At 51.4% G+C, this 70,921-nt stretch overlaps 1 protein-coding gene across 1 annotated transcript; it reads right to left on the bottom strand.

Moving 5' to 3' along the window:
* Window positions 1–23,134: 23,134 nt before the first annotated feature.
* On the bottom strand, window positions 23,135–63,597 carry COL9A2 (collagen type IX alpha 2 chain). The gene is made up of 32 exons (XM_054012009.1): window positions 63,403–63,597; window positions 61,098–61,172; window positions 58,003–58,038; window positions 57,851–57,913; window positions 53,263–53,316; window positions 52,373–52,408; window positions 50,996–51,019; window positions 50,264–50,317; window positions 49,798–49,851; window positions 48,835–48,882; window positions 47,473–47,529; window positions 46,638–46,691; window positions 46,043–46,096; window positions 43,512–43,565; window positions 42,966–43,019; window positions 42,158–42,211; window positions 40,468–40,521; window positions 39,700–39,753; window positions 38,876–38,929; window positions 36,763–36,807; window positions 35,947–36,000; window positions 35,184–35,237; window positions 34,362–34,415; window positions 31,615–31,686; window positions 30,571–30,606; window positions 29,534–29,578; window positions 28,278–28,310; window positions 27,125–27,271; window positions 25,675–25,729; window positions 25,393–25,581; window positions 24,767–24,844; window positions 23,135–23,782 (listed from the first exon to the last, which is right to left on the bottom strand). The coding sequence occupies exons 1-32, from the start codon at window positions 63,472–63,474 to the stop codon at window positions 23,577–23,579; spliced, it is 2,073 nt and encodes a 690-aa protein (XP_053867984.1). The 5' UTR covers window positions 63,475–63,597; the 3' UTR covers window positions 23,135–23,576.
* Between the last annotated feature and the right edge of the window lie 7,324 nt (window positions 63,598–70,921).

Raw genomic sequence — 70,921 nt, 5'->3', positions numbered from 1 at the left:
GACTAGGAGTGACCTCAGTTTCACGTCTTAGCCCAAAACGGCAGCGCTAGCAGCACGGTGGCCCTGCTTGGTTCAGAATGGATTTCAAAGGGTGTCTAGCATGCTAAAAAGAGCAGTGCCACCTGATGCCTGGGGATGTACTCGGCTGGCTAACCCGAGCCACCATTCATGCCACTGCAGCCAAGCGGCTATTTTTAGCACGCTTGCTTGAGTGGCGCTAGCACGCCTGTCTGCCCGCACGAGGCAGCGGACTCCCAGCAGCTGAGTAGACCCAAAGAGAGGCGCACCCCCTGCTGAATCAGCCACACCACTGAATCCTGCAGCACCCAGCGGTTGCAATTGAAGCTATCACCCAGGCCCAGCCCTGCTGGCGAGATCAAACATCCCTAAGTGGTCTGGGTGCACTCACTTCTCATGAGCCCCCGGGGATGTGGCAGAAAAGCCCTGGCTTAGCAATCCAGTCGCTGCCAAGGACACTTTGAGGGAATACCCCCAGCTCCAGAAAGGTTGCAGCGGGCGAGGAAGATGGAGCCACTCCCTTTTCCTGTATGCACTGGCTCTGGGATCTGCTCATGCACAGCTGGAAGGGGAAGTACCCCTGGAAAGGAGCCATCGCTTTAAAACCCTGAGGGGAGGTGTTATTTCTGCAGGGCGGAAAGCCGTGCACTGGCACTAGCTTTACCATGGGGCTGCTACAAGATGCCATCAAGAGAGGCTCCTCCCCGAGGCAGAGCTACAGAACCTGATTCTCGACTAAAGCAAAGAGAGCAAACTGCTGGCACCATTTGCAGCCTGAGTAGCTGTTCTCTTGCAAATCATAATTACCCTCATTAAATCCATCTCTGCAGCCATGGAAGCCCAGGATTAACAACACACACGGAAAGTTTCAAGTGTGGATTCAGGGCCCTGCAAACCCCAGACAATGCCGGGAGCCTGTTGAGAGAGGGGATTAGGGCCGTCGACCGAGCACTGAACCGCCTTTAGCAGAACTCCAACTGCCCCGAGTCCTCCTGCCAGACGCGGAGAGAAGCCGTCACTTATTAATCAAGCCACTCACACAGCACTTCTTAATCCTGCTATTGTTCCACCAGATCGGGTGGCAGGAGCTGGCTTCTCTCAGCGCCAACCTCTGTTTAGTCTAAACACAAACGCAACGGCACCTTCACCACCCACCCTTGATTCAGCAGCCGCACCTTTGCCTTCTAGCCATTGCTGTGTCTATCCATCACCATTTACGCATCGATCCCTGCACATACCTATCAATCACCCTATCATGGTTCGTATGGACCGTCATACATGCTTATGTATTGCCCCACATGCCTATCTATCACCAGCCATACTTATCTGTCGTTGTACAGACCTAGCTGACCAGGCTTATGGCAATGGAGTTACTCCTGATTTGCCCTGGAAGGAGAATCAGACTATAGTTCGCAAAATAACACCAAACTGCATGCTAGTCTCAGGCTCCCATAGCAATGGTGGAGGGTAAGAAATGTTTGAATCAGAACCTTTAATTTCAAATCAAGTCGTCTTTCTCTGGCTCGGATGACTCCCCACCAAGCAAACATTCAGCGCCATTTGCTGAGCAAACTGGATCCCCCCTGCCTTTAAGCAATCAGCAGAATGGGAGATTTCGGCTCTGTGATATTTGACTGGTTTGGAATGCTCTATTTCTATGGGGCTGAAGGAGAAATTAGCGGAACAAAGCTTGTTAAAGCTCCATAAATAGGTCTCTAATAACGAACTAGCCTGCTCTTAGCAGACAATAGCTCCCATTATTAAATCACAATCAAATCCTTTACGTTACACACAGAATTTAAAAGTGTGACCGGTAAATACAGGGCTCCTTTGAGGAATTAGACTTTTGAAGCTTTGAGTGGCTTATGGCGGCTGTTTTGTAGCTTTGAAATATAATGACCATATCATCCGATATTCCAGTAGTCCCGTAATAACCACTCTCTGCCTACAGACATTCTCAACTGGGGCCGTCTGGTTGGATAGAATGGGAAAGTGGGCAACACCCAGCAACTGACCCCTAGGGATGGTGCAACTCTGCTAAGAAATTTCAAGCAAGAATTGTTATTTGTTACTTTCATGCCTGAAACACCACGGGCCAGACCCTCAGCTGGTATAAATCTGTGACACTCCCTAGCAGTCCTTTACACCTGCTGAGGCTATGACCCCATGAGAGAAAAGAAAGCCAAGCACATGGAAACACGTCCTGCTCAACTCACGAGAAACTGAACGGCTTGTGATGTGAGGGTAGGGGTTCTGGAGCTTTTCATCTTGCAGTCAACTCAACTGTTGAACTTCTGCCCAGTATAATGGTAACCAACATGCTTTTTCGTGAAATAAGTTGTCTCTCTCTCCTAGTAGGAGTGTATCCATTGCCTCAAAGCCATCAGGACAGCTGGCACTAACTGGACCCTTTTCTGACAGTTGCATCACAGGGCTAAAGACTGAATGGGCCATAAAGAGTGGGTCATCTTCTCAACCATAAAGCTGGGGTCTGGAGGTCATGCTTGAGGTATGTAAGTGGGAGGCTTTCACTGCTTCAGGCTATGATTTTGCAGACGGCTAGGGGGCTTCAGTGTCCAGGGCTACTATCTCGTATCTTTCGCTAGCGCTAACTTCACACTGAAGCAATGAATAAGGCTAGGCTGAAAATCAGAAGGTTTCTAATCATTGCGGGGAGGAGGGGGAAGAGTTTCTGGAAAGGTCTCCCAATAAGAGTAGTGGCGGGGGGGGCAAACCACCTAACTAGTTTTAAGAAGGGATTTGATATGTTTATGAGCAGGACTGTATGACGACTTGATGACCAAGGATGTCCCCTCCAGTCCTACTTCATTCTGTTAGCAGAACAAATTACCTTCCACATGTCGAAGGGAAAGGCCTGTCAAGTGCAAAGGCAACTTTAAACCAGGTTGGAAGCCAGGGTTTGTGTGAGAGGGAGGTACATGGGGGGGGGGTCTAAACTGGAGGGCACCCCAGCAATGAGAGACATTAAGAGGCGCTATATTAACTATCCAGTCATTAACCATCTGTCTGTCTGTCCACCATAGGTATGTCTAAGGCACCCATCACTATAGAATCTAAGTGGTAAGTCAACTCCCAACCCATCCATGACTGCTATTAGCAAACATCTCCATGGCCAGAGATGGACACTAGATGGGGAGGACTCCAAGTTACTCCAGCGAATTCTTTCCCAGGTGCCCTAGCTGGTGGGTCTTGCCCACATGCTCAGGGCCTAGCTGATCTCCATAATTGGGGTTGGGAGAGAATTTTCCTGCTGGTCAGATTGGCCGAGATGCTGGAGGAGGTTTCACCTTCCTCTGCAGCATGAGGTACGGGTCACTTGCTGGTTTGAAGTAGAGTAAATAGTGGATTCCCTGAAACTTGAAGCCTTTAAATCAATATTTGAGGACATCAGTAACTCAGCCAGAGGTTATGGGCCTATTAAACAAATGGGTGGGTGAGGTTCGGTGGCCTGAGATGTGCTGGAGATCAGACCTAGATGATCATGATGGTCCCTTCTGGCCTTCAAGTCTATGGGTAGCAAAGAACTCCTATGACAGATGCTTCAGAACCTTCACAGGGTTTCTACACTTGAAAGGGTCCCTCATGACAATGGGAGTCCTGATTTATTGCAGACCCCAGCATGTCCATTCAGGCTCCCACCACTCACTACTGCCCAAAGCTTCCTTTCAGAACACGAGCCATGTCACATGCTGACAGCCCCCTAGCTTTTTATTTTACGCTAGAAGCTGAATTTCTCTTGGAGAAAGCAACCTGGGAAATAAAAGTGGACATAACCCTGATGCAATTATTAAGGCTATTGATCAGGCTGAGAGAGCTCAGTTTTGCTAATTCCATCAATGAGAAATATGAGATGGCAACAGTTGGGGCGTGGGGACTGGCAGCTTGGCTGTGGATTTAATAATGTGCGGTGTAACTGCAAAGCCTTTCTTCCGAGGATCTCAAAGGGCTTTGCAAACATTGATGAACTAACATTATGGCACCTCTGCAATACTCTGAGAGGGTAAGTGACTAACTCCTGGTCGCTGAGCAAATTAGTGGTCGAGGCAGGGACAGAACCCAGGGGATCTATTCTTCCACAGCTGGCTATGAGTAACTTTCCTAGAGAAGAGGGACCCTTGAGAGAGAGAGAGGCCGTTAAATGCTCTCTCTTTCGTCTGTTCCATGCTGGCACAGAAGAAGTGTTTCTGTTTAACAAAAATACCTCTTGTTGGTATAATTCACAGTTCTATTTGCTCACTTGACTGCTCGGTTGGATAATACACATTGCTTGAGCAAGACAAGTGCTCGGTGTGTGGCATTGTAAAATATAGCCTCACTGATGCTCTCCATGCATGAGCTTTGAATTGTGACCTCTTCCATTTTCTTAAAGCAAACCAGAGATGGGCCAGTCAGACTACAACTAGAAACAGACCGGAACCAAACCCCCCGCCCCAATCCAAACACTTTGGAACTCAAGGGTAGGTTGCCATCCAGAACCAAATGTTGCCGCTCAAGCCAGTCTTTGATAACACTTAGCTCTTGCCCATCATGGATCTCAAAGTGTTTTACCTATGTAAGGGTCATTTTCCCTGTTTTAAAGATGAAGACACTGCAGCATAGAGAAAGGAAGTTGCTTGCCAGAGCTTAAGCAGCAAGTCAGTGGGAGAGCTGGGCATAGAAGCCAGGGCTCCTGGTTGCCACATCAGCGCCCCATCGTCCGGGCAGCACTGTTTCCAGCCAGAACTATTCCTGGTTGTAAGCATCACGGTGAAGCCGCAGTCCACTTGGATGATGTCATCACTAAGCCTAGACTTCCCTGAGGAGGACAGTTCTCACCTCTCCACCAGCCTTGCTCCTGTCTCCCTTTACACAGAGTTTGGTGGCCACAAATAATCTTCCTGATCCAGCCAAAATTGCATGTGACCCGAGGACACACAATGCAGCACAGGAAGGAGACGTGTAGAGGTGTAATTAACTCCTGCAAAGGGACCTTTCAGTTTCATTTCAAACTCTAATCCCCCCTCTCCCACCACAGGTATCTGGACATGACAGACACCTGACTAAATTGTCTGGGGCCTTGTTTATTCAGACCCTAGAATCACATTGTACACTTTGTTGTATTGATTTGCTCATGTTGAACACGACTCTAGAAACAGCAAATCATCAGGGGATTTTCTCTCTTTTTCCTGCACGACAGGAAATGAAGAAGGAAAGAAAGGAACAGGTACCTCCCATGCAGATTAGAAAAGACATTTTCAGGGGGCCATTGACATGGATTTGACATCACAAAGCTTTCTGATGGGAGCAAGATGATTCCAATAGAGGGGGAAAAAAAAAATGCTAGCACCTCTTGGGAAACTAAGGACCAGGTCCTCAGCTGTGTCAGGCAGCAGACCACCACCAAAGACAATAGGGCCACACTGATTTTTACAAGCTGCGAATCTGGTCCTTAGATTTAGACTGAGACAATTCTGCTTACCCCTTGTAGATTTTCTCTGTTTCACATTCCGTTATTTCTTTTACTACCAGGAGGCCGGATTCAGTTCTCTGTTACCCTGAAATAAATCCGGAGTCACTCTGCTGAAGTCAACGCAGCAACTCCAGATTTGCAAAATCTGGTGCAAAAAAAAGTCTACTTGGAATGGAAACTGGAGGGCCAAATTTAGCAGTGAGTACATGGAGGTGTAAGACACAAGCAAGCCTCTGTTCATTCCTGGTGTAACTCCATTGAAACCCGGGGGTTACACACCAGGGATCAATTTGTCCTGTTGGTTATTGAATACCCACGTCTACCACCCAAGTCACTGGGAGCTGGCGAGACATGGCAGCCTCTACCTGTCTAGGTCGGTATCAGCTCCGGGGATAGCCCGGTGTCCTCTTCAGCCACTTTTGCTTTGATAAATGTGTCCTTTGGATTCTCATTGTTACCTTGGGTTCCCACATTACTCTGCTTGCGTTCTATGAGTACAAGTTTCCACCGTCTGCCCAAGATCCCAACAAAGTCTACCAGCCCTGTTGGACAGCCAGATGCACGGCCTTGGTGGTCCTCCAAGCGGTGACAGAACGAGCCTACCCTACACCTTGGGCTCAATTCTCTATTTATGTTTACAGAGGGGTGAAAAACAGGAGTAACTCCTGGATCTGCACTAATGTGGAACTGGTGCAAGTAGAGGAGAATCAGTCCATTGTCCACATGCTATATGAAGAAAGGGCGCAATAAGAGGTAGATCCTCACGTGGCGTAAACCATCATGGCTCCATTAAAGTCAAAGGAGCTATGTCAAACGTATACCAGTTACGGATCTGGCCTCGAAATAGAGAGGGGCCGGATCCTGCTCTCCCTTAGACTGATATAGAGTTGGTGTGATTCCACTGACTGCGACTGGGTAGCTCCAGATTTACACTTTTGTGCAGGTATCCCTGACCACAGCACCAATATTGCTGCTCAAATCCCAACTTGCGCCGGCTGCCGAAACAAAGCTACAACTCTCCAATTGACAGGGCTGCAAAGAGACATTATTTGCCTTGAAGGCCTTGTGTGTGTGTCATTCACAGGGGTCCCGTGTCCCTGCCGGTTCCAGCGAGGTGACAGCTAGCAACATGAACATGTCTTCTGGGATTAGTCTGGGTGGCTAATGACTCCTTGACCCGATGGAGGGCACGGAAGCAGCGTCAGATTGGGGGTGGGGAGAGCATCTCTGAGCGGCATGTCTGTCCCGGTGCACTGTTCACCGAGCTGCCAAGGACATCATTCACCAAACGAGAGGGATGGATGGATGGGGGGCGGGGTTACAGCATGCTGGTGTGAGAGACACGCACCGTGTAGACAGAGAGATGCCTTAGGCAGCCAGGCGAATGGCTGGATAGGTGAATGGCTGAAGAGTCCATGGGATTTTTGCCTGTATCAGAACTGCAGGGCCAAGCGCTGAGTGATGTGGCTGCTGCCGCGCATCCTTGAAATCCAGCGGCACAATGGATTTCCCAGGGATCAGGAACACAGTTCACTAGCTATCGGTCCATCAATGGGAACGATTAGGAGTCAATGGTAATTTTGCCAGCATGAGGGCTGCAGGATTTAGCAGCTGCTTTGCAATATCTGCTTTCTGCAGAATGGGAAATTCTCACCCATCTTTCTGCCTGAAAGACCCAGGGGGAGGGGAGGGGAAAGGAGGGGCTCTGCATAGCCCCCCACTGGGCATGAGAGACACCCACCTTCCATAGCAAGGTCTGAAAGAGAAGCAGGGTTCTCGGGGTTCAAGGTTGGTACTGGTGAGTTGCACACCATGCTAGGAGCGCGGCACTGTATGCGGATGACCATAAAGTTCCCCTGTGCTACAGACACAGATATCAACACTGTGGGCCAGATCTTCCGCTGCTGTAAACTGACGTGGCGCCATTAAAGCACATGGAGCGACACTGATTTCCACCAGGTGAAACTTTGGCTCTAAATGCAACGGGGTGGGAGTCAGCGATTCCTCCACTCAAAAAAGGGTCGGGCAGGAGGAGGGGCACACCCAAAGCTTCAGAGAAACCTAGAGAAAACTGCACCCCAGCAAAATGAGCATCCATTGAAATCACTTGTGCCTTTCCCATCAGGCTGTAGATTTTCTGCCAGGTATTGCAGAGCCTAGGGGCAACCGGAGGGACGGGAACACTGACAGGAAGTGCCCTGGAAGCACAAAAACCCCTTGGAAATACAAAGCCGAGGTGCAGAATGGGGACTAAGAGCTGGCCCCTATGGCCCGGTGACTGCCCCTCGCTGTGGCGAAGGACCCCGCAGATCTCACAGGCCCAGCGCAGGGGCAGCTGGTCCTACAGAGCCACGTTTTCTCTGAACGGAGCAGCTGCCAGCAGCTCCTCGCGGGAGGCTCCGTCGCTCCACCGAGTGACGTTTGCCTGGGAATCATTTCCACCACAGGCCCCGGCGGCATGCGGTGTCAGCTCCGATCAAGGCAGGCGTCCATCAGCAGCCCTGGCCCTCAGAGCCTCCATTAGCCAGAAGTGATTAGGAATTACCCTTCATTACAGGTGCACTGAAGTGAAAAGCGCCAGCCCGGGGACCCCTCAGCGAGGGAGGGTTGGGGAGGTGAAGCTGCCATCCACAGTCCCCGAGCCAGGGGCTCACGACCCAGCTGAGATGAGCTCCTTGTTCCTGGCGAGGGGAGACGGGCATCCACAAGTAAGGTGCCAGCCATGGCCGAATAATCTCACCCAGCCAAAGCCTCGGATCTGGACGGCAGGGACAGAAGAGTGACCTTGTGTGAAGAAGGCCCAGAAAAGGCCAGTGTCATCTGCACCATCCAACTGCCCCCGGCATGGACCAAGTGTAACTCCAACGTTGCTCTTCATACAGGACCGGTTGCTCACTACGCTCTCAGCTTAATCCTACTGCGCAGTCTTGGTCCCAGGCTAGATTCAAAACTGTGAAAGAGCCAATTTTCCATCTGTGGTTCAGACATGGGCCCGAAATCTAGATTAATCTGGAGCTGCTCTCTCCTGGGCACAGCTCATGAGACTTTGGCGCCTTGGGACCTGCTGAAATTCAATTCTATACCCTCATGCAGACCTTGATCCCCGCCCCACTGGCCTCTGTTAGGAAGAGAGCCGGCCAATTTGTATTCACAAGAGCACAAACCTGTTTATCCAGGCTTGGGCTTCCATAACTAGAGGGCTCTGCAGGCTATGTCTCTGTATATAAATATATGTATGTGCCACATAAGGGGATTAAATGTTTATGAGCCATTATAAATTCGTTCTTTTCATATTTTATTCATGGATCCTTTAGTGAGCTCGGGCTGGGTTAATAGACCCATTTCCAATGTATTTCCCCTTTTTCCTTTGCCTTTCATAGGGCTAATTTGTTCACACACACACACCTCTTTTATGAAGTGCAGAAAGGATGGGAAACCAGATTACACCACCTGCCCCAGGGAAAGGCCTGAAGCAACATGGATGAATTCAGAAGCCAGCTCAGTGATTGGCAGAGTGGAACTGAATGTTAAAATGTTGCCTACATACTGCAGTGATGCGCGCTTCCTAAATACCCTGGGTGACATCCTGGCTCCATTGAAAGACATTGGGAATTACGTCACTGACTTCAAAGGGAGGCAGGATTTCACCCCGTAGGTAGATAGAGAATTTGCATTGATATAGCACCTTCCATCCAAGGACACTAGAGCCGGACTCAGGGGCCATAGAAAAGTCAGTGGAAAGACTTCCAGTGACTTGGGATCGGGCCCAGGATGCACGTCACAAACATTCATTTAGCTCACAACTCCCCTACTAAATAGAGGGGCAAATCGTATCCTCGCCTTACAGACGGGGAAGGTAAGACACAGAGGCTAAAGCCGCTTACTCGGAAAGTCAATGGCAAAAGTGAGAACAGAATCCCAGTCTCCTGCCTCTGGGCTGTTCCACAAGGCCACCGTATCCCCTTGCTCCATCACAGAATCGTTCCAAGGGCTTAAAACCAATTGCAGCAGAATTCTTTTCCCGACTAGATGAATGAGGCTGTAGGATGAAAATCCCCAGGTGTTTTGTGGGGCTCAGATATTTAGTATTTGTAGTTTGGCAGTGCCTAGAAGCCCCACTTGTGGGCCAAGACCCTACTGTGCTAGGACTAGTACAAACATAGAACATACAGATGGTTCCTGCCCCAGGGCACTTACAATCTCTCCTAATGGACAGTAGGGGCCTGCCCCAGGACTCCCTTCATTATTATTTGCATGACAGTACTACCTAGGGGCCCTAAACAAGATGGAAGCCCCACTGTTCTAGGCACAGACAGTACAGAACATGTTGCAAGACAAAGAGCTTACAACCGAAAGAGAAAAGATGGGAGGGGAAACAAGGTCACAGAGCAGGTCAGTGAGTGGGGACTAGAACCCAGGTGAGTTCCAGTCTAGCGTCCCGTCCGCTGGATCACACCACCCTGGGGCATGTGAGAAGCACTGAAGTCTGTATGGCAATCAGCAAATGATACAGAACCAGCTTTCCAATGCTCTCCTCTAAATCTATTATCATTCAGAACCAGGCCGGGCATTTCTAACACGCTCAGACCCAACCCTCCGTGCCTGGACAGGGAGGGTCCCAGGGCACCGTCTGATGGAAGGTTTGATTTCTCAACATGGGAGGAGAATTAGGCTGCGAATTAATTCTGCTAATGAAACGTCAGGATGAGTTTGCATGCCCTTGTCACCGAGTCAGGCTGATGGCATGCGAGAGGGGTTGAGAGGTCCCTATGCAGAACACGCTTAGCGTCTCCTGGACCAAAATAGAGCTTTTCCTGGATGATTCTGATCTAGGTGTCGTGGAGGACAGGGAAGGGATGGGCTAGGCCCGGCTGGATCACACAGTGAAGAGAAGTGCAGAACAGTTATCTGAAAAGAATATTGTACCTTTATGAATAAGCATCTGACTATCTCGGAGTACGTCAGGAGTCATCTGCCCCAGGCGGGAGAGTTACATCAGCATCAAACCAACGTGAGAGGAGAATCCGATCCAGGCCACTTCCCGATGAACTGATTTGTTCCTATCGCAGACGTACAACAGCCCTGGGGTCTTTACCCACCCGTCACTCACATGCTGTGCGACCGTGGGCCGGATCCCTGCCCCTCTCATCTGCGGGGGAGGGGGCGGTGATTCTGACCCATTGTGTGGCACAGAGCTGGGAGGCAGAACTGGAACTTTTTGCAGGCTACTCTGACTTGCAGAGAGCGCCCTTGTTATCTCCCAAGGGGAAGAGCCTACCACGGTGAGTGAAAGCTCAGGGACACTCATGCAGAATAAAACCAAGACCCCCAGCCCGGAAAAGCCGGGCCGGGTGCGTTTCCTGACACCATCGACTGCCCCCAAAGTGCCAATTCCTTTTCGGCTGCACCTGTTCAAACACTTTGAATTCAAGGGCCTAAATGGGAGCAATATTCATCCCCGTCTGGGTAGGTTATTACAAGAGGGAGGACTTTAAATAAACAGGAGGCAGTATGGCCTAGTGGATCCAGCACTGGCCTAAGGCTCAGGTTCTGCTCCTGTCTCTGACAGGACCAGGAGGAATCTGATCTAGATGGAGGCCTGTCGGTGCTACGGTCATTCGGGAAGGCCAAATCCTGAGAGGCGCTGCGCTCCTTCCACACGTGTCGAAGCCAGGGAGAGCCCCGCTCTGTTGACAGTGGGGCCAGACTACAAATGGGTGCAACTCCATTGAAGTCAGCGGAAGCGATACAGACTTACACCAGCTGAGGATTCGGCCCCAAGTGCTTTAATGCTCCAGTGGTGAGTGCAGCAGGAGAACCTCGATAGATCTGAGATCTTCAGATGAAAGGAGCTGTTCTTAATTAGCGATAAGGAGACTCCTTTGGGAGCCTGGCTAAGGAGCTGTCCTTCATGCTGAGGCAGACCTACTCCTCCAGGTCTCCAAGGAAGAGACCCCTGCGCCTTGTAGCGTGGTTGCCTCTCTCCATCTTCCCAGTTGCTTCCTATCAGCACGAACTAATTAAGTTCATAAGGCATCAGACAATCAGCCAGCAGCCCACAAGACGTTGTGTTTAATCATGTACTAATGGCATGTTCTTAGCAATAATTACAAGATAACAGTGTTTGCAGGCTGTAATCAGAACAATTCCAGTAATTAAATCAGCCTTTTGTCAGTACTATTCTTCCCCCTTTATCGTGTGACAGAGGAGCACATCAGGACCCCTTCAAAGGAGGAGTGTGCACACTCGAAAGAGCACTCACTATGCCCATGGCCCTGCGCCACCTCACTGCAGTTGGTACTGCTAATTGAAATCCGAGAGAAACGCTGTTTGCAAAGCGCTGCTTCCTAGATGCGTGGTGCGTTTCCTGGCTGCATCTGGCTTAGCGCTATCTCGCAAAATTAAAAAGCGCCCAAGTCATATGACACGGCTTCACTTCACAAGCATTGCATGCGGCACAAAGGCCTGGACCACACCCGCTCCACTGCTGCACCCATGCAAAGTTGGATGGACAATACCTGCCCCACACATGCAGAGTGCAAAGGTCAGCATGCAAGTCCGAGGCCGCATGCAGAGGGGACTGCTGCATGTGCTAGACACATTCTCATTTTCTTTTAACATCACAAGCGTCGTGAGCGGGTCTAGCACCTACCTCTTTGGTGCAGAAGAGCTGTCATGCAGCTTTTTGCATGCATTTTGGTGCTCCTCAATGCCTGCATTTTATTCCTGCAAAAAGCCAGACCTAAAGGTCTAATGGCTATCAAACTGGCCACTTCCACCCAGTCAGAAGGAACACGCTGCATCATATCACTCAGCAGAACTGCCATTCTTGTAATAGAGTGGGATTGTGGCTCCCCTTAGTGGCGGACACTAGACTAACATCCGACAGCATTCTCACAGATAAGTGTGTTTTCCTTTAGTTCAAGGAGTGTTTAGCACTTGGGAGTCCTGCATTCAGTCCCTTTCATGGATCTGTCCACCTGCAAGCAGCTGTTTGTTACCCACCCATGCTCTGTCTGGTAAGTTTATTCATATTCCAGGACTGCCTGCAGACCTCAACAGTGATCAGGGTCCTTTGGGTTGGTGCTGTAGGTAGAGCAACGGAGTGTCCCTGCCCCAAAGGGCAACACAGACCACCTCCAAGCAGAGGGTGGTGCCGAGAGATGAAGTGACTTGCCCAAGGTCACACGGCAAGTCATTGGCAAAGCCAGGAATTGAATCCCCTTTTCCCTGACTCCTCACCCAGTGCCTCACACTTCCTTTGGTTAGAGTCAGGTTTTAGAACAAGCTAGAAATGGTGCACGACTCTTCTTTTTGCAACAGACACCCAAAGCTCATATTCATCCCCCCCACACACACACACATCCCTTCAATTCTGCCTCCAATAAGATTTCCCAGCATTATTATATCAGCCTTATTCGCTATTAGCAAAGGTGATTCTCTGAAGCCTCACATTATATCACCTGCCTTCTTCCATTTGGGAGGGTCTTGTCACTTTTTGGTCCTTTTCCGTCACTAGATCCAAAACCTAGTCTTTTACATTTGAAAGTACATTCAAACTCTCACACCCATGCCAAGGGTGCTGTCTGTCCACCCGCCAGATGGGTGTGGGCTGCCCAACAGATGAGCATGGTTTATAGCAGTTTTTATTGTTTAAAATGGGCAGGAGCCTGGAATCAATGGAGGGCACAGAACTGGGAATTGTCTGGGTAGGGTCAGTCAGTGTTCTGAGTGCTTTGCAGGAGAACAGCTTAGCAGACACAATTAACCAACTATCCCAGTTCTGAGTGCTCCAAATTAATGCCCAGAATGAAGTGATCAACTGCACACTCAAGGTGATGATATTTAGCTCCCAGTGTAGATAGGAATCTCCAGACTGGAATGCCGATTGCAGAAGGAGAACATAACAACCAGACTGGGTCACACCAAAGGTCCATCTAGCCCAGTATCCTGTCTTCCAACAGTGGCCAATGCCAGGTGCTTCAGAGGGAATGAACAGAACAGGTAATCAAGTGATCCATCCCCTGTTGCCCATTCCCAGCTTCTGGCAAACAGAGGCTAGAGACACCATCCCTGCCCAGCCTGGCTAATAGCCAGCATGTGGTGATCATTAATATTAAGAGGGCACTTTATTGATCTATCTAGCCCAGCTGCCTCCAACCCCCAAGACTACAGCAAAAGGTAAGCTCTCTTCACAATCCCCACCAACTCGACAACCACTTAGGGCCAGATTTTCAGAAATGCTGACCACCCTTCACTCCAATGACAGTCAGTCAATGGGGGATGGAAACAGCACCTTGGAAAACAGCTCCCCCTAGTCTATTGTGGAATGTCAGACATATAAAGGAAATTTTCCTTCCTGATCGTTATTAGCGCCGGGCCCTGAAGCATGAGATTTAATTGCCTCCATTGCAGCTGGCACAGCTATGAATGTTGTTCATGGTCACAACCTGCAGAAAAAAAAGCCATTTTTAAAATAAACACTTTTTAAAAAAATTGTGAACAATAATCTGAGGATAAAAATAAGCCAGTTGTATGGCTTCTCGGGTAATTAACTTAGTTCTCAGCCATTAATTTACATACCCAGAGTCCTCTGTTTAATATTCTAATTTGTGGTTAATCATCTATCAAGAGAGAACAAATGGTGATTAGCTCATTTTTACCTCCTTGAGGGCTAGGGAGGCAATTTGGTCCAATCAATGCATTAGCTTGCACAAGGAAACTTTATCTGAGCCCCTTGAATTATTCATGTCGTGATGGTGCCCATCTCACCACCCAGACACATCCTCCATCCTTCTGCACTCTCATTTCCAGCTAGGTTTCCCCACCCAGAGCCAGAAACATTCATCTTTCTGTTCACTGCAACACGAGCTGGATCAGCCCCTCCCAGTCCCTCCCTGTGCCCTCTGTCCACAGCCACCCGCATGCCCCTGGTCTGACAGGTTCTCACAGCCAGCCTTGTGCTGCTGTCAAAAGGGATCCGGAAGATCCTTGCAAGAAGGGAAATGTTCCCTGGGAGGAAAGGACGCCTTGCCGGGGGAGCTCAGCAGCTAGGCTTTGGCTAGGGTCTTGTGTAGCCTGAGCCTGGAAAATGTGGCCCTAAAAATCATCCTAGAAACAGCAGCATCATTGTGTCAAATCATTAACTCAAGAATAGTGCCTCAACGTATCAGCTTCTCTAGTGCTTATCAGCGTATCAGCTCTCTGCTCTAGTGCTTATGCAGTTGTCTTCTTCCCTCCAAAGCAAAAGGCCCAGAAAGTGCTCTCTGCCACACAAAGTAGGGTGACCAGATGTTTTGATTTTATAGGGACAGTCCCAATTTTGGGTTTTTTTTCTTATATAGGCTCTTTTTACCATCCTCCCCTCTCCCTCCCACTCCTGTCCCAATTTTTCACACTTGCTATCTGGTCACCATAACGCAAAGTGATGCCAGACTCTCAGTACTGCCTCAGTCCCCTCTGTTGCTGTGCCTGGTGCCTTTGAGATGAGGTGTCAAGCCAAGATCCTGATTCACAATGAACTTTGTCTACTAAAGGCAATCATCATAAAAGCAAGGAGTAAACCCAGTGTCCTGGCTAAATTTCTGTTAGGCAAAATGTATTTACTCTGATTCAGTTCCCAGCGCAGGTTCAATCTGGTATGATATTCTCTCTCCTCCCCACCACCCGCTTTCATGTCCCGTCCTAGCTGTTGGGTAGCATTGCTTTGTACTGTTTATAATAGGTGCCACACTCCACTCCAGAGGTGGCTGCATATTACTGGTTATTGGAGTACATATACATCTATACCTATTCTTTACCTATTGTACCTAATATGGGGACTTGGAAGGGTGAATTAACATTTGTACACCAGTTGGGGCTTGCCGTTCTAGGTCCAACAATTGTAATGTCCTGTCTCTGGCCAATAGTTGATGTTTCAAGGAAGGGAAAGACCCATAATGCACCTGGCTAGTTTAGTTCTTGCATGCTCGGATGCTATGGTGATGGTTCCGCTAGAAGACCAGACCGAAGTTAAGTTGGGAGCAAACGACTGTTCTACAGGGACGGCAACAAAGCATGAGCCCCCTTCGACCTTTCCCCACATCTGCACTGAGTTGAGCGAAGTCTGGCCCTGTATATTTACAACATTGATCAGAAAGGCCAAAATCCTGGGGTGGTTTGTTTTTTTAAAAGTTGTTCTAAAGCTTCCACTAAAACTTCAGTGACTTTTAGACCTTTAAACAACAACCCCCCCACCCCACCCCTCCAGGAAAGGCAGCAAAGGATGATTAGGGAAGGGAACCCACATGCAAAGTGCCAAAAGTTGCTCTTCAAACATGGAGTGGTCCCTCCTCCACCCGCGGTGATATCCGGAACACAGGGAGACGCTCCTGACCAAAGGGATGAAGGGCGGTGTCACAGACTGATGACGCCCGCAGATTTCTTGGCACCTTGAAAGCTCCGTTGATATCAGCATCTCGTCCCCACCACCATGGCATTTGCAAACTAAACGATCCCAGTTTCTAAATTCTCACTTGGAATTGCAAATACCATGATTGGAGCTCGATTCTCCCCCACCCTAGACATCCCCAGCTGACTGACAAGGAGGTTCTGTAAACCCTCAACATGCCTTGTCTTTTAATGAGCGCATCTTTGACTACAGTGGGAGATGCTGGTGGAGATTTAAAGGGCAAGATTGCTCAAGATCCCATGGTCCTTCCAGCAATATCACAGACCCCTTCCTTACTGCACAGGGCGAGAGATTCACAAAGAACGGCACACATCTCCTTAGTGTTACGGCTACAGCTGGTCCCATGTGTTCATCAAAGCTGTTCAACATGTAACACAGCTTTTACAAACAGCTTTGGGCGGGTGGGGAGAGATTTCTGTACATAAAAAAAAAATCAATTTTGGCAAAACACAAAAAGCTTTAAGAAAAAAAAATGTGTTTCCTACCCAGCCCTATTTGAGAGCCCACTTCTCCCACCCCAGCTTGCTCATTGTCTCTACCAGCAGAGCTGTCTTGGCTTTTAGATTGGGAGCTCTTTGGGGCAGGGGCTGTCCTGTACTATCTATTTGTATAGTGCTGAATCCACTGGGAGGCAGTGTTGGCTAGAGCACTGGTCTGGGACTCAGGAGACCTGGGTTCTTTTCCCAGCTCTGCCACTGGCCGGCTGGGTGACCTTGGGCAAGTCACGTCTCTCTGTGCCTCAGTTTCCCCAAGTGTAAAACAGGGATAAGGCTACTCTCCTTCTTTGTAAAGTGCTTTGAAATGTGCTATGGAATAGCTAGATCTTATTATTACTGCAATAACAGGTTAAATAGGGCCAAAACCACTTAGGCTTCTGTTCTTGACCCGCAACGCCTTACTGAAGCCCCAGAGGTTTTCCCCACTGAAATAACCCCCTCTTCCCTTTATGCTCGTTTGCTCTTATTGTGCAGGAGGGAGCATGGTATTAATATGGATCCTGGTACCTCTCCTACGCGAGGGGCACCTTGCTGACAGCTAGTCATGTTACCAGGAAGGCTGACACCTCACAGAGCGAACCCTCCAGCCCCGGAATCAGCCCTCGCATCGTTATTGAGCTGATAATTTAAGTCACTTCTGATGTGGCTCAGAATCGGAGAAGGGTTGATATTATTTTAAGAATTGCAGGGTTCACGTTTCTCAAAGCGAAGGCGGAAAACAGTTCTCCAGAGCGTGTGGGGAAAAAAAAACCCAACAAGCGGAAAGAACGTTTCCCAGTTTAACTTTGGGGATGTCGGTCTCCACGCACCGCAGCATCCAGAGAATTGTCCAAGAAAAGCTTCCTCGCCACACTACATCCCGGCCTCTATTGTAACAAATCTGTCGCCAGAGGCTACAGCTGTTTGTCTCTACATAGCCCCTTGGGCCACGTGAGCTAATGGAGAGACTCCCCTGGGTCACATGCAAATCATGGCACACAGCCCAGTGGTTTTGATTGTATCCAGTACAAGGCAGTGACGTACTGCATCAGAGCCCCCTTGGCTCCTGCCTCTGCTAAGTCCACAGAGTCACTCTGAGACCGTGCAGTTTATTCACAGGCTTGTTCCCACCACTGTTTCATCATATACAGTTGGCCCTTCACCATCTGCAGGCAGGAGGGAGGGAAGAGCTACCTCCCTGCTTCCACTCCCTGCCTTTTCCCTTTCTTTCTGCTCCCCACTGGCTTCCTTTCCCTGAGCCCCACACTAATTAGGGGGCAGCTCTCGCTGCCTCCCCAATTAGGGACAGGTTATCTCCAGCCAGCTCTAATCTATCCCCCTAAATGGGAGCTGGCGTGACAGAGGGCTGAATCAGCAACGCTTTGCCCAGCACCTTGTCCCACGTACACACACAAAAGCACTTGCATGCCCTGCTTTCCCCCCAAAAATCAAACCAACCAGCACCCCAGGCCTGAGGCTGTTGCCTGGTACCTTGTGGGGTCATTTACATTAGAGCAAAGAGCACAAGATGGACCAGTCTGATTTGGTAGCGTTTTGGCACACCCAAAGTTGATGGGTGAATCCAGTCAAGTGGGTCTAGACACACCCAAAATCTAGGTCCCAACTTTGAGCCGTAACTCTCTAAACTTGGCCAACTCATCCGTTGTCTCTCACCCACCATCCCCGCCGGGACACAAAGATTAATATTCCTAACCGTTTATTCTAACTGTCCATTTTTATTAAGGAGCAGGCTGAAAACATTAGGATAGATCTCTTTTGATTTGTCCAAAAGCCAAGACAACAAACATTTGACAGGCCCATTTCTTAACCTCCTCATAACAATGATTTATTATTATTTGGGGCAAAGCTTGGACGCCATCCAACCCTTTCAACTCCACAGAAATATTCCGATTTCAATCTCTCTCCTCTCTTTAATGGCATCCAATCTTCTATTTGTTTGATGAATATTTATGAGGTCTCTGATGAAGAAGACAGATTTGATCTGATTTGCGACTCGGTGGAGGCTCACCGAGTCCAGACCCTAATTAGTATTCAGGCTGCTTAATTTCTTGATTAAATTTTGTCTTACAAATAAAATATTTAAAATTAACTTCCACCTTTCATATAAAAAGGGAGAGTCCTATTAAAGTTGGATGATTGGAAATAATACGGGCCGGGGAGGCAGTTTGTGAAAGGCTCTTGGAAGCGGGTCAGTGATTTGAAATGGAAACGTAATTAATTTAGTTGAGGAGAAGCCTTCGCAGAGCCTGGGGAAGATGGATCCAGGCTAAACTGAGATGAAGGAACTTGTGGGGGAGACACGCTGCTCTGATGCGCACATTGGGCAGGGGGCGGGAACCCCACTCTGTACTCCTCTGGGCATGGTATGCAATTGCAACAGGAGCGAGAGCTTTTGGGATGGCGTGTGCTGATGAGACGTGTTTTGATTATTCACTCCCACACCCTCTTCCTTCCTGTTCCCATCCATCAGCTGAGCTTATTAATAACTCTTAGCATTCTCTCCAGCGACCTGCATCTGAGGATCTCAGAGCACTTTGTGACCCTTCGTTCATCCCCTCACCACCTATGAATGGGAGGTGGGAGGAGTGTGAGCATTTAGTCACTATATAGAGGCCAAACACACCCCTTCTATACTCATCCCCACACACCTGGGTCTCTTTGCAAGCCTCCTATGCGCATTCTGACATGCGGCGTGGGAAGTAGCAGTTCTGAGTTTATGCCCCAGCCCATAATTAAACATGCAATTGGTCCTTCCCCTCCAAAACAGTCTGACACCCCTGCTCTGCGTGACTCACGCGTTACATAAGGACTTCCGGGGGAGGCACCACATTCGGAAAGGAGAATTTCGTTGGACATACTCTGTGGGGGGAGCGTCTAAGCTCCTGGGCATGGATCAGAACGGTTTTAGCTGCCTTTCAAAGGGGACCGTGCGTCTTTATGCGTGACCTCTACAACTTCTCTGGATTTGTAACCTCGACAAGTTTAACCGCACTTTACGAATAAAAAAAAATATTGATTTTTAGTTTCCTTGCAGCCCCTGACCTTCCATTGCAGAGTTTTCATTGGACCATGTCAATAGCGAGAGACAGCGGCAGGTCTGCTTAGAGTCATGGGTCCCTTTTTTAACTATTAAAAGATCAGTAGCTTTCTCCAGCATTGCCAAGAGTTTTCCAGCTCTCCTCACTGAAAGAGGGCTCAGCTGAACAGTACCCAGCGGCTTTCCCACAGCAGTTCTACCCTGTTCAATCCACCTGCTCCTTAGGGAGAGAAGCAGGTCTTGGACACTAAGAAATGAGGGTCTCAGGTAGGGTGACCAGATGTCCCAATTTTATAGGGACAGTCCCGATTTTGGGGTCTTTTTCTTATATAGGCTCCTATTACCCAGGCACTCCCCTCGCAGAAAACAGCCACACAAGCTACAGGAATAATTCTGTTGGATAGCAACACCAGAAGGTCTTTATCTTATAAGTGAGTGCACATACCTGCAAGCACTTACTCAAGATCATACAGTAGCTCAGTGGCCAAGTGTGAACTAGAACACAGGTCTCTTAATACCCAATCCAGTGCCCCATCAACTAAGTCACCCAGTCGCTCTCAAGAGAGCTTTCAGCTTTAAAGCTCACCCTCGAAGGCTTCATTCCCTGAGGGGTGTCACGCCCCAACCAAGGCCCAGGCAACACTTACGTCCCACAAGGCTTGAATGGAACAGGGCCTCAGTTTGGCCCCTTTGCAGGGCCGAGGCAGCTATGTGGTGCTGCAACAACAGAAGGGGAGTGTGTCTGGGGTGGGCTGGGGGCAGAGCCATAACTCCACCCTGCCCCTAAGGCTTCAGCTGTTGGGGAGCCCTGAGCACCCCTACAGACAGGCATCTGTTAGGGGGCATGCACCTTCCCCCGCCCCAGAGATATTATGCCTGTTCCTGTCTTTCTCCCTGTCTCCCAGCGCAGTTCCCTAAGCAGGAGCCTAGATCTACATCTACTCAATGATCACCCCCAGGTTTGCCTTGGGTAACTGGCTGTCATCCTGGCTATCTGTGTGTGGTGTCCCCTCTATTCCTGCTAGGTAATAGCTCTGCCTGTGTGTGTAGCTAATCACTTAGCTGGAGACAGAGACTGTAGATATACGTGCAATGAAATTATAGCCTTTGCTGTCTCCTGACACTAGCACTGGCCTCCCACACACAGCCCCAGAGGCAAATTCTTCTTGCTCATATTTTTTTAACCAAAGACTGATGCAGGATGAGTCTCTGGAGAGTCCGGTCTACAGCCGTGCGACAGTTCACTGTCCCATCAGCATACTTTCTCCCTGCCCACCTCCTGCGTGGGGCAAGAGGGGAGTTCAGGGTCTCGGCTCACTCAGTCCCTGGCCTCTGCTCAGATTGCTGCAGCGTGGGTGGGGGAAGGGGAAAGGAAAGCAGGTCTAGTGGGTGTTTTGTGCGACATGGGCACCCGTCCACAGGGGACTGGACTGAGACCCGACAACCTCCTCTCACTGAGCAGCTGTCACATAGCAAGAGACTTTCCATCACCATCAGCCTGTGCTGGATTTGGACCAGGGAACCTACAAAGGAAGAGCTTGATGTCACCTCAGCAGCCTGCCGATCTCCCCTCTCTACACCCTGTTCTCCTTGCTTTACGCTTCCCCTCCAGGCTAAGCCATGAAGCAATTAAAGCCCCCCCTTCTCCCCTGCATTGGGCCAAGGCAGAGACAGCTACAAAAGGCCAGCACTGCCCCCTGGTGGCTGTGAGCTAGGCTAGCCAGGCCAAAGAAGTGCTGATGTCCCTCCCAGGTGCTCATTCAGGCCCCGAAGCTGAGGTCGTTTTAACACCAGGATGCCCCGGATGCGAGGAGGCAGATTGCAGGATGTGATGAGCTATGTTGTTCTGCGGCGGGTGTACTGCCAGCATTGGGTCTCCCTGTGCACAACATTGCCACCTGTCACCTACAATATTCCCCCGACAGGCTCACTTGCCCGCATCTGCTGTCAGTCATTGGCAGCCTGATCCTTTGAAGGGGCCTGGTTGATGCTTCTACCATAAACAGAACAGCTGATGGGAACCAGGGGCACATGCAGATACCCCCAAACTTCGGGAAAAGTCTGGATTCGCACTCTGTGCTTTGGGTTCATGACTAATGAAAGCAGGGAGCCAGAGGGACGTGCGTACAAACGGTGTGTATAAAACACTCCCGGACTGTGCTGAGTGTAGCATCGCATGTACCAGCCACATCCCTCAGGGCTCTAGAGGGTTAAATAATGGAAGACACAGGCTTTGAGAGGGAGAATGTACGGCTGCTCCATGTGCTGGATATAACTTGTTTTTCTTTTAGTTTAGAGCCGTCCTTGTCAAGTGCTGAAGGGATGGCTGGTCTGGTGCCTGCAGCACTGGCATGGGCTCTGAGAGACAGGGGGTTGAGCTTTGGCTCTGCTACAAGATCTTTGTGTGACCTTGGGCAAATCACTTAATCTCTCAGTGCCCTGGTCCCCTATCTGTCCATTTAAGCTAACAATGCTTCCTGACCTCCCAGCGGGGTTGTGGGATTAAATCCATTGATGCTGAAGAGCTGTGAATGGGGGCCAGATAAACTCTTAGACAGGGTAAGAAGGAAGTGACAATTGATTTCAATGGGAGTTAGGTGCTTAAATACTTTGGCAGATCTGGGCCCTGAGCCTTAATTATTTTTTTAAGGGAGCAAGACCAGTGATTGAATGGGTCATGGAGATTGCACGACCCTTTCTCTGCTAGAGATGATCCCTGCAGCTGAGGGACAGTGGTGGCGCAGTGTGAACGGAGCATGCCTGGCTGATGCCAAGACTCTGTAGTTGCTCTGGATGAAGGGAGGACTTTAGTCTCCAGGGGTCTGTCACCAGCCCAAGAATCAACTTGATAACGGGGAAAATTAGGACTAGAAACAAAAATAATTAAAACTTCTGCCCATCTAAATCCAACAAAAAATAATTCCACCAGTTACCTTTATTTTGTGGACAGCTGTGCAAGTTTATTACAGTCTAACACACAGGGTATCCAATGTAAACAGTATTGCCACTTGGAATTTGAGACTCTTTTGGGTCAGCACCTTGGACAGCTCCTGAAACTCAATTCAACTCCTCTCTCTCTCTCTCTCTCTCTCTCTCTCACACACACACACACACACACACACACACACACTTTCCTTTGGCGAGATGCTGACAGGGCTACTCCAACCCCAAGAAAAGCCACACTTTCTCCCCAACACTTTCTCCCCAACACACACAAAATAAATAACTCTCGTTAATGAAGTTAATCAAGAGGCTGGAATAATTTCAACAGAGAGGGTATTTAACCCTGTAGGCAACCACCAAAACCAATAATAAAATAACAGCAATAACAATACAATTGTGTTTTGTTTTGTTTAAAAACCAGACCAACAAACCCCTATTTTGTTCAAAGAAATCAACGCATTGATTAAGTTCATTAACGTTCCATCTTGATTTTATTGTCCATTTGTTTTGGAAAAGTTGGTCTTTTTTATTCATTCTTATTTATAAAACAATCCTATTTTACAAAAGATTTACAGCTCGGGGCGTGCCTGACAATGATCTGGTGATTCCGTTAAATATTAAACCACAATTATTTTGTCTCTTAAAAATAGCACCAAAAAAGGGCACACACAACAATAAACCCTCCTCCCCTCCAAATAGAACATCAAAGAATAAGAGAATATTAATAAAAGGCAATTTATTTACTTTAGAAGGGTGTGGAAAGTGGGGAAAATCAGAATGAGGTAATTAATCGACCCTAACACTAAGTACAAAATATTGGAGTAAACCACCCCTTCGCCCCCACTCCTTTGTTCCTCTGGATTTTTCCCCTGCCACAATCCAAGGTATCTGAGCATATAGAATTAAATCCCCATCGGTGCCTTTTAGTCCCCTTGTTTGGGTTTTCTCAGGTTGGCCAAGTGCGGTCTTCATACCAGAAGTGCGTGGATGGTTTTGATACCCAAGCATATAGGCGTATCATCTATCTTGTTTTCATGTGTTTGGAGTTCCCCATTTCTTTGGTTCCCAGCCCCGGCCTGGCCATGTCTTGATGGTGCATTGCCAGCTTGGTCTATAAAAGTTCCCGTTTTAATTTTCCCCAAGGATGCTGGCACATGTCACTCAGTACGAGGGTCCCTTGATGGTGCCTGGTTCGGTCAGGCGCCCTGAGGTAAATGCAGAGGCCCCTAAGCAGGCGGCCAGCTCGCAGAATCCAGGAAGACCAGCAGGCCCAGGTAACCCAGGTCGGCCTGCTTCTCCAGGGACTCCAGGGGACCCCCGCTCTCCGTCTTTGCCATTGATGGCATGTCCAGGAATGCCAGGGAGACCTAGAATGAGAGGAAACGCTCAGTGTCCAGTGGTGTATATTCCAGGACAGGTCCCTCTCATCTGACTCAAGAGCCCACTGAAGTCAATGGAAAGATTCTCACTGGGCTTCGGATTGGGCCGCACGTGTGGAAATTGCCCAGTTCTTCCCAGGCAAGGTACAATTAACTCCCACAGAAATCAATAGGAGTACTTGTGGCACCTTAGAGACTAACAAATTTATTAGAGCATAAGCTTTCGTGGACTAAGTGGGCTGTAGTCCACGAAAGCTTATGCTCTAATAAATTTGTTAGTCTCTAAGGTGCCACAAGTACTCCTGTTCTTTTTGCGGATACACACTAACACGGCTTCTACTCTGAAACAGAAATCAATGAATTTCCTGCAGGGGGAAAGTCAGGCCCTGGGACTCTCTCACTTGTCAGGGGATCGTTAGCCATAAACATCAAGTGACATTTTAAGCAACCAAGTATCTTGTAAAAAGCAACAGAGAGTCCTGTGGCACCTTTGAGACTAACAGAAGTATTGGGAGCATAAGCTTTCGTGGGTAAGAACCTCACTTCTTCAGATGCCAAGTATCTTGGCATCTTCCCATTGGAGGCCTCACGGGTTCCTATATGTGAGCCCTACCCTGAGCAAGAAGACAATGTCTGCTGAGCTGGGAGGACGGGCAGTTACTGGCTGGTGTCACTGTGCTGGTCAGGACTGGGGTTCATCCATAGAGTTGTGTGAGGGGGGCCTGAGGATGGGAATAGTAGAGGGGACTGTGGTACATTGGCAGAGCTGTTGGGGGCCCAGGACTGGGATAACAGGACATCAGGATGGAGGGGCATTGGCAGAGAGGCATGAGGGGAGTCCAGGACCAGAACAGCTGGGGATGTCACTGATCAGGACTGAGAATGTGTTTATGCCACAGGGAGTAGCCTCTGTACTCTTAACCTGCTCCCAAACATCGGAATAGCAGTGTCAGATTTCGGCAACGAGCCTACCTGGGATACCTGGTGGTCCCGGCATACCCTGATGTCCACGTCCAACCTCGCCACGCTCTCCTTTCTCCCCTCGTTTCCCTGCGTGAAAAAAGGGGGAGATTTGTCGTGACTGCAGCGTAAAAGTGATGGCTTAATGCGCCCAAGGAGAGGACCTGGGGGGTACCCTGGCAGGCAGCTATTGTGCAGGGCCAGAAGAGAACTCAGTGATGATGGGTTGCCGAGAAAGAAGAGGAGAAGGAGAAGAAATCAGCCCAGGAGTGTGTGTGTTTGTCCCAAGGGAGCCTGAGTCTACACAGAGACAGCAAAATAAGTCCAGAGTCCAGCTAGTAGAATATACAGGGGTCGTCTGGGGGAAAAAATGGTTTTGAAAATCCCATCGTGTGACTAAGATGACCAATCAAAAATGTCCATTGGGGATTATATAAACAAAATACAACCTGTGGGGGGGGGGGGATGAAAAGTGTGTTAGCAAAAAAATAAATCAATTCTGGGGGGGAAATGGCCAATGTTTTATTTGCAATGGCAGTTTCTAATCAGGAGAGGAGGGGGCATGAAGAGGGCAGGCCCTTCCCTCTGCTCCCCAATGATTCCCCGTCTCCAGGCAGCAGGGCCAGTGTCTCACTCACCTTTGGGTCCGGTATTGCCGATCTGCCCCGGGGCTCCTAAAATGCCCGGGATGCCGCGTGGTCCAGCGTGCCCATGCGGGCCTTGTTCACCAGGTGATCCAGGGAGCCCTGGGGGGCCGGGCGGCCCCATCACGCCTGCTCCTCCCAGTGCTGCTCTCTTGGCGCTCACTGCCAGCTCTGCCAGCTGCTCTGGAAGGCAGATGCAGGGAGCATTGTGGTGGGGGCTCAGCTGGGGTTCCCCGCGTCAGGGTGAGAGGGGGTGGGGCCCCTGCGTCTACTCACCTTGCAGCATCTTCAAGACCACGTCAACAATATGCTGGTCCCCAGCGTCCCGGCCCTGAAAGCAGGAGAGAGGAGAGACGCTCAGAGATTCGGCTGCCTGCTAAACAGAGACTAACGCTCTTTCCCAGCTGCTCGCTGCAGGGCCAGCCCCACCCTCCCTGGCGATACGAGTTCAGTTGCACTGCATGGGGCGCCCCATTGGCTAGGCTGCCCCCACGAACGCAATCAAGATGGGTGCTACCATTCTGGAGCCTGGGAATCCAGCAGCCACTGGACGGATCATCTCACCTAGCAGTATTCTAACGCAGGGCTTCTCCAACTGGGGCCTACAGGGACTTCCCAGGCCATCCCTGACCTCCATAGGTTCAGCTGTAGGGAACTTGTGTGTGTTCAGGGTCTGAGTGGGGTGCTGCAATGGCATGCCCGGAGATGCAGTAGCTGGCAAACCAGCCAAGTGTCCTACACACGAACATGCCATGTGCTGGCTACGGATAGAACCGAATATTGCGCTGTGGAAACCTGGCCCCAGGCCACTATCACTGCCCCTTGAATGACTTGCTGCTAGCTAGGGAGCGGGAGGTCTCTACCTGGGGGTCACAAGCAGGTGTCGGGGACCATGACCACCCCGTCCATCTCATGCTGCTGAATGGGAGGGAGATCCCATGGTGGAAATGCGGGACGTGATATGGTAAATCTGTGAATTTAGGGCAAAATTCACCCCATGCAGAGGAGCCAGCACAAGGCTGAGGCATCGCTTAAGACGCACTTCAGCGCTATATTGAGGACTTAGGGAGTGCACAGATGTCGGGGTGAAACACCCAGAGCAACAATACACAGCCAGTTTGAAGGTGCTCTGAACATGTGCTCGTGGCAGGGAGGGGGAAACGCATCCCTTGTTTAACCCTATTGACTAGGCCTGTGCCCCAGAAAGCACCTTCTATCCTCCGTCCAAAGGGACCCATACTATCCATAACCGCTGCAAGTATTACCAGCAGCAAGTTTTAACCCGCTGCCGATGGAAAGAGGACGCCTCAAGTCAAACAGCAGCTAAACCTTTGGCACAAGCTCACATTTTCAGATGGAAGCACAACTCCCCAGCCCTCCCGCAGTCACTCCTTCCACAGAAAACCCGCATTGGCTCAAGTGACATGATCTCTCTGCAGTAACCCAATGATTCAGCCAGTTGGGCCTATCTCTGCAGTGCTCCGTATTGGCCAGACGAGGGCACTGTTGCCCAAATCCTATTAAAGATACCTACCTGCCTGGCTCCTACCGATTAGGACTCTCCAGCCTGTACCATCTCCCCACCCACCACCACCAACCTCTTCAACCCCATCCCCACCAGGAGACCAGAGGGTTAATCTCAGTGATGTCCCTATGGATTTAAGGCACCTTTCACCCTGGGACAGGCAGGAGGCCCAGCCAGGATATGGGAGAGGGAGTTACTCACCGACACGCCCTGCTGCCCGGGCATTCCTGGCACACCGCGTTCTCCGTTGAGCCCTCGAGGGCCTGGGGGGCCTGGGTAACCTCTCACGCCAGGTGACCCTGCGTCCCCAGTGGGGCCAGTAAAGCCAGGCTCACCGTGGACACCTTGCTGCGATGCACACAGAGAGAGAGGGTCAGCAACAGGATAATCTGAGGCCAATTGGTCTGGACGCTAACGATGGAGTTGATCCTAAACGTCAGCACTTTGGGGGAATCCAAATTTGATAGCGGGATGTACAACGGGCTGGCCCAAAAGCCTGGATCTGACTGTTGGGGGCATTTGGATCCCATTCTGAATATAGTGGCTGAGGTCTCTCTCTCGCTAGAGGAAACATATTCACGCTCCCACCAGAGAGCAAAACACACAGGACTTGGGTCCAGTCCTCAGCTGGTGTCAATCCCTGAAGCTTCATTGAGTTCCACAGAGTTATGCCCATTCACATCAGCTGAGGATCGGGCCTTATATTCTTTAAAACAGCTGGTTTCATGAAATCAGGTGTCTAGGCTTATTCTTCTCCTGTCCCTGCGAATCTACAGCTCCCAAGAAGTGCTGGGATCCCTGGAGCAGGATGTCTTCTGTGTGTCCACATGAGAGACACAGCGATAGACACGCTTCTCCCAAGCCAACCTCTGCTAACATGTTTCTCAACCCTGACCTAAAGGGACCCAACCTGGAGCTCAGACTCCATTGCCCCATTCAGCCCTGGGCCTCTCTGCTGAAGCTTCCAGCAAGGAGGTTTATTGGTGGCAATGGTGCTTTATGCAACGCAGGCATCTCTCCAGTGGGATCTGGACATCAACTGCCCATGGCTCTTTCAGCTGCATAGGCCGGTGATGTGGGATGGCCCTGCACTGGGATCATCCACAGACCACTTAGAAGCTTGACCCATGGAACCGAAACAGGATCATGACATGCTGAGTCCATCCTGGTTCCTCGTAATTGTCCAGTTTTCTGAATCTCTTAGAACAATTACAGAGAGAGAAGAGTTCCTGCCTGACCCCCACCAACCCCCACAGACTCCATCCAGTGATCGAATGAGTCACGAAGGCTATCCAGAGGGAAAGCTGAGAGCAGAGGGGCAGCGAGTTGTTAACTCCTAAATTCAGTTACTCACCTGACCCTTTGGTCCTGGCTCGCCTGACTCCCCCTAGGAATAGAGGCGAAAGGGAATGTGATTGGTAGATACAGCCACGAGCCCCTGTGTTACCGCTCAGCACCCTCCCCTAGGAGATCACCGCATGAGAGTGTCGGGCTGAAAGCAACCTCGAGAAGTCATCAAGTCCAGCCCCTGCATTGAGGCAGGACGAGGTAAACCTGGACCTTCCCGAACAGGTGTTTGCCTAAGCTGTTCTCAAAAACCTCCAATGACGGGGATTCCACAACCTCCCTTGGACGCCTGTCCCAGAGCTTAGCCACCCTGAGAGTTGGAAAGTTTTTTCTCATCTCTAACAAATTTCCTTTGCTGGAGATTCAGCCCATTATTTCTTGTCCTATCTCCAGTGGACAGGGAGAACAGTTGATCACCGGCCTCTCTAGAGCACTTAGCAGCTCCCCCCTCAGTCTTTTTCCCCCAAGACTCAACATGCCCAGTTTTTTAAACCTTTCCTTATAGGTCAGGTTTCCTAAACATTTTAGCACCTTTGTTGCCTTCCTCCAGACTCTCTCCAATTTGTCCACGTCTTTCCTAAAGCCGGGCACCCAAAACTGGTCACAGGACTCCAGCGGAGGCCTCACCAGTGCCAAGTGCAGTGGGACAATTGCTTCCTGTGACACTCCTGTTAATACACCCCAGAATGATATTCGCCTTTTTTGCAACAGCATCACACTCTAGGGTCATGTTCAGTTTGTGATCTTCTAGAGCCCCCAGATCATTTTCCGCAGTACTATCACCTAGCCAGCTAGCCTCCATTTTGTAGTTGTGCATTTGATATTTCCTTCCTAAGTGAAGTACTTTGCACTTGTCTTCATTGAATTTCATCTTGTTGATTTCAGACCAATTCTCCACTTTGTCAAGGTCCTTTCAAATTCTAATCCTGTCCTCCAAAGTGCTAGCAACCCCTCCCAGCTTGTTGCCGTCTGCAGAGTTTATAAGCCTACTCCCCACTCCATTATCCCAGTCGTTAATGAGAATATTGACTGGTACCAGCGCAGCAACAGGGTCAGCATCTGCCCTGATCGTTGGTGGATCCTCTGGATTTCAAGAGGAAGCCTCCAGCCAATGGGGCCAATGTAACATCAGGACGCTGCACTCTGGTGTAGCAATGTGTGCTGTGGCATGGCTCAGTAACGTTGGAGCGGTATGATGGCATCACACACACACACACACACATCCACGGGCCAGGAGGAAGCCTTGTGCAGAGGGTACCTTACCTTTTCCCCCTTCTCCCCGGGAAGGCCTTCCACACCAGGGTCTCCCTAGAGGGAAAGAAAACCGAGTCAGTCAATGCAATTTGTCCCCCTCTACCTCCCACCCTGGGGAGAACAATCTCAGTCATGCATCCAGGGCCATATTTTCAGCTTAACCTAGTCTCCGGCGTGAGGCCTGCAATTTTGCCTTTCCAATCATTTGCAGATGCTCTAGGTTATTGAATTGGGCAATATTTGTGGATACAATCAAGTCGCTGGAAATCTAAAATACCTACATTATATTTAATAATTTGCTGGGCCCATAAAATGAGCAACAAACCAGAGGCCAGTGTTTAAAACCTCGGCCCTGCATGAAGATGATAAAGAAACGGGAACTATACCATGGGTCTATCTCAAGGATTACCCATGTCGTGATAGGTAACACCTCAGACAGTAGGGAGAAAGTCAAGCATCACAGTGGTCAGGAAGGAAAATGTCCACCTCCAGGTGCAGCACTGAATAATTGGCCAGATGCAACTTCTGAAGCATCTGGTACCAGGAGGAGAACCCCAGAAGTTGATGACCCAGTGCCAGTGTGGCCAGTCCTAAACCCCTGTGACCCTTCCTTTTCCTGACCAAGACTTTGAAATAACTCAGAGAGGATTTTACATGCGACTCAGTGCATGCTGGGATACAATCGGTGGGAATGGAGTGACTTTCTGCTCAGTGCTCAGCAAAGCCAAGTGCAGCCTACAAGCTGGCGAGGCTCTTGGCTTTGCTGCTGAGTTTGCGTGTGCTGTATTAAAGGCTCCAGGAAGCCCAGCACGATACACAGCTAAGCGCCACACTTCCAGGGTTTTAACAACCGCTTAGGATTTAACACACAATGATGGTGCCACGGGACCCAAGCCACTGAGCCGTGGATTGCTCAGCTTGTTCTAGAAGGTCATTAGAAATGAGCTCCCCACCCGGGAAACACTATGGCCAGTATCTCTCCAGCCCACTGTCCCCAACCCCAACAGGGTCAGCTTCCCAGAGCAGTGAGAAGGTCATTTACTTACGATGTCACCTTTGGCTCCAATTTTTCCTGGGGAGCCCTAGACAAGAGAGCAGAGAACAGTCAGGACCTGTCTGTGTGATGCCACGTCTGTGTCTTGGCCCGAGAAGACAAGGTGTGTTGCACCATCGGTGTTTTACATCAGAGGCAGAATCGGGGTGGGGGTAACACACTGAGCAGGGGGCAGAAAGATCCCTCAACATCTTTCTAACCAGGACTTTGGACAACCAAAATAGCCTCCCTAAAACCTCCCTCCCGGGTTACACCAGACCAAGTGCTTTGGCTGGTTCCCCCTAGCTATCCCGCCTGGCTGGATGCTGTGAATAAAGCCACTTACTCCTTCCATTAAAACTGGGCTTTGGGGCCAACTTTTCAGCCAGGCTTTCACTGGGTCTCCATGTTTGTGGGTTCAAAGAACTGCAGGCTCAGTGCTACCTCAGCATTCATTTGCGCTCCCATTTTAAGCCACTTGGGTGTGGATGGGCCTGAACCATCCCATGCCCATTGAAGCCAATGGGAAACTTTCCCGTGACTCCAACTGGGTTAGGACCAAGCTTCCATGTTCCTGACTGGGGTTGTAAATCAGGGCTGGACGGAGCTAAAATGTGACTGTAAAGAACTGCCCGGGCAAGTTCATTGCCACTCCATTGCATGAGGCAGGACAGCCGACCCAGCCCGTCAAACCACAGGAGGCAAAGCAAGAAAGATCTGCTGGTGCTGGGAGCTGGGCCCAGCCTTCACCTGCGCCGGGAAATCATATCCTTGGGCCACACAGACATTCCCATTGCCACAGTATCCAGCCATTCATCCATCCACTGTCCCCATCCACAGATCTATCCGCTGCATCCACCCACTCACCACATCCACTGTCTCTATCTACAGGATTTCTACAGTCCCCATCACTGTAATCTAAACTTTTGCAGACAGATTAACTCTTCATGGGGAGGTCCCTAGTGGACTTCATGGATCTCACCTCCCTTCTAATCATTGCTTTTAGCCTCAGCCCTCATCACTGTCTTGCCCCCGGTCAGGAATTTCTTGATGTTACCTTGTCTCCTTTGACACCTGGCAGGCCCTGTGGCCCCGGGATCCCTGGAGGACCTTGCTCGCCTTTTGATCCCTGGAAATCAAGGAAACAAAATGAGAAAGAAAGAAAGAAAGAAAGAAGAGTGTGCGGATGAAACCAGCAGTAGGAAAGACACAGACCTTCAGGGGCGGGGCGGGTGGCAGCTCTGGTGAGGAGAGCGGGGCCAAGAGTAATTTGCGGCTATTCATTTGAATCGGATGCAGCTATGTTCAAGGCTACAGCGAGGTAGATAGCGAACGAGTGAGTGCATTCTAGACGAAGAACATAAGAATGGCTAGATTGGGTCAGACCAAAGGTCCATCCAGCCCAGTGTCCTGTCTGCCGACAGTGGCCAATGCCAGGTGCCCCAGAGGGAGTGAACCTAACAGGTAATGATCAAGTGATCTCTCTCCTGCCATCTAGACTGCCAAGCCACTGAACCCATAACCCCAGCTTTCCCTCTTGCGCCCGTGGGAACAGTAAAGCGGGGCCTCCTGCGCCCGGTGCAGCGTGTCCCAGAGGGAGCCCAACGGTTTGTACCACGACGTGTTTGTGGAAACCTCAGGCACAGAACTCCAAGGGGATGTGTAACTCCCATGAACACAGCACCACGCGCTGCAGTATCGAGGGGAGGCTAATCCAGCCCTCCATGCATGTGTTCACCCTCTAGTGACCACGGAGAGGAGGAGAGACCCCTTTGAGTGGCATGGGCTGTGTTTCCTTTGCATCCTGCATGCCAAGATCCTTCTGCCTCCCTCTTAGAGTCACCCAAGTTCCGGCCAGCTGGGCATTTACAGCACCATCCTGGGTCTTCCCGGATCAACAAGGTGATGAGGCCCAGACCCTCAGCACCTAACTCCCATTTCTAGGCCGTAGAGCTTAGCAGCTGCAGGACAGTGTGGTTTCCTGTCAATCATTTAACAGCCCTCGCTCCATTTAAACAGAGTTTCCTATTCAACTTGTTAAAGAAAGCAAAGGGGGGGGGGGGTGTTTTTCTCTCAACCTCTTGTGTCTTTGAGATGAGCCCAGGAAATGGGAAGGTCTCTCCCAAACTAGCCTTTCCTTACAGTCTCTGTTAAACCCCGCAGGGAGAAGAGGAGGGATGGAGTTTGTCCTCCAGGAGGGGACGCTCTAGCTCCCAGATGATTTATCTCCGAAAAGGCTGGGGGGGGGGGGTGCTTCAGAGCCCACCCTGCAGTCAGAAACTGCCCAAGAGCAGAAAAACACACTCCCTGCTGGGTGTCCTTCTCTCTCTGGGCTGGGGAGGAGACCCACTCCCCGCTTTGGTCAAAAACACCCAGCCGGCCATTAATCCCTGAGTGATTCTCTCCTGCTGCCTAATCCCCTCACCCTGTCTGGCCACTCGCAGCAGGGGCTGGGCTGGGCTGGCTCAGTCGCCCCTTCATGTTAAATTTATGCCTCCATCCCAATTAGTCCATGTGCTGGTTCTTTCAAACTGCACCCTGGTGTGCAAAGGCCAAACCTTCCCGGACATGGGGCCTCTGTGTCACGTGCAAAACACGTGTGCGGCCGAGAGCCCAGTCTGTGTGCCGCCCTCCAGCACAACTACGAGCGCTACTTGGAGCCTACATGTCCACACAAGGGTGGATAACCGCAAAGCGCAGCCCTCTGCACTGAGCCGTAGGAAGTTTCGAGTCCATTGCATGCCTGGCTTCCTTGCTCTCCAGTGCTGGGGGCATAAAATACTAGTCACGATCCCTAGCTCTTATTCAGCACTTTTCATCAGAAGATCTCAAAAGACGTTGTGTAGGTCAGCAGCAGCATCCCCGTTTTACAGATGGGGAAACTGAGGCACAGAAAGGGGGTGTGACTTGCTGAGGGTCACCCAGAAGGCCATGAATGGAACCCAGAGCTCCTGAGTCCCAGTCCAGTGCACTATCCCCTAGACCACACCACCTAGGGGTGTGGGTGCCTAGGGGCAAGGTGTGGGTAGATTATGAGAGGAGACACAGGATTAACCCCTTCCTGCTAATGCATTCTTCCCTTCCATAAGTAGCTTAACTGCCAGGCTGCAGTATCTGGGTCCCCATCCACCCTGTGCTCCTGCGTGCAGCACAGTGCACCTGTGCTGGGCAGGGTCAGCAGGATGTGTGTGGCACTGAGGGCACAATCCTTGTAATGCACTTGGTAAACAGCCTCAGAAGGTGATTGCAGTGCAGGCCACTGTCAGAGATGTGCCAGGGTCACACTGCGGATTTCTTCTCCCTCGGAGCAATGCATGTAAAACCTCTGCCGCTTCCAAACGACAGGGAGATACCGGAGTGCCCGGCCCAGCCTGGGAGCCGCAAACCGAGCAGGACTCTTCCTGCTTTGTTGATCCCCTGGCACATGCTGATTCTGGACCCCAAATCCAGAGAGCGGCTTTGCTGGCCATTCACTTTGCAGGCCCGTCTGCTGCTACATTGGCCTTGCAGTGAGTGGTAACAAACCTCCGTTCCACTGGTGATCTCAGCAGACCTGACAGGGGATGTCCTCAGTTCTCTGCCCTACAGTGACCCTTCTCTGGCTACAAACCCGATCCAAGCAGTGCGATCCCCTGCACTGAGCTATCCCGGGGGTTCAGAAAAGCGGCTCCCTGAGCTCAAGCCCTGGACACTAGGTTTTTGCTGGGGTCGGGGAGGAGGAAAGGGTAGAGGGCCGTTTCCGTCCCCAGGGTCTGGCTCTGGACCGTCGCGCGCGCACACAAATGCAATCAAAGCCACACTCACCACTTTCCCCTGGAGGCCTTGGGGACCCACCGGGCCCCGCTCTCCCCGATCGCCCTGCAGAGAGGAAAGAAAACAGGACCGATTGGAATAGCCAGGGCTGTCGCTGCCCTTCTAGCATTAATCTCTCCACATCATTGCATCCCCGCCTTCCACGTTTTGCACACAACCCTCCTTTGCCTGCACCCCTGCTGCCTACACCCCCACCCCCACCGCACCCTCCTTAATACCTGGCATCCCACGAACACGGGGTTCACTCCAGCTTGCCTTCCCCTTTCCCCTGGCCTGGGCACTCTGGGGAAAGGCTGGAGGAGGGGGAGATGGGGCGAGCTTGCATGAGCAGACTGGGTTCCACACCTGAGCTTGCAATGCCCTCAGCTCTCGCCCTTTCCCCATTCTGGTCCCACTCTTCCCACAGGCAGATCCCAGATGCAGGGACTCCCCCGGGGGGCATGGCTGCCTTATGCTGTAATAACATTTGCCCTTCTAGAGTCCCTTTCACCCGCAGCTCTCAAAGCAAGTTACAAACATTAATGGATTAAGCCTCATTACCCCCAGGTAAAGGGGTCTGGGTTAGACTCAGTTTACAGATGGGGAAATTGAGGCAAGGATGGGGGCAGGGACTTGCCAAGGATCGAACCCAGGAGTCCCGACTTCCATTGTCTAAACACTCAAACACATTCCTACCCGGATCGAGGAATAGAACCCAGGAATCCTCGTTCCTGGTTTAACTATTACTCTGTTACGCAACACGACACCCCTGCCAAAGCCAGCGGAGAACCCAGGAACTCTGCCTCACATTCCCTTGCAACTTGCTAGACTTACCTTCACCCCGGGGACACCTTGTGGCCCTGGCTCACCTGGCGGTCCAAGTTCACCCTAAGAAAAGAATACAGAGCAGGGCTCGACTATTGGGATGTGATGGAACAGCACTGCCTCCTGCCACTCGGCTAGAGATCTGCTGGAGTTACACAGGGGCAGCAGCGGCCTGTCACCTCTCTTGGTACTCAGATGCAATCATTCGCCCTTGGGTGCTTTCCACAGGCAAATCACACGGGGGGGGGGGGTGGCATTCTGTGACTTCCCTGTGCCCCTCCTTGCCAGCCGCACCTGCCGTTTGCAGCAAAGCCAGACCTTTAATTCACACTATTTAATTCAGGGCGTCAGGGAATGCTAAACTGGACCTATGACCGGCCACAGGGGCTTCTGGGTCGCAGAATATGGCACTGGGGCTGGGCAGGGCCCAGGGGGATCGGAGAACGTGTCACTGGACCTGGATCTGACATTCTTTTTATAAGTTGGTGTAGGATTTTCAAAAGCCACTGTACGCCCTGCCTCCCCCATGGCATTATTTCAGCCCTTGGGACCGACACACAGGGCAGCCAAAGCCACACCCACAGCTCCAGATCTTTTGCAAATAGTGAAGGGGGGGCAGAAGGAGGGGTGGAAGCATCTGATTTTGTTGTCAACTTAATAGAGAGACAAAGAAAACCAAACATGAGCAAAGACGGATGAGTACGCCCTCGTGCGCCGATGGGATGGGAGCCAGAGAGTCACAGGGATGAACAGACGGAGTCTCTTTACTTACAATTTTCCCAGGGGCTCCGCTGATTCCTGGAAGGCCACGGGCACCTGGTTCGCCCTGTCAATGAGCCAGAGACAAGATTCACTGTATGTATTATTATTTGTCTCTTGTTACTGGCTAGAAGCCCCAGTCATGGAGCAGGGCCCCATCGTGGTAGGAGCTCCACAGACATGGAACAGAAGAGTTTTCAGTCTAAGCAGAAGACAAGTGACAGACTGACAAAGAGGGGAACCGAAGGAAACAATGAGACAACCATGACAGGCTGTGGTCTCAGCGCACCCGTGGATTAATCATTGCAAAGATTTGGTAGGCATTAAGGCAAAGGAGAGTTTTAAGGAGGGATCCAAAGGAAGATAATGAGGTCATTTTGCAGATGTTCCCGGGGGAGCTCTTCCCCAGTGGGAGGGGCAGCATGGGGGAAAGCACAAAGGGGCTTGGTTGGAAATGTAACAAGTGGCAGATGGAGGCTGGCAGCATGGACCGGCTTGGAGGTAGAAATTGACAGCTCAGTCGTATATGAGAGATGATAGGTAGGTAAGGATAGGCTGTGAGGCCAAATACAAGTAATGTCTGAGGTGATGGAGAAGGGGGAACCAATGGAGGGGTGACATGGTCCAAGCGATGAGCTAGGAGAAGGATATTTCCCGCGTGGTTGTATTTATATTTACTGGTCCATTTGTTCCCGTGTGCATAAAGGATGCCATCACAGCCTCTAGAGATGTACGGACGTAACTTCCAGAGACCATACAGATGGACATAATCATTTGAAGAGAGAGGCTGACAGTACCAGCACGCTGCATGGAGGCTCTTTTCACCCACCTTAACTCCTGGGCCGCCTTTGGCCCCAGGTTGGCCTGGCAAACCCTGGGGAAACAAAAATCAGGTTAGTGACTGCTTGTATGTTGTCAAGGTTCCTTCCCCACTCTGAACTTTAGGGTACAGATGTAGGGACCTGCATGAAAACCTCTAAGCTTCTCTACCAGCTTAGATCTGCTTTTGCTGCCACCACTCCCAATGTGCTAATTCCCTTCCCTGGGTAGCCTTGAGTGACTTCTTCACCAATTTCCTGGTGAACACCGATCCAAACCCTTGGATCTTAACACAAGGAGAATTTAACCATCCCCCCTCCTTTCCCCCACCAGTTCCTGGTGAGTCCAGATCCAACCCCTTGGATCTTAAAACAAGGAAAAATCAATCAGGTTCTTAAAAAGAAGGCTTTTAATTAAAGAAAAGGTAAAAATCATCTCTCTAAAATCAGGATGGAAAATAACTTTACAGGGTAAGCAAATTCAAAGAGCCCAGAGGAACCCCCTGTAGCCTTAGGGTCAAAGTTACAGCAAACAGACGTAAACCCTCTAGCAAAAGGAACATTTACAAGTTGAGAAAACAAAGATAAAACTAACACGCCTTGCCTGGATGTTACTTACAAGTTTGAAATATGAGAGACTTGTTCAGAAAGATTTGGAGAGCCTGGATTGATGTCTGGTCCCTCTCAGTCCCAAGAGCGAACTCTCCCCAAAAACAAAGAGCACAAACAAAAGCCTTCCCCCGACCAAGATTTGAAAGTATCTTGTCCCCTTATTGGTCCTTTGGGTCAGGTGTCAGCCAGGTTACCTGAGTTTCTTAACCCTTTACAGGTAAAAGGATTTTGGTGTCTCTGGCCAGGAGGGATTATAGTATTGTACACAGGAGGGCTGTTACCCTTCCCTTTTAGTTATGACATATGTGACCGGATGTAATGTGCATTTTGGATTGGCAATTCCTGAGACACAGTCCTGGCAACTTTGAGGTCCCCGTTGAAAGAAGAGAAGTATCTGTTTTACAGGACCTCAGTGCTGGTCAATGGAATTCAGCCTGCAGGGCAGCAGGGTTATTACAGCCTCCAGGAATCACAGACTCACAGAAATGAGGGCTCAAGAGGTCACCTAGTCCAGCCCCCTGCAGGATTAAGGATTGGATTAATGTATAGAGTACACAGGGTGTAGAAGCCAAAAGTCGGCAAAAGATGTGAGAAGCCAAACAGAGGGACGGGCAAATCTCAGAAGGCTTGGGTTGAATAAGATCAAAAGTTCAGAGTCTTCTCTAAACCCCTTGAGCTGAAATCTCCTGAGACAAGCCTTCCTGTACAACAAATTCTGTCTTGGACAACCAGGGACCCAACAAAACCCAGGTGGCCTTTTGATAAAGGTGAAACAGAATGGGCTGCAGATGCCACGAGAAAGCTTTTCTCTCACAGCATCTTACCACTTCCGCTTCCAGTCTCCAACGCCATCCAGAAGTACCAAAGCAGTTGCAAAAATGAGGATGAAAAAGTTAAATTGAACTTTTTTAGACTTCTAGGAACGTTTGGTTCGAGTTCTGGACAAAGATTTCAACCAGTTTACCCCTGATCAAAATTCAAGGCCAAATTTTGAGCTAGTCTCAACCTAGGGCTTGATTCTCCTTTCACAGGCATGTAAATCAGAAGTGACTCCACTGAGACCTGATTCTGCTCTCACTTGCACTGTGTGTGAATGAGGAGGGACTCCACTGAGGGCAGTGCCTTCTGATCTGACTTACACTAGTTTTGCACTGACTTTGGCCGAGTTCATCTTCGTTTACACTGAGTACAAGTGAGAGCGGACTCAGGGTCAAAGTGCACAGACGTCTGAGGAAGGTGAAGCAGCTAAGAATGATGGGACTGAAATCTCAGGGCAGTGAAACAAGTGGAAATCCAACTATCGACTATGCCAACATCTGCACCGGAAGAGATGGAGGAACCATTCGGGTGGGAGCTCACTCTAGATGTGGGCCATATTTGAGCACCGCTGGATTAGGGAGAGATCAGATCTGGGTCCAAAATTGGCAGCGTAGGCAGTTACGGGATGTCAGCCGCAGGTGAAATGAGATAACCCTGTCTGGTTAGGGGTGGCTCTTGTGCTCCGATACTTACGGCTAATCCTCGGTGGCCCGGTGACCCGGGGCGGCCGGGCTGCCCTGCGCTCCCCTGCAAGGGACATGACAAGTCGTTACTGGGAGGCAGCAAAGAACAAAGCAATTGGAGGTGATTGGGGGCTGGCAGAGCACAGCGCACAGGGGCTGATTTGGGAATAAGGCCCGAGAGCTTCTGCTGCTCCAAGCAGGATGAGGAGCGAGCGCCCCAAGGTGGGAGAGTTTGCAATTCAAAGGGGCAGGAGCATGCAGTGGCAGTTATAGGCGAGTGTCCCAGGCAGCCCCTCATTTCAAATGGCCCCACAGAGGAGGTGGTAGGGGCACTCCCATCCCCCCAGAAAACTCCGGGTCCCTATAAACACCCAACCCCACCTGCAGTGACCCCAATCTGAGATCACCAATGGGGGGAAATTGGGGGCGCTCTCCTGGGAACCATCCATGTGCAGCCTCAGCATCCATCCAATGATGGCAAACCCCATGGCACCCGCCAAGGTCAAAGATGCAGAGATCCTGGCCCAGGGAGCTGGCCCCCTCTCTGCACCCAGGAGTAGCAGTGCCCTGTTGTGCTGGCCAAGCGCCCCGGTTTCCAGCAAGCACTCGACTGACACAGGGTGCATGTTCATTCCCCACTGCCATGGCAAGAGACTCGGGGGGGCTGAGGCTGCCTGATCCCAGCCACAGGGAATCTAACAAGGAGCAGGGGAATTGACTGTCCGGTCTGTACAGGGGCAAAGAGAGACACTGGGAAGTATGGAGGAGCGACTGGAGACATCTTGGTCCTACCCAATCTCTCCCCCCACCCCCCAACCCCTCCTGGCCTCTCACCTTTACGCCAGGGATGCCGGGGGTGCCGTCTTTACCGTCGATGCCAGGGAGTCCCTGCAAAGGAGGAGGAACGGTCGCTGTGAGAATGTTGCCGGGGGGCGGGGACGGGTTAGGACCAATCTGCTCGGAAGCCCAGACGTGCCGACCTTCCAGTGGAGAAGCCAGGGGGACCACGAAGAGGGGATTTGGGGACAGCTGCCTTTGCTGCAGGCGTGACCACACCACCTTATAGCAATGCCCTCTCTGCCCCCCTCGCTGGCAGCTCGCAGGGAGCGGGACAGGACAGAGGGCAGCCCCAAACAGAGAGATGCAAGTGGCTGCAGGTTGTGATGCAGGGGAGCAGAGGGGCAGGTGGGGAGAGGGGGAACCCCAAGCCCCTTGGAAGAGAAGCAAATCGGGTCCGACAGAGGAGCTTCACCCCTGAATCCAGAGCGGCTGGTGCAGCCATATGGGCAGGGGGATCTCTGCGAGGCCCTTGCCCAGCACGGAGCAGAGGACAAATGCAGGGGCTTCTGGGAGCGAGCCCTGTAAGTGGGTAGGAGCCGTGCAGAATGGGGCTCAGAGCAGCACCCAGTGAGTCTCTGCCGAGCAGCCAGAGGAGAGGGCTCTGATGGATGGATGGGTGCAGAAGAGAGGATAATAAAACGCTCCTTCCTGTGGATTCATTCCATCCCAGAGTCCCCGGCCCAGCTCCTTCTCTCCCCACTGCTTCAGCGAGATGCTCATGCTAAGGCTCTCCGCCTGAATCCAGAGACATGATGTACTTACATTATCCCCTTTGGGGCCCATTGATCCCTGGGGACCCCGGAAGCCACGGGCACCCTAAAAAAAGGAGAACAAGCATTATTTTACCATCCCTCTTGGCTCTGGAGTCCTGGGGACCAGAGCCAGTGCCTTGTGCCCCCAGCCCTGCGGCAGCTCCCCGTCCCCCCCCCCCGCCCTGAGATGCCCCCCCCCGCATCATCTCCCCACCCCCCCGGCCCAGGGAGCCGTGCGGCAGCTCCCCACCCCACTCCTCACCTCTGCTCTGCCTCCTCCCCAAGCACGCCGCCCCCGCTCTAATTCTCCTCCCGTCCCAGGCTTGCGGCGCCAAACAGCTGATTGGTGCCGCAAGCCTGGGAGGTGGGAGAAGTGGAGCGGCTGCTGCGCTGGGAGAGGGAGTCTGAGCCGCACGTGTCAGCACGCTGCCGGCAGCCCAGCCCAGGAACGCTGTAAAAAAAATTGGGGGCACCGCTTTTTGGCGCCCCCAAATCTTGGCGCCCTAGGCAACCGCCTAGTTCGCCTTAATGGTAGCACCGACCCCGCTGGGGACATCAACACAACCCTAGTGGATCAAGTGGTAGGTTCTGCGCCCCGTCTTTAGGGGGAGTGTTAACTCGTGCAGAATCAAGGGGAGGTGTCACAGCACAGCTGGGTCGCAGGCGGTGAGAAAGGAGGGGAGACTGGACTGATCTGGGGTTAGGTGGGTAACAATTCTCCCAGCCCTCCACCACCCACCCACCCATTCACTTTGGAGGCCTGGAGCCTCCATGACTGCAAGAATAGGAAACTGAACATCTGGGAGCTGCAGTTCATGGCGTTCCCAAGCTACTCGCGCAGGCAGCACTTAGGGTGGTAGTGAAGGAAGTCAGGTGACTTGGAGCAATTTCAAATGCACAAATCTTTATTTTGATTCCTCTGTTGTCTGGACTTTACCCCCAGGGGTCCTCTAATCCCCTAATCCTGTTTGCATGGGATGTGAGTTGATGGCATTTCTGATCACGCTGTGGCGAAGACCTTGAATCAGGTTGAGGGAATGGGCGGGTGGGGGCAGGGCAGGGGCACTGCAATCTGCAGGACCTCTCAGGTCCATTTCTGCCCCATGAGTTGTAGGGGTATTAGGAAGGGCCAGAGCGGTTTGGATCTGCGAGAGCCTCTCCATTCAGGGAAAACACTCAGCAGCTTTTGGAAAGCTATGTGAAGCCACCAACTTCCTGACAGAGACAGTTTCCTTTCTTGTCCTGGAGCCAAGTCTGGCCACAGAGTTACATGTCGCTTGTATCCATGAGAGCAGGGCTGTGTTAGGTACATTAACTGACCCTCCACCCAGCAGAGCTGGAATCAGGACTCTATCCCCTGGCTTGTGAAATGAGCTGGGTTTAGGAATGGCAGAGGAGTCCCTACTGGATATTCGTCCATATCCCAGAATGATCCACCACTCTGCTCGGGAGAGGCGCTTGACGGAATAGCAGCTCGGGGTTGGGAGTGCATTGGCAGAGCAGTTTGGGGGAGCCCAGACTGCGATAGCACGGGGGTCCTGGGGTTAGGACAGAGGGGCATTTGGCAGAGCCATGCGTGAGGAGCAGGTCTGGAACACCAGGGCTGGGGGCACATCTGACCACAGGTGAAGCATGAAGCGCATTAAACTGCTTCCCTCTAGGACGTACCTTTCCACGCATCAATGAAACAGTTTACTTACCATGTCTCCCTTCTCACCGGCTCCACCAGGGGGCCCCTTAGGCCCTTCCTCGCCCTACGGGAGAAGGAAAATACGCAAAGGCTTAACAGAACTGTTCCAGGCCACAGGCCTGCCCTGCCTCTCAATCCATTGCAGAGTGTAGACAATGCCAGGTGATCAGCTAGAACAAGGGCTAATATTTAACAAGAAGACCAAGGCGCTTTTCATCAGCCGATCTCCAAGGAAGTCAATATCATCGCCTCCATTTGATAGATGGGGAAACTGAGGCAGGGAGCAGTGAAGCAATTTGTCCAAGCTCACCCAACAGGCCAGAGGCAGAGCCAAGGAGAGAACCCCGGTGTCCTGAGTCCCCGGGCCAGTGCTCCATCCACTAGGCCACACTGCAGCCTGTTTATTTAAACTCACCCCCCTTGTAACAATGTACACAGACGAGGATGAATGTTGCTCCGATTTAGGCCAGCGGATTCAAAGGGTTTGCACAGGTGCAGCCGAGCGAAGGATTTGACTCACAGACGCTTCACTGGGACAGATACTCTGGAAGGAATTGGCACTTCGGGGGCAGTCGATGGTGTCAGGAAACGCACCCGGCCTGGCTTTTCCAGGCTGGGGATCTTGGTTTTATTCTGCACGGGTGTCTCTGAGCTTTCACTCGCCATGGTAGGACCTACCCTTTGGGAGGATAACAACGGGGCTCTCTGCGAGTCAGACAGGGCTGCACAGACGCTCCCCCTGGATGCTGGGGGGGACGTGATCTGACACATCCATACAAGCATTGCAGCAGCCCAGGGAGGGAGGGGAAAGGACTTACCGGCCTGCCAGCAGCTCCGATAGCCCCAACCATTCCCTTATAGCCATGGGGACCCTGCGAAGCAGAGCACAAGTTTAGATTACTGACATCTTATGAACTGTCCGTCCCAGCACATAGGAGCCGGGTCGGCGTGTGAATTCCCTTCCCCCCGATGCTCTCAAACATGGATGTCAGTGACGCTCACAAGGGGTATTGAAGGCTGGGAGTTCAGCAACAAGCAATGATGATGATGATAACACTCTGTGCCACACCCCCTGCTATGGGTCAGGGTCATTACCCCCATTTTACAGATGGGGAAACTGAGGCACAGAGCAGGGAAGGGACTCGACCAAGACCACACAGCAGAGCTGGGAACAGACCCCCAACATTCCTGACTCCACGTTCCCTCTTCTGACCACTAGATCACACGCCCCTCCCAGAGCTAGCAGAGCCCTGACTCCCAGACCCCATCACCCTGCTCTAATCACCAGACCCCATTCCATCCCTAGGGATCCATTCCTTACAGCAAAGCATGGGAGCTGTGTAACACCTCCCTGGAGTGCTTACCGTCTGGCCCTTTGGTCCCGCCATGCCAGGGTAACCTCTCAGGCCCTGGGGACCCTGTGAAAGCAAGAAAAGAAGCAAGATTAGTCAGGATTGGTCAGATCTTGCACCCAAAACAGGGTGTCTCTCTGCAGAACCCCCTCCACCCAGGAATAAAGTGATTCTTTTTAGAAGTGTTATTGGAAAATACTATTTTTGTGCTAATTATGAAACACTGGCTGAGCCCTCCATGCCCCACAAGTGCTGCCAATTTCCACCCATGCCCCTTCCTGGCTGTCAGTTTATTATTATTAATGGATCAGAGCTTGCAGTCCTTACTCCGGCAAAGCTCCCACTTGATTTCAGAGGGATTTTGCCTGCCTCAGGACTGAAGGATTTGGCCTATTAATTACTTTTCCTCTTCGAAGTGCTAATTAATCATGAATTAATTAATCCTCCCAACCCCGCTGAGAGTAAGTGTTATTATCCCCATTTTTAGCTGGGGGAAACTGAGGCACAGAGAGGATTTGCAACTTCTCCCAGCTCACAGAGGGAATCAGTGCCAAGATCAGAGGCAGAACGCAAGAGTTCCTGGCTTTCAGGTCTGTGTTCAGACCCAACCTCTATGATGAATCACTCTTTCCAATCAATTTCATGGGAGATTAAAATAACCTCCTACACTATAGCTGGAAAATTAAGCCTATTGATTTTCCATTTACTGGTCATATAAAATACAGGCTGGTAGTGCACATTTCTTCCCTGGTTGTAAACAACATAACCAGGATGATACATTCCTGTCTTCTCTACACAGGTAGTGAGAGGAACTTGCTTGCTAAAAAAAACCCCACCAGATTTAGGAAAGGAAGGGTCGTATAAAGGATTTGCAAATTCTATTTTGTAAACTGAGTTGCTCTGCTGCATTCTTTATAGAGCAAAGCATCAGAGATGACTGGATACAGGGAAACATTGCAATGCACTGGCTGCTGGCCATATGCACCACTGCCCTCTACTGGATGGAATCAGAACATCTCAGCTATGTGTCAGGGGGCCTACACTGCAGACAGAGATTCTCCTTTAATGAAAGTGGCAGGACCCTGTACATTTGGAGCAGGAGAATATGCTGTGGTGGTGGTGTGCGGCACAGTGACAAATGCAAATGCCGCGAATGTGTTACATTGGGAGCAATATGTTATCAGCTGGCTCTGAGACGCATTTCACTTCCATCTGCCTCACTGGTTAGAGGGGGAAGGCAGAGTCCTCTCAAGGCCAGATTCTGATCTCTGTTCCACTGGCATAAATCCAGAGCACCTCCATTAACTTCAATGGTGTATCTGAGCTCAGAACTGGGCCCACCGTATTTCAGAGGAGTACAGATCACTCTATTTTTAATCAAGGAAAAGCAAACTAGATGGCTCCAGGGGGATGAATAGTTGGCTACAAAGCCTGTCACTGCCAAGACACTGGCTCAGATCTGTCCTGGATTGGCAGCGAACAGACGGCATTAGTATTCAGGAGCTTGGATGAAACGAGTGGGAGATGAACTAATAAGAAAGGAATCTGGCTCCTTGTTGGACAGCGAAGCACTAATAACACACAGCGTCTCTACAGCACTGTTTAGCCATAGATCTCAATGCATTTTACACAGCAGAGTCAGTGCCATTTATCCCCATGTTAGAGTGGGGGACAATGAGCCCCAGAGGGAGGAAGAGACTTGCCCAGGGTAACCACTGCCTGTGAGTGGCAGAGCCAGGAATAAAACCCAGACGTCCTGACTCCCAGCCCAGTGCTTATCCCTTTGCCCCTTGGTCGTAGGCTCAGCAGAGAGACCAAGGACTGCAGAGACCTCAGAGCCTGACGTCCTTCCTCTCCCCAGGGCAGGGCTGGAGGTGTTTCGGTGACACACACTGTGTGTGGGAACCTCCCCTCTTCTCACTGTGCTAGGTGTAAATAGAAGACTTCAGACTCCAGGGCTGCTCGAGACATCTTCGGCCCCGCCTGGCCCTGGCCGGCACGGCCGCACGCCCATCCTGGAGGAGGAAGCTGGACGGGGGAGCTCTCTGTGGCTATGGGCTTTTTTCCAGTCCCTTATTTGTAGAGTTCCTCTGGGCCCTATCCTGACTCCTTCGATTCCGTCTCATGGCAGTGGGCGCTGTGGTTGCTGTCCTCTTGGGATCCCTTGCTCTGACCCCGTGACCTACATCCTCATTTTGTCATCCTTTGTCTCCTGTAATCAGTGAAGTTCTGGGTTCGGTGGCCCCGCCCTCTCCAGGGGGTGGGGCTTCTGTTGGCTCCACCCTGTGTCCCAGGACTTGAATGGGCTGCGAAATCCCTAAGCACCGCCCCAGAGGGCCAAGGGAGACTGAGGCAGACTAACCCCCTAACAGCGAGATGGGTCAGACTGTGGGGAGCAGCTGGGCCGGACTCAGAGGAGGGATTCAGGGGGGGGAGGGTGCTCCCTAAACACCTAGTGTGACAAATACATGAATCCCCCGGGCCGTGAGTCTAGGTCCAAAGCACTAAGCGATAAGAACGGTAAATAGAAGTAAATACGTTACTGGAGGGCCGGGGATGCCTTGTTCTCCGGAAATGCCCATGTCGCCCAGGGGGCCCTGGAGGGAGCAGGAGAGAGGAGAGACGTCAGTGCAGGGAAGGCTCTGTGAGCTGGCTCCAGACCCTGGCCACTGAGGTATAAACCGCCCAGAGCCCCTCTGTCCCCCCGCACGGGACCCTGGGAGGGACGGTGGTGGGGGATGGGATTCGAATACCCTGGGGAGGATGGAGAGCCCGTCCCCAAGCAGCCACTCAGCGCTGGGAAGAGCAGGCAACCTGGGAAACACTATAGGAAGCTCCAGCCCCATTTACTGGCCCTCCGGATGCAAGCCTGGGGGCAGGGACCCCTCTCTTTCCCCTATCCCTTGCTCTTATTCCTCCTAACCCCCAGTATCCCCTTCCCGCTCTCTCCTGGTGCTTTTCTCTCCTCATGCCTCCTCTCTTCCCTCCCCACCCATACTTACTATCTCCAGCCTTCGGTCTCTCTTTCCCTCCAGACCCCCATCTCATCTCCACACAGGGGAGAGCAGAGATTCCTCCTCCCCACCCCCAACCCTTCTCCATCTGACTGGGACGCCCAGTAAGGGGAGCTCTACTCACCGGCCTGCCCTGTCTGCCAGATTCCCCGAGGGCACCGGGGCGGCCTTTGTGTCCCTAAAGGAGAAAAGAGACCACGATTAAGGCTCCCCCGAGTCCCACACTCAAAGCGGTTCCCCTGGTGGCGCACTCAGCGTCTGCCCTGTAAATCCCCCGGGTGTGGGGTATCATGCACACACGGGCAGGTATCGCAGGGCGTTTGCACACACAGGCAGACACTGGGGGGGGGGGACATTTTCCTGCTGCAGCCCACCGCGTCCTTCCATCCACGAGGACGACAGAGGGCAGCCGAGGACCACAGAGGGCAGCAGTAGACAGCTCACCCCCGCAGACTCTTTTACCTAGCAACAATTTATATAGTGGGTGCGCTGAAGGCGGAAACCATGTAATTTGGGTTGTTGTTACTACTTCGAGCTGGGGGGCACGGCAGCACCCCTAGCTCCAGCACCTATGCCAGGAGGGGGCTGTGCACAGCCAGCCGGGCTTGGGGAGCCGGGCAGAAGCACTGGACCCTTTGGAAGCCGCTCTTCGATTTGGAGGTGGGGGCTGGCAGAAGTGCGGAGGGAAAGTCCCCGAGCCTGTGTCCTCCGTGTAACACGCTAGCCGATAGGGGCCGGATCCCGGATAGCAGGTCATGCATCCGCTACGGTCTCCAAGCGGAGAGAGAAGCAGACCCGTTAGACCCTTTGTGTCCATACAGCGCTCTAGCTCAGTGGGGTCCCGGTCCACAATGCGGGCACCTAGGTGCTGCAGTAATCCAAATAACAGCTCAAGAACTAGAGGCTGCTGCATTGAGGTCCCCAGTTCAACGCCTGGGGCAGGGGTGTTGTCACCTTACCTTCAGTCCCTGAAGTCCCTGGGGGCCTTTGGGCCCTGGCGGGCAGTTGGTTGGACACTAGTGGGTGGGAGAAAGGAAAGTGGCTCGTTTTAATCAGAAAGCAATATTAGGCCGTAGAGAAGCGGCATTGAGTGGAGCTGGGCTGTGGAGCCTGCACTGAGCACCCACGCTGGCCTGGCCCGATGAAGCCCTTGAGGGAAATTGTAGAGTCACTTGTCTCTTGGAGGCATTTAATTCCAGGCCTTCCTAGCTCCGTATTATTAGCACAGCACAGAGCAAATGCCCTGCACGTCCTTCTGAGCCCGCCTGCAGCTCTGGAGAGAAGCTCCCTGCCTGTCTCCTTCCAGGGCGGGGGCCTGTGCCGCTCCGTGAAATCACAAGCAGAATGCAGCGTCGGATGGGACCAGAGAGGTGGGGGCGATCCCAGGCAGGGGGATAGGGGAAGGCTGAGCCACAGATCCGCAGCCCTCACCCTCAGACTGGCAGACCTGCCATCGCCTCCCACTGAAATCAACAAGTCCTGGCACTGACTTCATTGGCCATCGGACTGGGACCCTTGGAGAGATCTCACCACGAGTCAATAACAGGGCTGGGGGAGTGCAGAGAGCCAGGCAGTCATCACAAGAAATACCCCCCAGGAAGTAAATATTCCCCCCCTGTGCGTGGCATGGGTCTGCCTGTGGGTCGGAGGAGGCCCACCCTAGTGAGGACAAGAAGGACGGCAGGGAGCCACTGCCTGGTTACAACGGGCACACCCAAGCTGTATAACCAGCCACCTGCCAGCGACTAAGGGACTGGGGGCAGCCCATGCAGCTGGGACAACTCAGAGCCGGCTCCGTAGGGACAGACAGAGCTTTCTGAGGGGCTCAGCCCTGGCTCTGTAAACCCAGCCCAGGGGACCAGTCGCACTGTCAGCCCCCACAGCAGGGCCTGACCCGGTTCTATGAGCAGCCCAAAGGGGACCTGGCATCTCTAGGGTGCTGCCCTATGGGGACATGCCAGCCCCAAAGGGGAGCTCGGCTCTGTACACCAGTCCAAAGGGCAAGCATCCGCATGCAGCACATGAAGGGAAAGGCAGGAGCTGGCAGATACAATTTGCTCCCAGAGGTCAGAGCAGGATGAGGCCCAAAGGCTGCAAGCGCTGATGGCCCAGTGAGTGTCACCTTGGCTCCCAGCGGCACAGGCGTTTCAAAGAGTGGGGCAGCCAGTGCAGGGAACATTGCAGCTCTGAAGGGATCTGAGCACTAGACGTTGCTGCAAAACATCTCTTCCCTGCTACCAAATGACACTTGTTAAGGCATTTCCCAGCTGCTGTTACGCTGGGAGGGGCTGTTAAAAGCATAATGTAACTGCAGTGCTTACCGAGAAATCAGCACTGCCTTCCCCCACTTGGATGTGTCCTGGGGGGCCCTGGAATGAAATAAAACCATCAGGTGCTCTAACGTAACAGAAACAATACACAGCTTACAGAGGTGGATAAACCACGCCTGCCTTTATAGATGGGGAAACTGAGGCACAGAGCAGGGCAGCGACATGTCCAGGGTCACACAGTGAGTCATTGGCAGAGCTGGGAATAGACGCTGGGAGTCCTGCCTGCCTGTCTTCTCCTGCTCTAACCATAAGACGCGCTGTGTTCTCAGAGCAGTAAATAGAACCCAGGAGTCCTGGTTGCCAGCTGCCCACCATTGGCCCATGGCACAGCCCTTGGAGCATTTGCATCTGCAAATAGTGCCTTGGGAAACCATGCAGCTCACATCTAGTCCAAAGCCCACATATTAGCCTTGATCGCTGACTGGTAAAACACAGACCTTGCTGTGATTTGTCCACAGTTTAAACGAAGAGGGTTTAATCAGACCAGACCCAACCACTGGCCCCATCTAACCCACTAAGCCACCTCCCTTCGTACCAGCTAAAGTCTAGCCAGGTATCCTGCTCCTCGCCATGCCACAAAGACTCTAGCAGCCTGCCTAAGGCAGTGCCCAATTCCTGAGGTTCCAGAGGGGCTGCACACAGGAAGGTTTCCTTCCTGACCCTCACAGAGATCAGCTTTACACCTTGAAGCATGAGTCTGAATTAGCTCAGGTCATCTCCACCCCATGCAGGTGGCTGCTGAGCAGGGTTCAGCCGTGCATTACAGGCCTGACTGGGGTGCTGAGTGCCTCCCTGGATCAGGCCCTTAACCACCCCTTGCAGTTCTGATTCTGACTTTCTGCTGCATATGGATTCTGTCCAATCCCGGGGCCTAGATCAAGGACTCTCCCTTAATCCACCCTTCATGCAAGGACTCCAGAGGAGAAATTCCAGGGGAGATGGGTTAATACTCACAGGTTTCCCAGGGGGACCTGGGGGGCCTCGTGGTCCATCAGGTCCAGGTTCACCCTGAAAAGAAGCAACCCCAAAATAAAGTTAACATGCAAAAGGCTGCCATTACTAAGAGAGTCAGGTCAGGGGGAACAATGCAGTACCCCTGATGAGGGCTGAATAGCATGGAGGCTGCACTAACTCGGTCATCCATGGGGCTTGAACCCATGACTTTCAGCAGCAAATGCAGAGCCCCCCACTTCTTGAACTGAAGCAGTAACTCGCTTACCGGCAAACAAGTAGCCCCCTGAGGCCAGCTATTTGAGAGGGCCATCACAGCAGGAGTCTTTCCATCAGGGGCTGAGCTCCCGCAGCCGGAACTGACCTTGACGGCAGCAGGGGCTCAACCAATCCCTTTGAAAAACTGGCTCATCCCTAGGTAGGGTCAGAGGAAACAAGCCGGGGCATGCGCCGATAGGTGCTTCCTCACCTTAGTTCCCAAGACTCCGATTTCCCCAGGAAGTCCAACCTGACCCGCTGGCCCCTTGGAAAAAGGAGACAGTCATTCATTAAACACGTTGGTGGATTTCAAAATGTGCTGGTGATAGGAAACAATATCCATTGCCAGGGGATCTTTCAGAGAGCAAAGGGCTGTTGCACAAGAAGATTTGAGCCCTTTGCCTAGGACTGAATGTATTCGGTTCACTCAGGCGCTTGCAGGTAGGTGGTGCCTTCTATGTGTATCAGGCACAGGCAGGTAGATAGCACCTGCTCTGCTACCGAGGGCAACAGGTATCTCCAGATGGAACTTAGCTGCTGTGATGCTAAATGTATCTGTTACACCCAGGTAGAATGGGCATAACGGGGCCATCTCCTGCTGAATGCAACAGCCATATCCTTGCCCTGCTTTGGTTTTAGTGGATAATGGGCCAGCAGTGAGAGGGTTAACGTGACTGTATTTACACTGTTCCTGGGACTCCTCTCTGATCCCTTAGATCCACTCCCATTATTAATGTGCAGCCCCAGACTAGGATACCAGGGGTTAAATCTTTCCCATGGGAAGGCAGGGGAGAGCCACAGGACTGGGATTGATGCTAATGGGAGTCGAGCAGATAAATTCCCCACTCACAAGCTGCTGAGGATTTTTGACTTAAAACTCAATCCTGCCCCCACCCGGTCCCAGCCAAAGACACAAACCAAACCCCAGCAGCACGGCACTTACAGGAGGTCCCGCCAGTCCAGGGCCCTGAAACAAAAAGAACATTCCAATGGGCTGAAATTCTCTGACTCGGAGCCAACAGCTGAGAAAACACAACAGCCCCTTTGCCTACCTGGGGCTGGGGGAGACAAGCGGTGACTCCACAGGGGGGTCAGACTCCGGTTCTCACTCTATAGGAGAGCAAAGGACATGGGCAAACCCTGCTCTCCATTACAGAGCGATTCCACTGGCTTCAAGTTCATTGACCTGCCACTACCCAGGAAGTACAATCGCTATCTTCAGTACTCAGCTGGCCCTATCATAACATCCGAGCACCTCACCCTCAATGTATTTACCCTCCCTACACCTCTGAGAAGTAGGGAAGGGCTATCGTCTCCACTTTACAGATGGCAAAGTGAGGTACGGAAGGACTAAGTGACTTGCTCAAGGTCACACAGAGAGTTGGTGGCAGAGCAGAGAATGGCCACCCGGTCTCCTGTGTCCTAGGCTAACACCCTAGTTACTGGGACATCCTTCCTCTCAGACCGAACACAGCCCAGGACTGTGTTAATTTTCTGGGAGGAACTCTCTAACAAGGCGAGAGTGGGAACAATATACATCTCTTCTGGCTTGCCTGCTCCTTGACCTTCCCTACAGCCCCCTATTCCTTGCTGGAGGGGGAGATCTGCATGCTGAGGGTCCCTCCATGCACGGATCTCAGAGGTACTGGGGGATCCAATGTTCTCACCAAACTGGGGGCACTGCAGGGGACAGCTGCCGTGGGTCCCCCTGGGATCTCTGTCGAAAGATGTCTGACCGCTTATAAGGCACCAGCTCATGGAATGGTAGCGGCAGTGGGATCTCCCTCAACGAAGGCCACATTAGTGATAGGGGAAGAGTGTTTAGTGGACAAATCCACAGAGGTCTGGACAGCTTGTGTGGCCAATACGACCTCCACAGAGCAACAGGGGCCAGCCTGCCACCTCTTCTGCAAGAACCTGCTGGGGGTCTCAGCCTGGTTTCCAGGAGACAAGTGCTCACAGCACATTAACCACCCCTCTGACTGGCACCAGCACTGGCCAGCCCTCTGTCTGGCCCTCTCAGCAGGCAGGCCAGAGACTGGAAGGTCCATGGACACTGAAACCCCCTCTCATTCTAAGCTCAGGGGTGAGGCACAGGGACAGCCTGTAGCAATCCTTCCTCTGGCAAGGTGGGTCCGTGTGAGCCTACCCGTGGGGGAAACTGAGGCACAGAGGGGTTTGTTGACTTGCCCACGTCTACAGAGTGAGCCTGGGATTAGAACCCAGGCGTTCCCCGGCTCCCAGTCCCAGGCTCAGGCCGATAGGTGACCATAACAATAGACTTCTTTGACCAGCTGACGTGACAGAAGCGGATACTCACGGGGAGTCCCGGTGGCCCTGGCAGTCCAGGCTGGCCCTGGCAGTGCAGAAGAAGAGAGTCAATGTTAGATCAGGGTGGGAAATGAGACGTGGGCACAGGGGGAATTATCTGATTTCAGAAAAACTATTCATTAAAAAAACGTGCATCCAGCTCCACTCCGTGGGCGGAAATCAGCATCGCTCCCTTGGCCTCAGCAGAGCAGTGCAGACGATCGGCTCTTTGGGGTGGGGACCGTCCTTTTGTTGTGTGTTTACACAGGGCCTAGCGCCTGGGTCCTGCTCCATGGCTAGGCCTAGGGAACCTAGGTGCTATTGTAATAATAACAATTAACAGTGCACCGGAGTGGAGGACCGGTCTCACTCTGGATCGGAGTCAGCTCCCATTGAAATCAATGAGATTCTCTGTTCATTGGCCCCCATCTCACTGGTGCAATCAAGCCCTTGCTCTTGGGAGCACCAAAGCTCACCCCCATCATTCCTCACCCACCTGTCGACGGGCTCGTCGCTCACCCCCAGGGACGTCTCCTACTCTGGGCAGGTACCGGGCCGGGCAATGGGGCCCGATCCCGAGTGGGGCCTCTCGGTGCAATGAGTAGGGTGGCTTCTTATCTCACCTTCGTGTTGGTCTCAGCCCAGGATCCTGGCCTGAGGCAAAGGTGGAATCCATGAGGCTGCGCTGTTTTACACCCGCTGAGGGCCTGGACACACCTGACTAGATCCCAAATATGCCCTGACCCCAGTAAGTGGCTAAACTGGGCATCCATCCAACAGAACTCACCACCCCAATCACACCACCTTCCTATCATTCCCCCTTCCACGCCCATCTCCTCTCAAGGAAGGGACAAGGCAGCGCTGGAGTTGGAGCCTGAGAGGCGAACACCAGTCACTTACTTTAGGCCCTGGCCTCCCGAGTGGCCCTGGTTCCCCCTTCGCGCCAGTCAGGCCCTGCGGGAGGAGAGATGGCAGACAGTGAATCTCAATATTAGACCCTTCCCTGTCACTTTCCATCCAGTTGGGCTCTCCACGCAATTGGAATCATGCTGGGGTTGTTTTAGCCACCTGGTTTGATGGGTTATTAACAAGCTATTAAGGGCTTGTCCATCTGTTCTGAAGACAAGAGGCAGCAAACGTTGAAATGCCGCTTTTGCCCAACAGCTAAGTTGTGGTGCCAGGAAACACAGGGAACAAACCACCGTCCCGCCTCTCAGCAATGCCACTGCTGCTGCCCATCAAGACTTCCTTCTTTTCAAGCCAAAATTAGATGGACCTAACTAGCCTCCCTTGTGCCCTGAGCGCCGTAGTTAGGTTGACCGGACCCCCAGTGTAGACACAGCTAGGGAGACAGAAGGATTCTTCCATCGAGCCAGCTACCGCCTCTTGGAGAGGTAAATTAATTACAGCAACAATAACAGAAACCCCATCCATCGACACGCCTACGCTACACTGGTCTGGCGGCACAGCTGCAGTGCCACGTAATGTTGACATGGCCACAGATTTCAGCTGTTTTTGGCATTTGCCCATGACAGGCTCAGCGGGCCAGGTCTCAGCGCAGGGACTTTGCCCTCGGGAGTGCTGTATTCACATCCCACGTGGGAGTTACTCTACTGCATCCTGTACTGAGACCTTAGTGGATATTTGTCCACATCAAAGAAGGCACCAAACATGAGCAGGCTTGGCTTGCAGGTGTCAGTCATGTGAATAATCCCAGTGAAATCATTGGGCCAAATTTTAACCTCATTTATGTTGGGAAAAATCAATGGAGTTACTCTGGATTTACACCACTTTATGAATGAGATTGGAGTCTTGCTCGCGGGAATTTGTTCCCCTGAGTGAGGGCTGCAGGATCAGGCAGAGAACATACAGCAAATGACTTGCCATCAACATAATTCCTGTATTGAAAATGAGGTTGTTAGTCTCCATGCTGAAACAGAATTCCTTATAACTCTGTGTGTGTGTGTGTGTTTTTGGATGAGTGGGGAGCTCCTATTTATAAAGGGAGATGGGATATAACAGTCACTGAGACCAGAGAATTAAATTTCAGTTCCATCACCAGGACAACTGAGAGGAAGTTACAAACCAGAGGTCCCATCCTGCCACCCCTCCGGGAGCAAGGATTATTTGTAGGATTGAGGGTTTCAGGATCAGTCCTCAGAGTGAAGAAACCAGCCCAGCTCCAAAGGTCCCCTCTCCTCCACAGCACAGGGAACAAAAAGGATATTAAATAAACATTAGAAAAATAATCAAATCAAGTGTCCGTTGTTACTGAGATAAACATTTACTTGGTGTTCAGATACTGCAATGAGATGGGCTAGATAGATCTGTGAGTATGGATGGATAACTAGACAGACAGATGTAATAATATGCATAGTTGCATCTCAGTTACACCAGCATGGGCCCCTGAAATCTGAATCTGTCTCACTCTAAGGAGGTTTTCATATCTACCCCTGACTGTCTGAGCCACGCTCTTTGCAAGGTTTAATTCCTAGCTCTTTGTAAAGCACCCTGACCTAGCGAATATGTAAGACTCTGTATTCAGCCCAATTCTTTTCTACTTTATTCTAATAATTGAGATCCATAGCGGGAAGATTAGTCTGGATGAATAAAACATTGTGGTAATAAGGTTTATTATTCTATTCGTTTATTATCGAAGGCATGAATTGAAGTCAACAGGTTTAAGAAATTGCTTCCAATTGCAAAAAAATATATAAAACAAATAGGACTGTATAGTTTCACTGTGTTTCTGCCTGTCTGTAATTGTCTGTGTAGCTCTGCCTCTCAGCCACAAACACAACTGCCCTCCGGAGATACACACCCACGCGTCAAACTCAAACACCCCTCGACACTCCATGCTCAGACAACATGTCCCACATTCACACACACACCTCTTCTAGCTACTTATCCTGCCCCCCAACAACAAACTCCCCTCAGTACCCCTCCAAGCTGAATCAAACACCTCATGCACATATTCGAGCACCAGCCATCTCCCCACACACCCAGGCCGATGCCTTCTACCCCAAACACCCTCAGCCCTGCTCACACCATAAACCATCAACATGCTCTCAGACACATAGATACACCCACCTCCCCAGCACATCCATCCCTGTATTTAGACACATTCTACACACAGACACCACACAAACCGGTGCACACCCTCCACACACACACTTTTCCTTCAGTCCTTAAAGCATTTTTAAAGCCACAAACCCCTGCAGTTCTTATGAACAGCCCCTGTGAGCCCCAAGACCCAGTGATAAAAATGTGGGTGCACCCCTGAGTCCTGTCTACACTACTACTCCTACTGATGCTACGTCTCAGGAGCTGTCCTGCTGGAGAATTACCGAGCCCATTTTTGCCGGCGCAGACAAAGCCTCTGGGATGGCTTCTGATCTCATTTACTCCAGTGCAAATTGGGAGTGACTCCAGTGGATTTACACTGGAGTCACTGAGATCCAAATCGGGGCCTATCACAGCAGCTGTGGTTAGAGAAATACGTGTTGCAGGCTGGCTTGGTACTTGGTGCCTCTATGTTCTGGGGGTTTCTGACCCTGATCCAATGCTCTCTGATGTCTGATTTCAGGGGGTACTAGACCAGGCCCTGTACGGGGAACTCATGAGACCATGTGCCCTTTTAGGGAGCAGCCGGGTTGCAGGTGGATTGGGGAGGGGAGGCTGATAACCAGCAGCAGCCAGAGAAGCTTCCAGTCAGCCTGGATTTCTCATTGCAAATACGGGCACCCTGAGCTTCTGCACAAAGGCATTTGGGGGCAACAGAAATGGGTCCAAAGGGTTTTAGACGTATGCAGGGCTGAGCCCCGGCGCACTGTGGGAAGCGACTCTGCGTCAGAAGACGCCTCTCGGTTCTCTCAAGGGCCTTTCCGGCTCCAGACAGAGTTAATAGCCAACAGCACCAAGTGCGATCATAGGCTCAGATTCAGTACAATGAGTCCCAGCCAAATGTCTCCTCATCCCGCTGCCAGAGCTCAGAGTTGGCCAAAGATCCCACTCAGATTAAAGACCTTCAGCTGGAGAATTCCCAGCCCTCTGTTCGCCCACTAATGATCTGGGGGCCTCATGTGGGGGGGCTGCATCACTTCAGAGCCACCGGGCCTCTACCCGATGGCCCCACGTAGGGTCTAGCACAAAGTGACGAGCTGGCCCAGTGGGCGGATGCACCAGCCATTCCTCTCCACTTTCACTGTGCTCTGCGGCTGCTTCAATTCCCCCAGCCCAACGCGTTCCCTGGGGTCTGCTGCAGCCTCCCCAGGCTGTAAACGCACTGCACAGTACGGCACAGCTCGCCGCCCCTGGTCGCTCTCAGAGGGGTTTGCAAGGCAGGACCGAGGGGCGTGGCAGAAATGAGAGGACAGGCCAGGAACGGAACCGTCGAGGGGACTGCAGGACAGGATCGAGGTGCATTGGCAGAGCGGGGGAGCGGGGAGCCCAGGGCTGCAATAGCAGGAGGCCCTCACGACAGGACCCAGGTGCCCGGGCAGAACTGAGGTGGGTGGGGAGGTAGGCGTGGACTAGCCGAGATTCGTGCTGCTGCAGGTTGGGACTGAGCATTGGCAGAGCTGTGAGCGGGTGAATGACTGGAGCACCAGGGAGGCTTCAGGTGGGTGCTGAAGCACATGAGCGAAGCCTTGTGGACAAACAGCTGCCTTTGCATAAGCTGAGCAAGGCTGGAAACATAAAGCACCCTCTGGGCTATTTGTTTATTGAGCCGGCCCTCCCGCCTTCGGGCCGAGTGCTGTTTCAGAGAGCGCTGACTCCGCCCGTGTGATGGCCCCGGGGGCTCGCCGTCGGGCTCAGCCATTCTACTGCACGTTCCCCTCTCTGCAGGTCTCCCCTCCACAGGTCATACAGGTGGGAGCCATGACAAGTCTCTGCTCCCCAGTACAGTCTCCTCGCTGGCCTATGGGTGGTGCTCCAAACACCAACAACTCCCCTCCAACAATGATCAACCCCCATCACTTTTTACACCCATCCCGCCTCCTCCTGCCCCGCCACGTGAAGGAAGGATCGTTTCCTTCTCTGAGATCAGCTGTTTCTTCCCACCTTAAAGACTACATTTCCCATCAGGACCCTCTTCCCCTTAGCCTTGCAGTTGGAATCCAGTTTGTGAATATTCATATATAAGCCAGGCGGATCTGTGACCCCAGCCCCTGCATCCCATGCACATGACAGGATCCCTGAGGATGGGATGGGATTAGAGTGACCAGACAGCAAGTGTGAAAAATCCGGACGGGGGTGGGGGGTAATAGATGCCTATATAAGAAAAAGACCCAAAAATCAGGACTGTCCCTATAAAATTGGGACATCTGGTCACCCTAGATGGGATCTGGAAGCTCAGGACGAGGGCTAGGTTCATGAAGCACAGCCGTGAACAGGGAAGTCTGGAACAACGAGTCGAAGGCGCAGAACAAGAAGCAACTCTGTCATCTAGTAAGCAGCCGTGAGAAGAGAATGGGATTGTACTCACATCAATGCCTGGCTTCCCCGGGGGCCCGTCCGGACCTGGAACGCCTGGTTCCCCCTTGGAGCCCTTTAAAATAGGCATTGGGAAAAATTAAAGGCAACGTCCTGAAAAGGCGTGGAAACCAAAGCATGTCGGAGAGCTGGTGGCACACTTACCGGGGTCCCAGCAGCGCCTGGTGGGCCTTTGTCACCCTAGGGAAACAAGAGATCATTATAAACAGGAACCATCCTGGGCTTCTGCAGAACCTTCCATTCCTGAGCGCCGGATGGATGGTCCGCGAAGCACATCCAGGCACCTTCTCCGCCACAGCAGAAAATCGTCAGCCCCCAAGACTGGAGGATTTCTATCCAGGCAGGGGCCAGTCTCCAGACAGCTTCCTCTCCCCATCTGGGTTGTCACACAGGGACTCAAGCCTACTGCCGAGCCACTTCTTTGGTGTCAAATGCAAACCGGATCCAATGTAACAGTCATTCAAAACCTGACAGAGCAGGAGCAGTGAACACACAGGGAGGGGACGGAACTGAAGGGCAAAGTGAGCTGGAGAGGCTGGAGCAACGGGGGCTGCAGGCCAGGAGGAACTAAGCACATGCAAGCTAGGGGGTGTATCCCAGCTGCACCACCTGCCCATTGCAGTAAAACAGTTGTGTCTCCAGGGTTTCTCCGCATGCTGCTCTAATATCCATCTGCTCTGCCACCAAGCTCTCTGGGTGCCCCAGGGATTAGAACCAGGATTCGTGCTCAAAAGTATCTGAACTTTAAGAGGGGAGCCATACAGTGGGCTAGTTTGGGAAATGCTGACCTAAAGGGATCGCTCCACCCTGCCTTGAAGGGCAGCCACCTCTGGGGTGGGATGCGGCAGCTGTGGAACAGAACTCAATGCACCAGCTTAGGACCGGGTGAGAAGAAAGCTCTAGTCAGTTGAAACAAGAGGGAGGAATTTAGAGGGAGCAGAATGACCCGAGTTGGAATGTGACCTGTCTGATGGGGTAACAAGGCGTCTCACAACCCAGGCTTCACTTGAACGTCTCATCCAAGGGCCAGCGTGTTAAACACGAGGCCACTGGGGCAAATGCGGGTTTGATCTGGGCTGGCTAGTTTAAGGGGGCTGCCTGCATTGGAACGAAGTGCAGTTTAGTGCTTTAGTCCTGCTTTAAGGGATGGGATGGCAGCAACAGACACCAGGACTCTGAATGTCTGAACCAGCCCCTCTCACCCACTGCTTCAGGAGCCCCAAAAAGAGAAACAGCCTTTCAGTGCTGCAAAGAGCCCTCAGGAGGCCTCAGGTTCCAGGTTCACATAGTGGAGCCACTGCCAATAAAGGTGCATCGTTAGCCCTCCGATGAGCTAGCCCTAAGTAGTGCTACAGGGTTACTTGGCTGCCTGAGATGAGAAGAATCCTTCATGGGCTGCACGTGACCACACCAGTCTGGAGGTGACACTCACCCTGCGTACCTCTCCAGACTAGAGCAGGCTTTGTCCAAATGCTCCACAGGATTTTGCTCGTCAAAAGCCACTGCTCTCCTCCCCCACCCTGGCTTCCAGGGGGTGGGTCCGAAGAAGAAGCCACAGCTACATTCAGTGTATAAATAGCACCAAAATCCCACACCAGGGACGATGCGTCTCTCCAGAGGGGCTGGGCCCAGAGAACAGGTCAGTTCTTGATTACTCACAGGTCTGGCCTATCTTCCCGGCACCCTCCCTGAGCCTCAGGCGGAAAGTTGTCAGTGCTCTGGCACCGCACACCCTTCAGAAACCTCACCACTGCATCCCCAGTGAGCAGGCAATTGCCCCATTGCGCCAAATGCCCCGATCCCTCCCCCTGCCCTTCCAAACCCCAGTGAACCCCTTCTGGCTCCCCCAATGGCATGCTTCCTGCAGGAGCTATGTGTAGACCTTTCCCTCCACCCCTTCTTCCTCCCTTAGGATCCCCTCTGCACTTCTCATCTTTGGGTGCCTGAGTGGGGGAGCCTCAGGATCGGGCCCTTTGCTTGGCGCTTGATGCAGATGGCTTTACTCTAGGCTTGTTGCTTTTCTGTACATTTCAGAGACGTTTTACTCATTTCTGACAGTGCTCTGAGCGATTTGGCCGGGGCCCCAGGGAGCAGGGGAAGAGGGGCTTTGCACATACAGTTATTATTTTAATTATTAACCATTCTGAGCCAGATTTGCAAAGGTATTTCGGCGCCTAAAGGTGCAGATAAGCACCTAATAGAATTGGGAAAATCCCTTAACTCCCATTGATTTCAAGGTGATTTTGAAAAAAAATCTCACCAGGTGACTAGCTGCACTTTTAGGCATCTAAAGACCCTTGAAAATCTGGCCCTTGGAGACAAGTCTGCCCCTCCTGGCTATCGATTTGTATACCAGAAAAAAACAGGCTTTGCAAATCCACCCTCTAGTGACTTCAGAAGGGACAATCCTGGCCCAGACGACTCTGAAACGGACAGAGAGGCCCATGCAACAGTGGTGGGTGCCTTATTTTTACCTGTATTGCAATAGAATTCAGAGGCCCCAATCAGAACCAGGGCACAAACACATAGAAAGAGGCAGCCGCGTGCTGACGAATCTAGGAGAGCCAGCAATGAGAGGGTTAAGATATAATGTCCCAGTTTCTCTCCCCCGACCTGCCCCGCATTGTAGGAATGAAGGGGTTTGGGTCCTCTGAGTTTAAGAGGGTCTGTGCCTTTTATTTCCACCCCTAGGCAAAACACCAGATCCCTGCTAGTTGCAGAGACCCACAGATGTGAAGGTCACAGGACGAAGGTTGGTAATTTCATGAATAGACTGACGTGGCCGGAGGGGCCAGTGCTGGCAGAGGGCTGGGTGAGCCAGCAGGTCCCATCCACTCCTTTGTTCCCTATGATCCTGACCTCCCGCATAATACAAGCCAGAGAACTTCACCACCGCGGTGACGCCTGCAGCCAAGCCCAGTGGCATGACAAAGGCCGACTCCGCGGAGGTTTGCATGTCAAGCCCAATCCTGCTGCTAGCGGGAGTTTTATCTGGACTGAGGGCCCCATTTGGCTCCAGTTTAAGTTAGGAGAGGAGGGATCTTTGCAGAAGGAGCCCCATCCTACCACACACAGAGAACAGAGATTCAGCACACAGACTATGCACACCTCCGTCCTCTGCTGGCCACAGCTGAGAAGTGCAACTATGTACCCTGATACAATGCCCCTCTTTGTCGCTAACGCTCCCTGCCCTCCTCCTTCCCCAATCCCTTGCTCAGGCCCCTGAGCTGTGTACTCACATCAGTGCCGTCGGATCCTGGCACTCCTGGCGGACCCGGGGGCCCCCGGGGGCCGGGCTCTCCTGGAGGACCTCGCTGAGGAAAAGGAAAGAGAAGCACACGTTCCCGGTCAGGAGAATGCCCCAAGTACAGAGCTCACGGCCCTCCGAGAAGCTGGGAGTAGGCGACACACAGCATAGCGGACAGGCCAGGGCCCAGGAAGCGACAGCTGCTTCTCCCCGTCCTGAGCTTCCCTTGCAAAACAGCCCATCCGCGAGCAATTTTGTTCTGACTAGAGAAGAAAGCAGGCTCGAGGCTTCTCCCCCGTAGCTGGGGTTTATAGAGGGACGAATGGGGCAGGCCAGGGAAAGCGTCTGAGCAAGCTGTTCCCTGAATCTGCTCCTTGTTCTCGAACACCCCAGCCGGGGTTTGCATTTTCTCCTCTCCAGAGTGAAACCCAGAGCCTGACTCTGATCTCAGGCACATGGGGGTAAATCAGGAGTAGCTCCATGGAAACCGGTGGAATTACAGCCCTTGTGTGTGTGCGAGATCAGAATCATGCTTCCACCCACCCATCCCACCTCCAACAGGCAACTTCCATCTTAAGGATGCGCTTTAAAGTAGCCTCTGTTTTTGCAGCTCACCTTAGTTGATACAGAGTTAAAGATCCAGGCTGAACTATCCGAAGTTGCTGAGGGGATTTAAATGCCCCAGGCCCAATAATTTTAAAGGGAATGGAGTATCCAAATCCCTTAGGCCATTTTGCAAATCTCACAGCCTTAAACCCTGCTAGGGGAGAATAGGCATCTTTACAGAAGCAGCCTCGTCTGCAGCCTTGAGGCTTTTGTGGTAGGAATTCCACAAATGAATCCCTGCTCCCCTTTGGGGGCGTGAGAAGGAAAGAGACTAAAAGCAGAGATGGAATTCAGGGATTCTTGGAAATAAAAATCAGACAGGCTGGTTGCCTCTGTCATGGCCAGCGACAGCCTGGGGCTTTGTTCTTCACTCGTCAGTGCTTATTTATTCTAAAGGGAAGAGGCCAGTTGAGTCTGTACATTTGTTAGAAAGAAAAAAGTTCAGCATTGCTCCTTATCCATAAATAGCAGCCAGCCAGCAGCAGAGAGCGAGGTTTCCTGGAAGCACCCAATGAATAGGCACCTTTGTCCTTGCCAAATGCTTCTTTGTTTTTAGGGCTCCCAAGCCCTAGGCGCTGTTGTGGTCTCAAGCCGGCCCCTTGCTGTGGATTCAGCTTGGTTCCAGGCTCCTACAAGCCACTATGCATCCACTACAAGCCTCTTCTGTGCAAGCGACGGTGTGCTCCAGCTCTCTGTCAAGGGAGAGCTTCCTTCAGAGCGGCCCGGTTCAGCTCTGTCCCGTATTCTTTCCCACTCGCTGCCTGGAACCTTTCTTTGGAAAATGACGCTTCCACTTAGAAAAAATTGATCTTCGTGTTTTGTTTTGTTTTGTTGGCCAAAAAAAAAAAGAAAAAGCTATTCTTGGGGGTAATACTCAGTAGGACTGTGCCTCTGTAGCACTCAAATTGGGGGCAGAGGGAGTATTTCCTTCTAGTACAAACCCGTCCCCTACCAGCACAAGCTTATCTCTGGCTCCTAAAGACACTTCCAAGGAGCACCTTTCCTTCTCGTTAGAATGCCCCAAGTTGCATGATGCTTCCAAAAACCGTCCAGGGGGACGAGGGTGGGAGAGAGAATACCCCCAATCTGGCTCCATCCCCGATAGGGCTTTATCTCCATTATCCCTCTTCGCAAAGATCCAGGGACCTACAAAGGCCTGCTGCCTCTCTGCAAATCCTTCCATTCAAACCCTTCCCTAGCAATCGCTAACCAACGCAGCCCTCCTCCCCAAGCAGTTCTGCAGCGACTCGATTGCAGCAGGATTCCACCTAACCAGAAACACGCAGGCACGGCCCCGAGGGGACGGGAGGCAAAAGACACGGACGGTGAATGAAAGAGAACCTTGTGAGTCTGAAAATCTCCAAAAGAACCGTGCCACTCAGGTGCTCCCTTTCTCCAGGGCCCCCTCAGTCTCCCAACAGAGATGAAGATGGTTTCGATTATTTCGAGGTTATTTGGGGGCATCGGGGCTCTGGATTTTCCCTGGGCGAGGCACTGCTAGAATGGGAAACTCGCTGAAAGCTCATATTAAAATAAGAGGAGGCAAAGACTCAGAAAGCTGCTCGGCATTGCAAGCAATTTGACAAAGAGCTCAACATTTTACAGTGGGGTGCAGACAGGGGACAGTTCCCCAGCCCCCCAGCCCAACCCTGATACATTCCCAGCATAAGGATATAAAGGAGAACACTTACAAGCTGAGCCAGACATAGGCAGATGGCTTGGAGGAGAAGGCAGATTTTTAGGCTACCAAAGGAGTTAGCCATGGTGAGGGCTTCTGGCTAGCTCAGAAGCAGGGAAGTTTCCCCTTCTGCTAGCTGAAAGTCCAGGTAAAGCCAGCCAGCCAGCCCTCAAATGCACACGCTTGCAAATCCAACAGCTGGACAGACTTTTGCAATAGCCTGGAGGAGGAGAGAAGGTGGGGCAGAGTCATAAATATGGAGCAGCCTCGGAGGTGAGGGCAGAGAGATTGGCTGGGAGTCCCCTTCACCCCTCCTCTGTCACATGAGACCCCCAAAGAACTAGCTCCAGTTCATGGCTCAGGTGAAGGGGAAGTTCTTCCAGGCAGGGCAGGCAGGGGAAAGAGTCTAGCCAGAGATCCTGTGCTTTCGAACTGAATGAGAGTCACAGTCGCTGATATTCAAAAGGCTTTAAAATAGCACGAGGGCTGTGAAAGAAGCCTTCAGTTTAGACAGAAAATTCACAGCGAAGGCTGCGGGTTAGGGTGGTGTTTGTATACATCACACTATCAGATGCTGTATCTTAAGCAGGTTGGGCCCTGTTTGGCCCTTGAATGGGAGACCAGGGAGTGAGAAGAGTGACTCCTGTCTCGGAGTAAGTGGTGGCCTCAATGCTGTGGGGCTAGAGGAAGCAGTGTGGGGGGACTGGATAGGGGGTGATCTCTTGTGGGAATCAATGCTGAGCCCAGAGCTGTGCTGTGGAGGTGATTTCTCCTCATGATCAGGGGTGCTGTGGTGTGTGTGACTCCAGAAAAGGGGTGTTCTCCTCCACAAGTGCTGACCTTGATGCAGGATGTGCCATCTTTTGGCGGACATGTAGAACTGGGTCCTGATGAGTCTGTCCAATCAACAAAAATCAATATTCGCTAGAAATGGGCCACAGTACAGATCCAAACCCCTTTGAATTTCAGTGGTGATCAGGTCCAAATCCCCAGATTTTAATCTACCCAGTTGGTTTCATTGTGGGTCGAACAGGGGAGCCCTATTTCCCTGGTTCTGGTTCAGGTGGGGCTGATACGTCCCAGGAACTGCAGTTCACACACAAGATGTCGTTCCCAGACAATGAAAAGCCCACGAGGTCAGTGTATCTAGCAGGTTTCCATCCCTCTGGGCTTCTGTACAATGTCTAATCTGAACCCAATCCCTAACTCCTGATCACACTTCTAATCTAACACTCGCCCTCCGAGCCTGTTTCAGACCCGAATGCCGCCCCCTGGACCCATCTGCCACAGACACATCAAACCACTGACTGTCCAGATGGAATCAGTAGGAAAGCAGACTTCCTGGGGGACTAAAACAGCAGAGGCCTCTCCGTTGGGAAGGCTGCCAGAAAGTCACTGAGAAATTCCTCATTGGATTGTGAGTGATGTAGGGAAAGGAAGGAGAGAAGCTATGCTAGGAATTCACCCAGGGACCTTCTGCTTCGAGTAGGAAGGAGGAGATGGGCCAATTTCTGTAGGAAGAATGGGTTCATCACAGATCCCACATGGCGCCAGTGTAACCCACTGGTGAGTGTGTTACAAGTCCTGCTCAGTGCTGATCCATAGAGCACATGAGTTGTTACAGCCCCCATCTCTGGAGCTTTGGCTTATGCTGGAGTTGCCTCTGTTTTTAAAGCTCTGAAGGTCCCTAGTTCAATCCTGTGTGTGTCAGCCAGGTAGCAGCCATCTCACCAGTGGGGGTGTTATCTAGCTGAGGTGCTCAGAGTAGCCCTGGGCTTGGCTACGCAGTCTTGCTGTGCATGGAGACATGGAATTGGCCATCCTAGGGTCTGGCGAAAGATTCACCACAACCAGCAGCCTGCCCCAAATTCCCAGGTCCTAAGTGCAGTGGAACTCAGCGTTGTGAACTCTCAGGATTTTATCCTAAGCCTCAAGGTAGTCACTGTTTTCCTTAAAGCCCCAGCTGCTGGAGTCCCAAGACCCTCAGATCTCTCCCTTTTCTTTTTTTTTTTTTTTAAAAGGAGATTTCTACCTGGCGAAAAATGCACTCGAGTAACTTAAGGCTCAAAAACCAGAAAGTAAAGAAACAGAACCCAACACTTATTATTTTAAGAAAACAATCTCGTGACTTTTAAGACAATCTCGTGATTTTGACGGGGCCAGACTCAGGATTTTGACTCCCTGGGGGCTGGCATAGTGAGAACTACTTCTGGCTTACCCAAGAGGAATTATACCTGCTAACATTAAAAACTGATCAACAGAATGTCTTTTTACACAGCACATAACTAGCTCCAACTCTTAGGCCACATGTCGCGGTTCCAGGGGGAACTGTGTTTTAGACGTCTTTGCAGTCCCTCTTAAGTGCACCCTCGGATGGCAGATGTGGCTTCCTTCACCTTTCTCTGGTGGGACACCGCAATTCCACCCCTCTTGGACTGGATCTCTGGCTTCCAACCCATTTCCTACATTTGAGAACACGATAGGCCCAGCTGTATTTGGCAACTGCAAGAAAACTTCTCTCTGGGAGCCAAACGCAACTTCTTCAAAATAAACATATTGTTTATTCACCAAAAGGTACATAGCAAGCAGAGGAAAGGGTTAAAACAACAAAAGTCTGGATGCGTCTGGTCTCACCTAACTTCATCCTTTCTTTACGTTTTGGTAAGTTTTACTTAACTCAGCTACCTCCATCTCTGAGCTGGGAGAGACAGGCTGCGGTGCTGCATTCTCTCCGTGTCACTTCCAGCAGCTGCTCCCTACCTCCTTCCTCTGTAAGTAGAGGTTTTTAACGGTTTAGTGTCCTTTGATCCTAAATTCTGGTCTTGGGAAAATAAATCTGTTAACCTGACAGGAGCCATTTCCTGATTAATAGCGCCCCCACTTGGTAATCTCTCTGGAGGTATCTTTGTCATTGTTTCATTTCCCTCTTGAGCGCTCTAACCAGCCTTCTTTGATGGAACACCATGCAGTCAGATGGAATAATATCAGTCAGGTAAACTGAGGCACATATGCTAGTAATACAAAAAGAGATCTCTCTCATTCTCCACTCTGCACCCCTTGCCAGAATCAGCAATAGAACCAAACAATCTCATTTCTCAGTCTCTCACTCTGACCACTAGATCACACTCCCCTTGATTACTCACCTGCCAAAATTCAGCCTGTTGCGGGTAAACAAAGGAGAACTGTTTTATTTTAAAGGGGGTTTTGTGAGCACGTGTGTGTTTAGCTTTGCAGTCTGTGCACACATTCTACTAGTGATCCAGAATCTTAAGTCGTTTATGTGTGTTTCAGCACTTTGCTGTTCACCTTCAAAGGTTGCACTGGTCATTGTAATTGGAATATTTGTTGTTAGCAAGCCAGCTTTTGAAAGAGGCTAGCATTGGAAAACAAAATATGCATGAACTGGTCAGTGCAGTGGGGAGATGGGGGCATAATCTTCTCTATCTACCTTAAATGTTACTATGGCCCCTTTCCCTTTCGGGTCTATACACAGAAACAAGGGGCAATTCCCCAACAAATGCAGAAGTTTAATTCAAGCGCTCAACATCACAGATTTGGCCTCTGTTGGAAGTCAGTGGTGCATCTAATTACTAACCGCGGTGGGTAGCTAAAACTGTAGAAGTCACTTAATTAGGAGCCTCCAGTGGATGGCTTAGTGTCCCAATCAAAGGACAATGCTGGGATGGGGGAAGATTGCAAGTCTTAAAATTAAATTATATTATTATGTATTAATTATTCAGAGACCTGAGTTCTATTCCTGGCTTTGCCCTGACCCTGGGCAAGTCACGTCACCTCTCAGTGCCTATATTTCCCCTCCCGCCCTTTCCCTGCCATATTTATATATATTGAAAGCTCTTTGGGGGCAGGAACAGACTCTTGCTATGTCTGTACAGCACCTAGCACAATGGGGCCGTGATCTCATTTGGAGCCTCTAGGCCCTATTGGAATACAAACAACAGTCATTACTATTTTGTATTACGGTAATGCCACCAATCAAGTTCGGGGCCCGTTGTGCTAGGCGCTGTACAGATGCTGAGTAAAAAGACAGTCCCTGCCCCAAAAAGCTAGATGTCGATTATGACAAAGATGCACCAGGTGGGGAGACACAGAAAGTGGGGGAAGGGAGGAGACCTGGTAACAGCAAAGTAAGTAAGTTATTGTGCAACCTTCATGGCGTTCGATGGGAACTGCAAGCATGCAGCACCTCCTAAAATTCCAGCCCTCAGTGAAAATAGTTCCACCCTTGTTGCACTTCACCTTCTTTTGATGTTGCAGAGACGGACTGAGGAGTACTGTATCTCGATCGCTAGTCCCCCTGCCCACAGTTTTCAACCACATTTTGGCATTCTCCATGGTCCTTTCCATGCTGCGTGACGGAGAGCATGCGGCCCTTCAGAGATTAAGGACCAGATGCTCAGGTGGTGGAAATCAAAACCAATGGAGGGATGTGGATTGACATCAACTCTGAATCTGGCCCTTAATAGCAGCATGCCAAGACAAGGACAGAACCGTGCAGAGGGGAAAGGGAACAGTAGAGGGCAGCAGAAAACAGAGCAACTGTCTCTGTATATGAATTGGGAGGGTTACCCCTGCTCTGCAGTTTCCCTGTCTGAGAAAAACTACCTGCTAGGCTCCAGGAGATCACTTGTGCTGTTAAATCTCTTGTCATATGGTCCCAACTGAAAAACTTGCACTGTGGGCAGCTAAAGAGTGTCCCACCTAGGATTTCCCATTGCAAAGCCCCTGGTCCCATCCGACCAGCACTGTTTATTGGCATGCCAGAGTTGGGCCATTAAACAAGCACCGCATTGTTTTAGAGACCCCGCTGATATCTCTGGCAATCAAAGGTGTGCAGCTAAAGGTTCGGCGCATGCTGAAATCAACTGACGAGATTATCCTGGAGACTGAGCTGTGTTTCCAATGAATTATTTACTTCGAGCAGCATGGAAAGTGGGGATCATCTTTTAACTGCTGTTTCCCAGAGAACATCTGAGATGAGCTGAAAAAGGCTGGACAGATGTGAGGTACAGGAACTGGGTGGAATTCAGGAGATCAGTGTACGTCTCTGCCACAGACTCCTAGGTGACCTTGGGTGAGTCATTTAATGTCTCTGGGCCTCAGTTCTCCATTTGTAAAGAGGGGATAGTGATACTTCCCTACCTCATGGGGGTGCAGTGAGGATAAATGTTTGAAGGTTGCTGGCTTATTATGGAAGTGGGGGCCATATAAGTACGTAGTCAAAGAGCTAGAATAGGAGTCTGAGATCCATGTTATTAAACAGAGCGTGGGCTCATCTGTTCTGGGATCCTGAGAGCGAGCAATGCCAAGTGTTTGCACCTAACTGCAATGCTGCCGTGGAAATTTTCTTCCTGACCTCGGCTTACACCTTGAAGCAAGAAGATGCTTTTCCTACTAACTTATTCATAGATGTCTAGTCTTTTAGTTTCTGAAAGAAGGCGCTTCTGTCCAACCACACTGTCTCCACTCAGCACACCAGATATTCCCATGGTGAGTTCCTTTTGCAGTCATCAGAGGCACCAAACACCATCTGGTGTTGGGAAGAAATTCCCCTTCATGGTGATGACTGTTGCACAATTCTCTGTGTGCATTTTGGAGGGAGAAGTCACCTATTTTGGAGGCATTATTTATTGTTGGCCAATATTGGGGAGAAAATACTGAGCTACATAGACCTGTTGGTCAACAGCAATATTCCTGTAGCACTCTAGAGCAGGGGTGGCCAACCTGTGGCTCCGGAGCCACATGCGGCGCTTCAGAAGTTAATACGTGGCTCCTTGTATAGACACTGACTCCAGGGCTGGAGCTACAGGCGCCAACTTTCCAATGTGCCAGAGGGTGCTCACTGCTCAACCCCTGGCACTGCCACAGGCCCTGCCCCCACTCCACCCCTCCCCTGAGCTGGCCGTGCCCTCGCTCCTCCCCCCCCACAAGAGCCTCCTGCACGCCATGAAACAGCTGATCGGGAGGGTGGGGCAGGGGATCGGCTGCCGGTGGGTGGGAGGCACTGGGAGCAGGGAGGGAGCTGACTGGGGGCTGCTGACGTATTACTGTGGCTCTTTGGTAACGTACATTGTAAATTCTGGTTCCTTCTCAGGCTCGGGTTGGCCCCCCCTGCTCTAGAAGGTGCTGTTCTTACCATTGGCTTTATGGTTGGTGCAGCATTGGTTGCACTGCAGAGAGCAGGGCACCTGAGTGCACTTAGGAACCTTTGAGGATGGGCCATAGAACATAGGAACACGGGAGTGGAAGGGACCTCCTGGGTCATCAAGTCCAGTCGCCTGCTGTTGCTTGTCAATTATTAAACCTCCCTTATTCATTGCATTTTAATAGCATCTAAGACAGGGGCTCTTTAAATGTCAGTGTTGCACAGCCAACAGCATCCTTATCTGCGATCCAGAGATCCTGGGCCTGACTACACTCATGCAGCATACCAGCAATTCCTACTGGCTTCAGTGAGCGAGTTTCTCATTTGCAAAGGCAGCACAATCGAGCCCCCTGTGTTCAAATCTCACACCAGGTCTTGGACTCATAGAAGCACTCAGTAGGTCAAGACTGTCAACCTCTTCCTTGTCTCGCTAGGCCATATCCCACAAGAAAGAAGTCAAAGCAAGAGGAAAGTCCTGAGGATAATTCGATCTCACAAATCCAAACTAGTTAAAACCAGCTGTGACTCTCTAAGGCAAAACAAGAAAACCGAAAGAGCCACAGACTAAATCTTCAATGTCACTAAGTACAGTACTATCCATTCACTTCAAAGTGAGTTAATTTCATTGAATAAAGAAATACCTGTGACAGAATGGAGCCTGTGTTCATTCAGCACCACAGTCCACATTTAAGGCCAGTTTCTCCTCTCACCTACACCAGTGAGACTCTGTTGGCTGTTGTGGAGTTACTCCTGGTTGATACCAATGTAAGTGAGAGGAGAATCAGGCCCTTTGTTGCTTAAGAGAGCTGAGAAAGGGAGATGGGGGAATAAATGAAACTGAGTCCTCACCGTCTCCTCTAACATAAAAAACGGCCTGCTTTAAGGGGATTAGTATCCTGTCTTCTAAAAGGAAGGAGTGTTGGCTAGTGATTAGAGCACTCAACTCTGAGAAGCAGGACTCCTGGGTCAGATGCCCAGCTCTACCTGTGACTCACTGTGTGACACTCAGCGAGTCACTGTCCCTCAGTTTATCCAGCTATAAAATGGGGATAACAATTCCTCAAATGAGTGCAATGGGCTTTGGCAAAATGCCATGAGTTCCTTGCATGAAAGGGACTGTCAATGGTTAACTGTCCTTTCCGTTTTTTATCCTTGCCCGTTTTATGGCCAGCCTCCCTAGAGTCTAGGTCCCCCGGTATCTAAGTCTTGCTTTTTTTTTTTTTTTTAATATATCCAGACCCCCTTTAAATTCACTACCTAGAATGCACCATCTCATGTATCACATGCAAAGTGTGTTTTGGAAATTCATTCGTGATTCATCCTGGTGATTCCTTCCCAGCTCCCGCCTCTGTGAGGTTTTGTGTATTGG

The sequence above is a fragment of the Malaclemys terrapin genome, chromosome 22, assembly GCF_027887155.1.
Source record: "Malaclemys terrapin pileata isolate rMalTer1 chromosome 22, rMalTer1.hap1, whole genome shotgun sequence".
Classification (NCBI taxonomy): domain Eukaryota; kingdom Metazoa; phylum Chordata; order Testudines; family Emydidae; genus Malaclemys; species Malaclemys terrapin.
The sequence above is the reverse complement of the archived record's forward strand: the minus strand, read 5'-3'. Positions and strand labels throughout refer to the sequence as shown.

Excerpts from the sequence above, each read along its gene's own strand:
- COL9A2 (XM_054012009.1), bottom strand. The coding sequence starts at position 63,474 with ATGGCTAACTCCTTTGGTAGCCTAAAAATCTGCCTTCTCCTCCAAGCC. Across the intron at positions 31,687-34,361 it reads AAGGCCTCCAGGGGAAAGTG|GGATCAAAAGGCGAGCAAGG; the intron begins GTGAGTGTGGCT and ends CTTGATTTCCAG. Across the intron at positions 27,272-28,277 it reads AGCCAGGACCAAAGGGTCAG|CAAGGTGTCCACGGTGAGCC; the intron begins GTGAGTAACTGA and ends TGTGCATCGCAG.